This window comes from Lygodium microphyllum, chromosome 4, assembly GCF_053477565.2.
Source record: "Lygodium microphyllum isolate KBCC chromosome 4, Lygodium_microphyllum_v1.1.10, whole genome shotgun sequence".
Taxonomy (NCBI): Eukaryota; Viridiplantae; Streptophyta; class Polypodiopsida; order Schizaeales; family Lygodiaceae; genus Lygodium; species Lygodium microphyllum.
Window position 1 is genome coordinate 91,163,611 of NC_141138.1, and position 72,089 is coordinate 91,235,699.

Below are 72,089 nucleotides of genomic sequence, written 5' to 3' on the forward strand. Positions count from 1 at the left end.
CCATACATCATCTGCTTTGCCTTGTGTAGGCAACCCTTTCGTCACATGTTGCATCGCAAACAACCTCTCATCCTCTTGCATACCACTAGAAGAAGCATAATTACCATGTTGCTTCCCTCTTGATCTCTGATCATTCTACTTCTTGTAGCAATCCTTAGTTACATGCCCATATTTCCACAATAATGGCAATCCTTATTTGCATTTGATTGCTGTCCATGACTCGTTTGAGGCTGCTACCAAGTGCCTCTTCCTCTAGCTGAATAACCCCCTCTTCCAAACGAGCATTTGAGGCACCTCTATTTGCTTGAGGTTGCCTATTTTGCCATCCAGTAGCTTGATGTCCACGTGCTGCATATGCATTTCTAGCACCTCTTCCTCTAAAATTTAATCTTCCTCTTCCACCTCTACCCCTTTGATTGGAGTAGAAGACACTGTCCCTGCTGTTTTTAGACCCACTGGAACTTGTATTGAGTCCAAGTTTCACATCTTCATACAATAGAAGTGCTACAAGTTCATCAAAGTCAGGCTGCTCCTAACGCACTGAAATGGAAGTATCAAACTGCTTATACTCTTGTCCAAGTCCATGGAGGGTAGTAGCCACCAAATCATCATCCTCAACTTCAACTCTAATTGAGCCTAGTTGTTCTGCAATGGATCTGATCTCACTGACATAGTCTTCAATAGACCTTCCATTCCTGGATATGTGGCTGAATTTTTGTTTCAGTTGTCTTTCTCGCATGAGTGACATGCCCATAATTCTTCATGAATAAGTCCCAAGTAACTTTTGGGGAAGTATAATTTGCAATTTGCATAGCCTTTATGTCTGACACACATAATAACAACCAATGCAAGACCTTGCTGGCCTTTTCCAAGTAAGTGTCATGTGTGCCTTTAATTGATCGTGTGTTGGAGGTCTATCCCCTGGTAGCTTGGGCTCATCTTCAAGACCTATGACAAGGTCCCAATAGCCTCTTCCAATTAAGAAATTAGACATCCTGAATTCCATAGAACAAAATTGTTTTAGTCTAGCTTCTCACCAACTATTTAAGTGAAAGTATCCTTCTCTCCTGTGTTTGCCATTTTCAAGGTCTTCAACTTTGCAAAACCAGTCAATTTCTCAAAATGCCAGCCAAGCAATATACTTCAGTGACCTGTAGTACAACTAGTTTTTACTGCAATCAAAATCTGTCAAATTAGCCTCATAGAAGTCAAGCTTGAGCCTTACAATGCTCTTGAATATGCACATGTCTATCATTGACCATTTTGTGCCACACTACTGACATCTGTAATCAGCACCCCTGAACTCTACAAAGATATTCAATTCTGAAATTGCACAAATTTTAGTTTATATGACTACATAAGATCCAATACATGCAAGAAATAGGCCCTTTTAAAAAATCCTTTAACTGCTCACTGAGACACCATGATATTCTATCACAGATTTATCGACATGACCATGAGTGCTTTACCCCAGAGTGCTAATTTCACTATGCATACACCTGCTGATAAAAAAAACTGTTGCAGTGACAGTTTTTACAATCAACAAACACCAGACTCAAATTCAGAGATTTCCTTTTTGTCTGACTTTAATTTTCTCAGGCAGTGCAACGCTTTTTCCTAAAGCACATCATTACCATAACCATGGTTGCTTCCATCAAAGATCATCACACATGAAGACAGCCTTGCATTTGAACATTGAGTTCCCCAACTCGCTTCACAACCTTCAGCAAAAAATCTCAGCTGCATTGACACTAGGTTTATAGAACATAATGCAACATCTGAGAGTCTGCAACCCTAGTTGCCCATAACAATTGAAGCATATTCACAATCTTCAATCATATTCAGGTTTTGCAGTACTTGCCCCTGTTCCACTATCATCTGTGCATCCAGAACTTAGAACTTCCATTATTGGTTTGCTATGTTACTCCTTGTACTGTCATCACGAGGTATCACAATGCTACATCACATGACTGCCTTTGCTGCCTTTGCTCAATCGCGACAGTTTAAGCTCAGCACACATTCACAAAATACAAAACGATTGAGATGTTAAGTTCTAGGCTTTTTGTTACTGCAACCAGGACACTTGTACTACTTCATGGTTTGGGCTTTTGCAGGAGTAACACAGGAACGGGATTGAGGAAGTTGAAGCAGCTATCTCACCTAGCAAATGCAATCGTTGCATACTAATCAAGGTACTTTCAACCACTGTAGATGAACTTCATGCCGAGTTTGATGAGACCTTCATGCTGTCAGCAGCAGCAAAGAAAGATGCTGAAAGATATGGTTGAGGATTCATAGAAAATTGTTGCTCGACGCCTACCTCTCCATCACAGCAGGCTTCTCAAACTATGCCTCAATGCTGAATATATTCATGCTTTGTGGGAAGGAGGTCCACTGTTGCTCCCCGAAAATCATCATGGCTGTGACTCTCCAAGAAAGCTCTGCAATGCGAGTTGGGAAATTGAATGTGAGGAGAGTCTCACATGATGGCGGCCATGATGCCTGTTCTCGAGGCTGATGTTGTTGTTGATTCATTTCTCCTTTACACTGGATCGACTATATTAACCAGGCGCATACCAGACCGATTATATAAAATCAATTACCATGGATCACTTGGCCCAGTACATATCTACCCATTATACAACATCTCGGATGGTTCTAGCTGTTGTCGGTGGAGTTGAGAAGCACATTGTATGCCTGCGATGTCTCTTATTTGGCGCTCTTGCCTCGTGTCCTTGGGTCAAGAAGGCCACGGCTATTGCTTATCAGCTCTGATACCATATACATTTAGAGAGAGAGATGGACAAAAGGCACAGGCTCAAAGGGTAGCAGACATGCTCCCTACTCATTCCATTTCTTCAACACTGTCTGAAAGTCAACTGTGTGTACAACACATATAAAAAGAACAACAGACCTAGATCTAATCATAGTTAAGTCAGTGTGACTTAACCTTATTCAACTAAGGTAAACAACTGACAGAAGACTAATGAGCTTGAATCTCAACAATACGTGCATGCATGCACACACATATACACATAGAGAGACAAATCAAGGTATTTGAATAAGAGAGAGATATACAAACAAGTTCTGAATGAGACACACACATGCATGCATGCATGCACACACACATATACATAGAGAGACAAATAAAGGTATTTGAATAAGAGAGAGATATAAAAATAAGTTCTTAATGAGACACACATGTGCGTACGTGCATGCATACACACACACATACACATAGAGAGACAAATCAAGGTAGCTTTATCTATTGTATATTACATAACTAAAGACATAGATTTAAAGATTATTGCTTATGCAAACTCTAATCCACCTTGACTAAGTAATTCATCAACGGTTTGCCTAGTCTTTAAAATCAAAAATACATTCTAGATACTTTGAATGTAAGAAATTTTAATTGGAAGGGTATTAGGACTCAATGGAGAAGAAAGGGAGGAGAAAGAGATAAAAATGACTTTTGGATGAGAGAGAGAGGGGGGAGAGAGAGAAAGAGATAAAACAATTATTGATGAGAGACAAGATATATGTGTCTTTTTAAAAATTAATGATAAGAGAGAAAAGAAAGAAATGTGAAAAGTAGTTTGGATAGAGGCACCTTTTTCAAATTAATGTAAGAGACGCCCAAAAGTAGTATTGTAGTATTATAGGAGAGATGCTAGAAATCTTTGAAGCCGAATTGGCTTCAAACATTTCTAGCACTCTCTTCTATAATATTACCTTAGACCCTCTCTTACATTAATAGCCTTGGATATTTATACACACTTACTCTCTCTCTCTCTCTCTCTCTCTCTCTCAATACTATAACATTATTTTTGGGCCTTTTTTACACATTAATAGCTTTGATTTTTTATCAAAACACACACACACACACTCTCTCTCTCTCTCTCTCTCTCTCTCTCTCTCTCTCTCAATACTACAATATTATTTTTGGGCCTTTTTTACACATTAATAGCTTTGATTTTTTATCAAAACACACACACACACACACACACACACACACTCTCTCTCTCTCTCTCTCTCTCTCTCTCTCTCTCTCTCTCTCTACCTTAAAAAATTCTAGCAACTCTCCTATAATACCACAATACTACTTCTCCTATATTAATAGCTTTGGACCTTTATCATCACACACACACACATATTCTCTCTCTGCGTATGTGTGCATGTATGTATATGTGTGTGGCTTTAAAAATTATTTTAACTTTCTCTTACAATACTACATTTGGACATTTCCTAAACATTAATAGCTTTGGATCTTTATCAACACACATACTCAAGCACATACACACTCACTCAGTCACACACACACACACACACACACACTCTCTCTCTCTCTCTCTCTCTCTCTCTCTCTCTCTCTCTCAAAAAACAATTATAGCAACTCTCTTCTATAATACTACAATACTACCTTTGGGATTCTCTTACATTAATAACTTTGGATCTTTATCGAAATACACACACACACACATTCTCTCTCTCTCTCTCTCTCTCTCTCTCTCTCTCTCTCTCTCTCTCTCTCTCTCTCTCTCTCTCTCTCTCAACTTCCTCTATTTAAATTTTTTTGGTCTAAGTACAATTAGACGAAAAAGTCACATTTTGATTATAATTTCAATAGTATAAAACTTTGTAAACCTTTGATAAGGTCTTTATTTTTCCAAATACACAATGAAAGAGACAATAGCCATTATATGTTATGTTAATTATTAGTTTTCTACATTAGAATTAAAAATGTCCCAAAAGAGAGGACTATCTTTTATTTACAAGGTTCAAACATTTCAATATAGTTCATTCAAGAAGTCTCAATCTACCATGTCTCATTTTAAAACATATCATAAATATATACATAATTTGATATTTCTAACTAGTATTTATTTTTTTATATTTTCTCTCTCATATTCACACACACACATATACTCTTTCTCTATTGGCTCTATTGAGTCCTAATGACTCTAAAAGAGAGAGAGAGAGAAACACACAGAGTTGCAAGAGATACACATAGTGAGAAATGAAGATAAGGGCCATGTACAAACGCATACACATATACATAGAGAGACCCATACACACGCACTACTTAATTTATCACTTAGTTAATAACTTAATTATTAAATATTTTTTAGTTAATTACTAAATAAAAATATATTTAAAACAGGAGAGATATATATATATATAGAGGAATGAGAGAAGGAGAAAGCGAGATAAATGAGAGAGACAGAGAGAGACTTAATTTGACTTTTTTTTTGGTCGAGAAGGGGGTTGCTAGCAACTCGTCGAGAATAGGGTTTCTTATAAACCCTTCTTAAGATGTTTTTTTTTTCACAAGTCTCCTCCATCATTTCTTCGAGGGGACGTGAACTTGTTTTCACTAAACAATGAAATTTTTTTTCACAAGTCCTCTCTAAAATTTTTATTTATTGAACATAGAGTTATCAACAACTCCTTCCCAACCAAATTTTTCATAAGTCCCCTCACAGAGATAGAGGTAACTTGCGAATTTTTTTCGTTGAGAATGGGTTGTAGCAACCCCTGTCCAGTGACAAACAATTTTACGTCCCCTTAGAGAGCTGATGGAGGAGAGTTGTGATTCAAAGCTCTCTCTCTCTCTCTCTCTCTCTCTCTCTCTCTCTCTCTCTCTCTCTCTCTCTCTCTCTCTATTACTAAGAAGGGTTTGCCAGCAACCCCTGTTTGGCAAAAAATTGTCACGTTCCCTTAGAGAGATTATGATAAAGTCACATAATCTCTCCCTCCCCCCCCCCTCTCTCTCTCTCTCTCTCTCTCTCTCTCTCTCTCTCTCTCTCTCTCTCTTTGGTTTTTAATGAGGAAACTACTACAACATTCAACCGAAAAAAGATTTGTTCTTCTCGTTCACATAGGAGATAAAGAGATTTTCAAACCAGATGATGATATTGAATCTCAAAAGGCATGCAAGTTAGCAACATGGAGACTTCTCTATAAACATAACTTGGTATCCTTCTATAGAAGTATATTTGCAATGGTATCTTGTCGATGTGTTCTCTATATGCAATAGAACTATGAATGATAGGTTTATGTGAGAAGGGGATATTGCAAAATTTGCCAAAAAAATGGACAGATTAGGTGATTTTGAAGGAGAAGTAGCTCAAATCACTACAAGGAAACGCAGGAATAGCGACGGTGGGTAGCGACGCAGGAATAGTATCGTCATTATTTGCATCGCTAATAGCATCGCAAATACTGACGCCCCATAGAGAAAAAAAGCGGGCCGAAACCCGAGCGCGTTTCATTTAGCGCATTCATGAAACATTTCGAGAGGGAGAGCGAGAGAGAGAGAGAGCGACCATTTTGCATAGAGGGTGAGAGAGGGAGAGGAAGAAGGCTTGCCGCCGCCGCCACCACCATTCGCGAAGGAGAGGAGGAGCCGCCGTCGCGAAAAGGAGCCACCAAACCCTCCGGCAAATCTTTACGGTAAGTCCATTCTCTCTCTCTTTTACTTGTTTAGGGTTTAATTAGTGTATATTGAGAGAGGGAGAGGAAATGAGAGAGAAAGAGAGGGAGAGGGAGAGGGAGGGAGAGAAAGAGAAAGAGAGGGGGAGAGAAAGAGAAAGAGAGGGAGAGGGAGAGGGAGGGGAGGGGGAGGAAATGAGAGAGGGAGAGGGAGGGAGTGCATTCTCTCTCTCTCTTACTTTTTTTTATATAATTTGTGTATATATATTGAGAGAGGGAGAGGAAATGAGAGAGGGAGAGGGAGAGGGAGAGGGAGAGGGAGGAAATGGGAGAGGGAGAGGGAGGGGGAGGGAGAGAGAGAGAGAGAGAAAGAAAGGGAGAGAGAGAAAATGAAAGAGGGAGAGGGAGGGAGAGAGAGAGAAAGAGAGGGAAATTAAAGAGAGGGAGAGGGAGGAAATGGGAGAGGGAGAGGGGGAGGAAATGGGAAAGGAAAAGGGAGGGAGAGAGAAAGAGAGGGGGAGGGAGAGAGAGAGAGAGAGAAAATGAGAGAGGGAGGAAATGGGAAAGTAAGAGGGAGGGAGAGAGAAAGAGAGGGGGAGGGAGAGGGAGGGAGAGGAAATGAGAGAGGGAGAGGGGGGAGACGAAAACATAATAGGGAAATGAGAGAGGGAGAGGAGAGAGAAAAAAATGAGAGAATGAGAGGAGAGAGAAAAAGAGGAAAGATGTTAAACATAATAGAAAAAGAGAGAAAGAGAGGGTGTGAGTGAGGGTGAGGGCGAGGGAGGGAGAGGAAATGAGAGAGGGAGAGGAGAGAGAAAAAGAAATGAGAGAGAGAGAGGAGAGAGAAAAAGAGAAAAATCATTAAACCTAATGGGGAAAGAGAGAAAGAGAGGGTCAGGGTGAGGGAGGGAGAGGAAATGAGAGAGGGAGAGAAAGAGAGAAAGAGAGAAAGGGAAATGAGAGAGGGAGAGGAGAGAGAAAAAATGAGAGAGGAAGAGGAGAGAGAAAAATAGAAAAAATCATTAAATCTAATAGAGAAAGAGAGAAAGAGAGGGTCAGGGTGAGGGAGGGAGAGGAAATGAGAGAGGGAGAGAAAGAGAGAAATGGAAATGAGAGGGGAGAGGAGAGAGAAAAAGAAATGAGAGAGAGAGAGAGGAGAGAGAAAAGAGAGAAAAATCATTAAACTTAATAGGAAAAGAGAAAAAGAGAGGGTCAGAGTGAGGGAGGGAGAGGAAATGAGAGAGGGAGAGAAAGAGAGAAAGGGAAATGGGAGAGGGAGAGGAGAGAGAAAAAGAGAGAAAAATCATTAAACCTAATAGGGAAAGAGAGAAAGAGAGGGTCAGGGTGAGGGAGGGAGAGGAAATGAGAGAGGGAGAGAAAGAGAGAAAGGGAAATGAGAGAGGGAGAGGAGAGAGAAAAAATGAGAGAGGGAGAGGAGAGAGAAAAAGAGAAAAAATCATTAAACCTAATAGAGAAAGAGAGAAAGAGAGGGTGAGGGTGAGAGAGGGAGAGGAAATGAGAGAGGGAGAGAAAGAGAGAAAGGGAAATGAGAGATGGAGAGGAGAGACAAAAAAATATGTGAGAGAGAGAGGAGAGAGAAAAAGAGAGAAAAATCATTAAACCTAATAGGGAAAGAGAGAAAGAGAGGGTCAGGGTGAGGGAGGGAGAGAAAATAAGAGAGGGAGAGAAAGAGAGAAATGCCATATTGGACCTTACAATAAGCTCATCCTAGGCTCATAGGGGTTAGGCCGATCCTCAACAAACCTAAGGGATATATGGCTAGAGAGCCCTAGCATACTTGTGCCTCCTAGCATAATGTTCTTCTTGCAAAGAGACCTCTCATACATGGGGCTTGTCCTAGCCTCCACCATGCAAATATACAACGAAAGCAATTAGCCTATCAGTATGAAAAACATTCATTTTTCATAATGTAATCCCAAAAATAACTTTGGATATTCCATAAAAATCAATCTCCTCTTAAAAAGACAAATACAGAAAACTAAAACAACATCATTCATATATATGCTTCGCAAAACTAAAATAGCATCACCACAAGATCTCTTAGGAAACTGATGCACAGAATAGGTCCACGGATGGAGTTCAACGAATATCAGTGGATTCACGCGCATGGAGCCACATTGACTCTACCTTCCCAGGCTTTGCTCGAGAGCCAAGGAATCTTCGGCTCGGTCTTGCAATGGATGGCATGAACCCATTCGGTCTACGCTCAACTTCTTACAGTGTGTGGCCTATAGTCCTTGTCAACTACAATATCCTTCCATGGCTTTCTACGAAGAAAGGACATCTCATCCTTAGCTTACTTATCCCCGGCCGCTACAAAGTCAAAAATATGGACGTGTAACTTCGTCCATTAGTCGATGAGCTTAAGATTTTGTGGGAGGAGGGGGTCACCATGCAAGATATAAGTAGGCGCGATGGTCGGCGGTCAGCCAATATTCGAGCCATTCTCATGTGGATGATGCATGACTTTCCGGGTTTCGGAGAGTGCTCAAGTGAATAGGCCTCCGTTCTCATTGGTAATATCTATATTTTATCTCGTTCAAGCTTGTATTCACTGGGTCGTGGTGTTGGAACAAGTCTGGTTACCTCAGGTTATCATGCATGTCCATTGTGCGGGCCACAGTTAGACTCCCGAAGGTCACGAACCATGAAGAAGATGGTATATCAAGGACATGTTGCTTTCTTGCCAGAGGATCATGAACTCAGGGAAGGTTTTCTTGGACGACCTCCAACAGGTATGAACACCGCAAGCTGGTACGAGCTGAAAATGGTCCACGCGGAATCACATCCAAACAGAATGCGGTGGTTCTCAGTTTTCTATGAGTTACCATATTGGATCCACTTATAGGTCAACCACTTGTTGGATCCCATGCATATTTTCAAGAATGTGGGCAGCTTGCTATGGGATCACATCACAGGAAAGAGAGACACTATAGGGGCACGAATGGATTTGAAGGAGGTAGGTAAGATGGAGGCACTTTGGCCGCAGTCGAGTGTTGATGGTCGCGTGCAACTACCTCGCACTCCTTGGGTATTGTCCACTAAAGAAGAGCGCATTGTGAAGCAAGTAGTCAAGTCTATCTGCACTCCGATGGGTATGATGCGTTCTCTCAGGTCTACATTTTCTAAAGATGACCAATTATCAGGGCTAAAATTCCATGACTAGCATAAGATATGTCAGGTTTGTACTACGAATGGATTGTAATTAGCATGCACATTTTGCTATTTGGAGTGTAGCCATTATTCATAATGCTTTCTCATTTTGGCAGTTTGTACTACCGATCGCAATCGCAGGATGTCTTACTCTAGAAATACGCGGAGCCATTTATAGGTTGTCAACTTTAGTGCAATGGATCTCACAGAAGGAGATTAAAACGTCCTTTATTGAGTCCGTGAGGCGGGAAGCAGTGGAGACGGTCTGTCTCTTTGAGAAATACCTGCCCACCAGCATGCTCACGATACAAATCCACCTTCTTGTGCATCTTGTAGATGAAGTGGAGATTGCTAGACCTGTCCATACGCAATGGATGTTCTTTTTGGAGCGCTTCATGAAAACCTGAAAGGCTTTGTGCGACAATGAGCTCGGCCAGAAGGTAGCATGGCTGAAGGTTAGTTGGTGTCTGAGGCGCTAGTGCATATTTCACAATGGCTACCAACGGTGGATCCAGACAACGAAATGCTATGGTCGCTGAAGGACGATGATAGACTGACTGGAGATGTGGTGGTTGGAAATGGAGTAGAAAAAAGAATGGATGCCTCAATGGAGGAGAAGGTGAATCGCTTTTGTATGTTGCGCCATGCCTCTATGGAGACGTGGCTCGCTAAGTACCAGATCGCTAGGCATGATCAAGAGGAAGCGCGAGCTGAATTTTGACGTAGTACGCATCATCGACCAATTCGATATCTCGAGGGCATGGAGGAGATGCCGCCGTTCATGTCAACGCGATGGTTGCATGGAGCTTTGACCGTAGCATCTCGTGAAGGGACAGAGGTCTCAATGGAGGAGTGGGAATTCTCGAGGGGATGTAATCCAAAGGTGATTAGGTATTTAGGATTTGTCGTATCTAAATTTTATATGCGACATCTAATTTGAGTGTTTCAATGTACAATACAAAATATATAGTGCAGCATGGTCACGCGGACGGCATTTTCGCGTGGAGCATATTGACAAAATGCGCTCCACAATGGACTATGGTATCATGACAAGGTTCGAGCAAGAGAGCCGGCGACGAGCAACGGATCCAAACACGGTTGTGGATGAGATAGAGTATTTTGGGAACTTGCAAAGTATTGTTACGGTGGATTACCATAGCTTCTCCATGATACTATTCGATGTGCAGTGGTTCAAAGTGGTACTTGTAGGAGCTGGAGCAACAGTTCGACGAGATTTATCTGGATTTCTCGAAATAGATTCCGAAAAAAAATGGATGGATTTGCGCGACACCTTTGTGTTGCCGTCCCATTATGAACAGGTGCATGGACTCATTTGTTTGTTAATTGTATTACGACATGGTACATATCACAATGGTTTAAACTCTCTTGTACATGTTTATGAATAGGTAATCTTCTATCCAAACCCCCAACAACCTCAATGGTGGTATGTTATACCTTCAACTCCCCGAAGTGCTAGAGTATATGATAAAAGCAATGTTTCGAGCATAGATGAAGACAATATGTAAATAGAGGGATCGATATTGCAAGGGGTGGAGTCTACCAAAAGCTTGGAGCCAGCATCGGCTAACAATGATGGAAATACAGGAGTCCAAGAATTCTTTGAGAACGAGGTGGACTCATCCTTTTGTGGTGACATGTCTATCGACCTTCCAGTGTATGCGGAGTTGTGTCAGGAGATTAACATGGGACCATAGGATACTTCATACTTGGAGCATCCACTTACTCAATTCGTTGACCAATCGCTTATAAGGGTACATAAGATATGCATTTTAAGTGAGATCTTTTTTTTAGGATTTATATTATTGTGCTTTGTATGATTTAAATTGATTATTCTAACATCATTTTTTGTCTGTGCAGGTGACATTATCAGGATGAGTCGAGGGATTAGCGATGAGGAATTACAGGATATCTTCATACGCATGTCTCCAGACCAGATCGCGAGATTCAGAGTTATGGCAGACCAGGAGTTGTCTCGGACTTTGTCAGGGCGCTCTGCTAGATCTACTTCAACGCAATCGGATGCTTCAGCTTCGAGCAGACGAGCTCGACGCTCCAGACTTGGGCCAGAGGGAGGGAGTGCTTCAGGGTCAGGGGGATGCTGCAGAGATACGGATGCAGTGAGCCCATGGTCGACACGGGATACAGGTGCGACTCCTCGCTCTCGTGGCAGTTCTAGGAAGCGTGGCTCAAGCTCAGTTGGATGCTATGGAGCCACGGACGCGGTGTCTCCGTCTCATCGTTCAGCTGGAATTGTGTTACCTCCAAGATTTGTCACACCTGTAGGGACATCTACTCCAGTTACTCAGGCTTTTGCTCAGCCGTCAGCAGGTGGCACCCCTATGGGTGCCACTCCAAGAGATATTACCCCGGTCGGTACACCGGATGCACAGGGGTCTCCTGGATATGCCTAGGAGTGTGGACACAGATGGGAGAGGACCCACATAGGTAGACCCCAGGGGGATATGCATATCTAGTCGATGATATGTCAGGATCTATCATCATGAATGATGAGGGGAGGAGGGCAATGGCTCGCATGAGAGAGTTATGCCAACAAGTTTTTCGGCACAACATCTTAGATCATTGGAAGAACATATCGGAGGGGAGCAAGGACTACATAGTAGCATCCTTGCATGAGGAGTTTCCGGTTCCAGCCTCCATAGATAGATTTTCTACGAGCTGGATGATGGATTGCATGCGTGCATATATATCACACAGACGATCCGACGTACGCAAGGCAATCAAGAGTGGGGCTACAAAGCGCGAGTGGTTAGATGCGGACAACTGGCGCCGACTAAGGGAGGAGGCTACAAATTCTCCAGGACGTTGGAGTCAGCAGCACGAGGCAACGAGGGCACGACTCGAGGCCGGAGTGGTCCATCATCTTGGGAGGCGGCCACAGGACATATTTGGAGGACTTTGTAAGTTTTTCTTTGTTTTGCTTGTTTGTTTTTTTGCAATATCCTTTGTACTGACAATCATATTTCTAGCAGTTAGCATTTTGTTTTCTTTGCAACATGCTATTACAAATCGTGATCCGACCGACCTTGAGACTCGACATGCAGAGATGCACAGTCTCACTTCATTGATCGACCGAGTGTATAGATGCGGCGGCCCTGTAAGTCACTCATATTTCTTGTCCGTAGTTACCATGTTTAATTAGAATGCATTATTGTATGGTGGACTGATGTGTTGTTGTTTCTTTTTTTGCACAGTCCGTTCGATGCTCCTTTGCAGCGGGACGAGCTTTCGGAGGGCGAGGATATGTAGCTCGTCCTTGGATCCCTGGAGCTGACACACCTTTATTTTTTGGTCACTTGATCTATGTAGACATTTTCTATATATTAGTGATATCTTGTCATGATTGTACCAATCGCTTATTATGCGATCATGTATTTATTTCATATATCAGTGTTATGATTTCAGTATACTTTTTTTTTGTTTGCAAGCCCATTGTACATAGTGCAGAAACTATTTTGTATGGCTCTAATAAAGCACACAGTGCTATATGTGGCCCTGCCACAATTTTTTTTTCCCTGTTACCGTTGCTATTAGCGTTGCAAATTTTACTGCTCGCGTCGTTATTGGCATCATTATTTTCGTCACAAACCGTCGCTATCAGCGTGAGTATTGCCCCCGTCATCGCGTTGCGACACTGATACTGACGCCAATACCGATGCTGATAGCGATGCTGATACCGACTGTTCTATGGCATTGCCAATAACGATGCATTTTGCGACGACGGGGGCAAATTTTGTTATTTGCATTTTCGTCACTTTTAACATCGGTATAAGGCCTATATCTTGTAGTGTATATAAGGATCGCCAAATTGAGCAGTACAATGAAATGAGGAGTTATATTGGAGATGTCCTATCTTCCTCGATTGCCTAAAGGTGAATTCCCCTCCAACGAGAAGGCATTATACCAAACATACTTGAATGAAAAAATATGCAAGAGATATAAGGATCTAGATTCCAGTAAGTAATTCCACATGTATTCTTTAAAATATGTCACACTTTTATGTCTTCTTCTAAAGAGAATATATCTGATCATAGGAAAGTGATACCTCCAGTGCATTTCTTTTCGTAATTCATTATTCGATAAGGAGTCAAGGTGAAGCCACAATTTCTAAAATGTTTTGATGATATTGATTGGCCACACTTTAGCCCTATAATGATACTATTGTAGATGATAGCATAAAGAAGATACATCATAACCCACCTAACTCCTTTACGTATCCATTTACATTTCAAGAAAATCCCATGGATACCATCCTCGTCAAACATATGCTTTCCTACTTGACCGAGGAAAATCCTTCAATAGTATTGTATTGGAATACATACTTCCATGTTTGATTGAGCTAGCATGTTTTCATGGGGGAGTCTAGGAGTTTATTAGAGAACACCCATTTCACCCTCCAGCACCAATGGACATCTAGATTGATATTTAATGTTTACAAGAAATATGTTCATTTTCTTTGCACATAGTAGTTCACTAACTTGCAAATGCATTTGTGGATTTAGTATTTTTTTTGTAGTTTTTATAGTAAGTTCATGCAATATAATGTGAAATATATCAGTATATTAAAATATTTGATTGTTAAAGTCTAGAGTTTAAAATGAAAATTTCTTGAAAGGAATAACATCTACAAGTAATAAACTAATATGGAGCTATATTTTATGGAGATTGTAAAGCAATTGCTTGTGTCTATTGTAAACAAATGCATAACTTCAATCCATATGTAAGCCTAATCAAATGAGAAAGAGAGAGAGCAATGTGCAAGTGTAAGTGGATGTGTTTATAGTTTGCTTGTGTGTGTATAATTAAAGTACTAACACATCAATACGTAATTATAAAATACATGTAAATAAGGGAGAGAGGGAAGATGTGAATGTATATGCAGTGTGATATCTCATATATATGCATAATTGAACCATTAACATTGTGATAATATTACCAAAGCTAAGCACATCAACTTAATCTAGTGATGTAAATAAGTTAAGTAGAGAGAACTACTAATGTATTGTTTTATATATATATATATATATATATATATATATATATATATATATATATATATATATATAGAGAGAGAGAGAGAGAGAGAGAGAGAGAGAGAGATTGTTATTCAAAAGGAGGAGAGGGAGATGCATTTCGTGGATCCCCAACATATGAGTGTGTGTGTGTGTGTGTGTGTGAGAGATGTGTAAGTGTATCTGGTTTTACTTATGTGTGCACAATTGAAGTAGTAATCCATTATGATGTAATTATAACATGTGTGCAAATGATTGAGAGAGGGGGGATATGAATGTATACAAAGTGTGATATCACATGTGTATGTGTAATTCGACTACTAACATTGTGATAATATTATTAAAATTAATCACATAAGCTTAATGTAGTGATGTAAAGCAATTAAGGAGAGAGAGAATTACTAGTGTTGAGAGAGAGAGAGAGAGAGTTGGGGACCAAAAAGAGAAAGAGAGAGAGATAGAGAGAGAGGTATTATTGAGGGGGAGGAGGATAGGGAGATGCATGTTGTGGGTCTCCAAGAAGAGAGAGAGAGAGAGAGAGAGAGAGAGAGAGAGAGAGAGAGAGAGAGATGTTATTGAGGGGAGTGACATATCGATGGTTGGTCTCCAACATATGAGGAGAGAGAGAGAGAGAGAGGAGAATCGATTGTGGTTCTGATGAGAAGGAGAGTAAGATGTGGTGGTGTAGTGGCAATGCTAGTGGTAGTAATGTTATTGAGGGGAGTGAGATGTCGATGGTTGGTCACCAACATACGAGGAGAGAGAGAGAGAGAGAGAGAGAGAGAGAGAGAGAGAGAGAGGAGAATTGGTTATGGTTCTAATGAGGAGAAGGAGAGTAAGATGTAGTGGTGGCAGTGGTGGTGCTAGTGGTGGTGGTGGTGGTGGAGGTGGTGGCGGCAATGGAGGAGTAGCATTGGTGCTTGAATATACCCAAAAGAAAAAGAGGACCAATTGGACTATGTGGAATAAAACTTGAGGTTGCCAAAAAAAGCTTACTCAAAAGCTTGCTCCAAAAGCTCACTTCTCACATGCACTCAAGCTCAACAGGGAGCTCGAGTGCACAAATCATTGGTCACGATCTCAATTGACAGAGTGAGGTAGAGATATGCTACCTTACTATCTACTGATGTCTATATGTATTTTCTTGGCAAAGAGCCATTGGAGGAGGAATTCTCCAGATGGTTTGAGCTTACATATCAGGGCAATGCCTTGCTATTCCAATACAAATTTGTTGGAAAGGGTTTTTTCCTTGTCATTCTTGGATCCAAGGCTGAAAGGGATTGGGTGTTGGCATCATCCATTGGTTTCCATGGTGATTTGGTCTATGTCTTGCCCTTGTAATGGAGGGGAAATACTTAGGTCCGGTTGACCTAAGTATAAAAGGTGTAAGGGACACTCCATAGGCACCATTTGATGAATATACATCTATCCTTTCACCTTCTTCCCTGTCCTTCCATGGCTCCCAGCCATCTCTCTCTCCTCTTCTTGCCTTTCTCTCTCTACTCGTAGTCTTTCTCTCTCCTCGTCACCCTCTTTCTCTCTCCTCTCTGCAGTCTCTCCCTTCTCTCCTTCTCTCTCCTAGGTCTCCTTCATTACAATTGGTATCAGAGCTTAGGTATTTGGTCCCTTCTCCTTTCTCTTTTCTCACATCTAGTTCCAGTTTTCAAAAAAAAAGAGAGAGAAAACCCTAGTCAAACAGGTACAAGAGCTATAAGGAAAATTAATGGAGTACCACAAGGTGTTGGCATCTTTCTTGAAGACACATAGGAGCCATGGTAGGAGGATTGGCCAAATCTGGAGGCAAGGAGACAAAAATGATAGCTCGTTTTCAACCTTGAGGTACAGCAGGGACAGGAGTTGTATGAAGCAGTGATGGAGTACCATGTGGTGCTGGTAGCAAAGCTACACTGTTCGTAGTAGGTTGTTTTGCTCCTTTCCCATGAACTGCTTCTTTTCAGCATGATGAGGGAGTGTCTGGTTCTGGAGTTCCAGCACATAAACTCCCAGAACTTGGCACCGATCTAGTTGCCTTGTCCTTTTTCCTACCCACAGCACCAACATTGTCCTCGTCAATGCTCAATCCCAGTTTCAGCATGCGGTGGATTCCATTTCCAAAGGTGTTGGGATCATCCAAGCTGAACCCAGAGGTCAACAAGGCAGTCTCGAATAGGAGCAGCATGAGGTCCTTGACAGACTTGTCGTTCTTGTCATGGCCACAGATGATGACAGGAGCCGGAACTTGGACATGGACTGAGCTGCCTTGCAAAGGTTGGAGGAGACACAGCAGAGTTGGCTTCTAGGGCCAAGCGAGAAGAAGAAGAAGAAATATGTGGATCTTGGCTGTATGGTATGCAGCAGGAAGCTGTTTTGCTATGTTGTAGGTAGTTTCGTGGCTGCCATTTTCATTTCAGGCTTGGTAACTCTGATTGTGAAGACAGTGCCGCATCATCATCCAGTGCCACCTCCTGAGGACAATTACTTGCAAGCTTTGCACAAGGTTCTTCTTTTCTTCGATGCACAAAAATCTGGCAAACTACCCAAGCATAACAACATCTCCTAGAGGGGGAATTCAGGTCTAAAAGATGGATCGGCTGCAAGTGTGGATTTAGTGGGTGGTTACTATGATGCTGGTGACAATATCAAGTTTGGGTTTCCTAGTGCCTTCACTATCACAATTCTGAGCTGGAGTGTCATAGAGTATAGTGCAAAGTATGAAGCCATAGGGGAACGGATTACATGCTCAAGATGTTCAATGCTTCAGCACTAAGTATCAGTCAGCTGTATGGACAAGTGGGTGCAGGTGGACCCAAAGATGGGACAACCCCCAATGACCATTACTGTTGGGAGAAACCAGAAGACATGGATTATGATCGTCCAGTGTATTCATGTGGTGCTTGCTCTGACTTGGCTGCTGAGATGGCAGCTGCACAATTGTTTTTAAAGACAACTGTGTGTATTCACTCAAGTTTGTGCATGGTGCTAAGGTGTTGTTTGCCTTCTCCCGAACCAATAGGGGAAGGTATGTGAGGGCTATCCCTGACGCAGAGTAGTTCTACAATTCCTTGGGCTATTTGGATGAGGATTTCTGTTTTTGAATTCAAAGTGCAAGTGGTATTTCCACAACAGATTGAAACCCTCAAAATTGACATGGACTGCTCTATAAAGGGCTGAAATACATTTGGCAAAATGAAGGCATTGCTGGATTCTTCAAAGGCAATGGAACAAATTGTGCTCGAATTATACCCAATTTTGCAGTAAAGTTCTATAGCTATGAGCAAGATTCAAGTGCAATTCTATGGCTGTACAGAAGACAAACCGGATAAGGACAATGCTGAACTCACACCAGTTTTGCGGCTGGGAGCTGGTGCATGTGCGGGTATAATTGCTATGTCTGCTACATATCCAATGGACATGGTCCGGGGCAGGCTGACAGTCCAAAGGATTCACCTGCACGCTATAGAGGAATGTTCCATGATGCATCAACTATTGTAAAAGAAGAGGGGCCGAGGGCTTTGTACAAAGGTTGGATGCCATTGGTTATTGGAGTGATACCTTATGTGGGACTGAAATTTTCTATTTATGAGTCTTTCAAGGACTACATTGTGAAAAAGAAACATTGTCAGGAGAAAGTTCAGAGTTAAGCGTGCTGACAAAGCTTGGGTATGGAGCTGCAATTGGTACAGTTGGATGGACTGTTGCATATCCTTTAGATGTGGTACGTAGAAGGATGCAGATGGTAGGATGGAAAGATGCTTCAGTTGTCATAATAGCAGATGGTCAGTTGAAAGCTCCTGTGCAATACACTGGCATGATAGATGCATTCATGTAGACAGTTAAGAACAAGGGGTTTGGTGCATTATACAAGGGTTTGCTTCCTAATTCTGTCAAGGTGGTCCCTTCAATTGCACTTGCTTTTGTGACATATGAAGTGGTGAAAGATCTTCTCGGTGTAGAATTTCGAATCTCCGATTAGGTCTCTGAACTTGGAAGAGAAGTGGTGGCATGTCAACGGGGTTGTGTATGGGTGCAACATTGATGTTTGTAAAGCTTGTCACAAATGGGCCCTTGATTTGAATGAGTATGCATGCAAAAGTTTGAAATACAACCATCTAGAGACAGAGGTGTGCAATGAAGCTGCTGAGGACTTTCTCACTTTGCTAAGGGAATGAAAGAAGTTGTGTGAGAAGTATTGCAAGGAAGAGGACTGATTATTGTCCACTCTTGATTCAGTGGCAGAGCTTCCAGGGTCTTAATCCTCCGTTTGAGTGAGGGTCTTGATGCTCAGTTTAAAACTGATTTGGCACAATGTTAAGCTTGTGATGTGTTGGTTGTGTATGACCAAACCTGGTTTATCTGAGCATGACCTTTAGTAGTGGTCACCTTTGAATAGGTTGATCAAGCCTGAATACAGCTATTGATAGCATGATAGACCTTGAGATGCTATCAGAAAAGGACATGCATCAGGCATAGTTGGAGCAGAGACTGACAAGACTAAGAGTAATGCAAGAATGATGGTTCTACTGGAAAGAAGGTGAATCTTAGTAGTCAAATTTGCAAGCTTTAAGGTTTCTTGACAGTCTCTTTACATCACTCAGGGAGATTGACAGATCTGAAGTAGATTGCAGGTTGGTTGTTGGAATTGAAGGCTCTGTGTGAATAGCATTCAGTTCATATATGTAGACACATAAGTTACAACATTTAGAGGCATTCTCTGAAGGCTCTGTGTGAATATTCAGGGAGATTGGCAAATCTGAAGTAGATTTCAGGTTGGTTGCTGGACACATTAGTTACAGCAGCAGCCTGCGAAATAAGAATAGCAGAGTCAAGCAGTGAATACTGATGCTTGATCCATAAACACTCTATTCTGACAATAACAGTGTGTTGTATGCACTTGCAAAATACTCAGTGACTGCATCTCAATTGTCATCATTGAATGAAGATGCTCTGAATGCAAACAGTAGTGGTGAATATGTTTGTGAGCCCTAAATAGTGAGCAACAGTTGCTTAAGTGGTCTGAAATCTGCAGCAACAGTGAGCAGCAGTTCTGAGGCTTGAAGCAATAGTGGGTAACAATTGCTTACGTGGTCTGAAGTTTAAAGCAATAGTGAGCAACATTAGTAGGCAACATGTATGCATATACTCAACCACATTGTCCCTATGGACAACAACATGGTTCCTATCAGCAGCATGCATATGGAGATTCCTATGCCACACAACCATATGGGCAGCTGCCTCATGGAGACCCTGATGCAATGCAGGAGCGGCAAGCAAGTGATTATGACTGACATCATGCCGATACCTATGCTCATGGACTTGCCAATCATCATACTTAAAGGACACCATTGTAGTCATGTTGGACAGTCATCATGCAATCTTGGGCAGCATCTTTATGGGCAACAATATGACCAAAGTTTTGGTAGTAGGCAACATCAAATAGATGTATTTGGGCAGCAGCATGAACATTTTTGTGACATGCATTCTCATAGAGATTATGGACAGCATGAGTATCATTATGAGCAACAGCCACATTGCTACGACCATCCATATGGACAACATGAGCATTATGGTCATGAGCATGGACAGCCATCTATTGTATATGAGCAGCATGCTTATGTACATGAGCAGCAAACATCAGTGGAAGCAAATGCATATGCTCAACCAAATTGTCCCTCTGATGTGCAACAGGACTATTATCACCATATGCAGTATGGACAGCATGAATATCATTATGAGCAGCAGCCACATTGATATGACCATCCATATGGACAGCATGAGCATTATGGTCATGAGCATGGACAACCATCTGTTGTACATGAGCAGCAAGATGACCATGAGCAGCATGTTAGAACTATTACTGAGCTATCCAATGGTGATGAGCAGGTGTGTAAATTGCTATCTAAGGCTAAACGCATTAGACACCTTACTAGTGATACAATACAGGAATTGCATGCTGCGGGCTTATGCTATGGATGTGCTAAGCCAATATCTTGTAATCATCGAGCCACATGCAGGGCAAAGACTGCCAAAATATTCTTGGTATTAGAGTATTATGATGCAAAGGATGGAGAAGATCTTGTTGAAGACCATTTTGGTATGGGTCCACAACAAGAACCTCAGTTCAAGAAAGAAGACCATGGGCAGCATGTGGATTTGGATGATCATGACCCCATGCGGGAGCCCCTTCAGTCCACAGACCTGCAATTTAAATGCTTGGACATCACTAAGAATGCAGGGTCCATGAAGATGCAGCACTTAGGGGCTGATGCAGTCCATGCAATGGTGACTTCAGCCTCATATGCTTCAGTCATGCTAATCATGCTTCCAGCTATACTTGACTTTGACCTTATGGAAGCTGATCCAATGCATGGCAGCGATACCACTTTCCCTTTTGATCCGGGTGGCTACAGGCTGACCTTGACCCTCTGCATAGACTAGTACTACTCTTGACAATTAGGCAATCTTTTACTGGGTCTATGCCAAGAACCCCCCCACTATCTTTTGCCACTTGTAATGCTGTACAGAGTAGTACTCTGCAGCCCACTACTTGGCTATACCAATAAGTTCGATCTTTGTTTTTTAGGACAAAAACTTCATTTTGAGTGGGGATGGATTGTAATGGAGGGGAAATACTTAGGTCACGTTGACCTAAGTATAAAAGGTGTAAGGGACACTGCATAGGCACCATTTGATGAATATACATATGTCCTTTCACCTTCTTCACCTTCTTCCCTATCCTTCCATGGCTACCAGCCATTTCTCTCTCCTCTTCTTGCCTTTCTCTATCTACTCCTAGTCTTTCTCTCTCCTCATCACCCTCTTTCTCTCTCCTCTCTGCAATCTCTCCCTTCTCTCCTTCTCTCTCCTAGGTCTCCTTCATTACAGCCCTAGGCATCTTTCTTTTCCCTAGATGGAGTGCTGCAGCATGAATGCCCTATTTGGGTGGATTTTATTGATATGCCTCCTTGGCTGGTGGAGAAGACATCTACTATTGCTGCTACGATGGGCAAGGTTTTGTTTAAGCAACCCTGTGGGGGATGCTTAGGCTGACTTGTCACGCCTGCATACTCTAGGATCGTAGGAATGTTCCTCTTGACTATCAGCACTTACAAGATGCTAATGGTATGGAAATTGTACTTAATGTTAAATTTTTTGCCTTCCCTGACTCTTGCTATCTGTGTAAATCTAGTGGTCATTTTGCCTGGGCTTGCCTATCTAAGAATCCAGTCAAAGAAGCTAATGCTACTCCTAAGAATAAAACAGGTGGAAACTTCTTTGAGCCTAGCAAAGGCATGCAGATTGATAAAGAAATTCCTTCTCCGCCATCTAGTTAGGATGCTCAAATGTATCAACAAGCTGGAGAAGCATCCTACGGATTTTGGCAAACAAAATGAGTTGGTGGGCAAAGCTGCCATGACCTCACCACTCAAGGAACTCCCACGTAGCTGCAAGGTATCATATGGTTTTGCTAACAGTAGCTCTACTAGTAAGGATAAGGAGAATATGCCCCCCAAGTCGATGGATTCAAAGGGTGACAAGAAAAAGAGTTCTAAGCTCTCGATCAAAAGCCTTGCAAGGAATCCTCTGGTTGACAGAAATGTATATGCTCCTTTGGATGGTTGTGGATTTATTGAAGATCCTCCCTCACTACTCTGAGAGGACCTCTCTTCTCTAAGTTAAAATTATGTACTTGGAATGTGCACAGATTTACCTTTGACCTTCACAAGAAGATGACCTATGGATTAATTAAAAAGCATAAACCTCATGTTATTGCCTTGTAGGAGATTAAGTTGGGCAAGGATGGCTGTGGCAAATTTGTGATTGATGGGTATAGCACTTTCTTTAACATTGCATCCAGAGGTAGACGGGGCACCATGATGCTAGTCAAGGATGAGCTGCCTGGTTTGGCCTTTAAAGCTGGTGATGGGAGCTGTATAGGAATCAGTGTCTCCTACTACACTAAGGTGTTTTTGCTATGCTTGATTTATGCCCCTATTAATTCTAATCAAAGAGCTAGTTTATGGGAATTTTTGCAACAGCATTTGGATGGATTGAATGGCCTTGTGGGGGGTGATTGGAACATGACCTTATATGGCACTGATAGATCTTGTGGCAATGGCACCATGAATTTGGTGGAAAGAGAGCTAGCAGCACTTTGAAAATGCTTGTGAACTAAGGGATATTGCCTTGGTCTCTGACCGAAAAGGTGAATTACAATTTACTTGGCATAAAAAACATATTGGGCGCACTTGGCGTGGTAGCAAGCTGGACAGAATATATGCTACATGTGGTGCATGGTGGATAGGAGATGGTGTGAGGTATAGGTTGTTGGATGGAGTGATGCCATCTGATCATCATGTACCAATTCTCATCTCCTTTAGACTTACTCTACTGTTAAGAAAACAATGAGTGGCCGCCACCCTTCTGCTTGAATGCACCCTTTCTACATGATGAAGCTTTTGTTAAGAGGATTGAGGATGATTGGAGCAGAGCTGCTAAAGGTTCTCCTGTTTGTACTTGGAAAAGGTCTCTTGATACAGTTACTCATGTTGCGAAGGATTATGGTAGGAATAAAGTGGCATTAAGAAAGAAGACCTTGGAAGCGGCTACCAATGCTAGAAGCTTGGTCCTAGCTGCCTGATGCCAGGAGGCATATTACACGGTGGATTCCGTGCCACGGTGGATTTCGTGAGGTTTTACGGTGGATTCTGTAAACTTTTATTACCGGGGCTCATACACAAAGTGGATTCTTTGTGCGAGAAGTCGATGGGGACGCCTATCCTTTTCGGGCGTTTCGTTAATTTAGTGTATACATGGGTGATTCCATAGCGGGTGGATTCTGTGCCACGGTGGATTCCGTAAACTTTTATTACCAGGGCTCATACACAAAGTGGATTCTTTGTGTGAGAAGTCGATGGGGACGCCTATCCTTTTCGGGCGTTTTGTTAATTTAGTGTTACATGGGTGATTCCATAGCGGGTGATTCCGCAAAATACATATTTAAATTAATAAATGTTTATGAGTTTAGAGTGCGCACTCGTGATAAATTAAGGTTAGGATTGATTTCTAACCAATTAATTTATTTATGTAGTTGAAGACTACTAGGTATTCACTTTTGTCGGTTTAATTGTATTATTTTACTAACGATTGTGAATGCTTCAGTTGATGTGTAGAGATAGCAGCGGTGGCAGTGGAAAGCATTGGAGGATAGCGTGTATTCAAATTATCGTCAATATTTTAATGGGCGCATACCTTAGGCATGGTGCCTATATTTTGTCGCGCCTATTTATCAAGGCGTTTGATATTTATTTATTATTTTTGTATGCGCATGGGCGCACGATTTAGATATTTGTATTTGGACATTGTACTTGGGTATGCCTGACTTCTTGGGCGCCCATTAGCTTTATTTCTATTTGGCACAAAAGTAAACTCAAAAGCCAAAAGCGTGCTATTTTGTAATTTGGGCTATTATTTGAGCTTGAAGATGATTAATACATAAAATACATGCTTTGTGGAGTGCTCACACAAGGCATGGGGGAGATTGCACCCAATTGGTCTCTTGTTCATGTCGTGCATGCTTTCTACATTGATTTGTGTGCAAAAAGTAGAGTTCTTTTGTTCTTGGGGACCTTTTGACGCTCACTACACACGCTTACGGCATCCAATCTGTGCACCACTACCCTTGCAAGTGAGCCATGTGATGCATACTTGAAGAAGAAGCTATAAGAGCAACTAAGATTCAGTTAAAGGGTAAGTGGGTAGTCTGTGGTGATGGACCCAACAAGTTTTTTTTCTCTCAAGTGAAAGCTAAGGAAAAAAAAAACCATAGCTGAAATTCTGGATGGAAAGATGGTTGTGGATACTTCAATCTCGACTGTTTTTAAAAACCATTTGATTGTAAGTGATGGGACTGTTCCTCCCACTCCTTTGAACTATGGGCAACATGTTCGCTCTTTTCTGGAAGACTTGACTTCCATCTCTCCTAATCAGGCCCTTTTGCTGGATCAGCCTTTCACAGTGGAGGAGGTTAAAATTGCAGTGTTTAGCATGAAACTTGGGAAAACTCCTGGAAAGGATGGGCTGCTTGCTGAATTGTTTCAAAAAATTTGGAACTCGTGCAGCAATGATCTGGTGACCTTAATGAATCATGTGAGGAATACTGGAATAATGCATGTAGATTTCAATAGTGGGGTGATTAAACTTATTCCTAAAGCCCATGATTGCACTAAGGTGACCAATTAGAGACAATTCACTCTCTTAAGCTTTACCTATAAAGCTATGGCCAAGACCTTGGCTTTAAGGGTTAACTTGTTTGCCAAGCTTATCCATGAGAGGCAATATGGATTTGTATTTGGAAGAAAGATACATGATGTGGTATTAAATTTGATTCTCTCAATGGATTACTCTCTTGCCCTACAGACTAACCCTGTACTAATTAACATGGATTGGGACAAAACGTTTGTATTGCCAGAACCTGGAAGAATAAGACCTTCCTCTCATATGCAATTGTATACATTGCTTCACTGATGCCTTTCAGTAAGTCTACTTGGGGCAAAATTGAGAAGTTAATGTGGGATCTCTTATGGTTTAGAATTGGGGAGAGATCTAAGTCTCAAATCAGCTGGGACCTAATCACATAAGATAGGAAGAATGGGGGGGGTTGGACTAGAGAGTCTGGCAGATAAATCCCTCAACCTATCTCTAGCTCTTCTCAAGAGGATGAATGCATCTCAACCTTAGACTATCTTACTAAAAATTTGGATTGAGAGGGCTAAGATTCAAAGTAGTGCATGGCTAAATCTATTGTGGCAGGATATTATTTCCTACCCTCACCTTAGGTTATCAATTCCCCAGTTTGACATTGCTCAAGCCTTGGTTGCTAAGTGGCAAGAACTGATAACTGACTCCTCTTGGTCCTCCAAGGGAGCTATGCATGGTGATTCTTCATTTTCCAGAAGTGTGTGGTTATCTTCATTTGCTTATGATCTAGAATGTGCCTCGATACATAGAAACAATAGGCTAGCAAAAGTGGTGCACGATAAAGAAATTAGAATCTGGGACAATTTGTGGGACAATACTAAAGGTTCTTGGATGCAAACTGATTCTATGTGGATTAGATATGAGTCAAACAATAAGGAGCTTGACTTCTTATGGTCTGTTATGACTCATCTAAAGGCATCATGGCTGACCTCACCATTCAAAAAAGATGACTAAGTTTTGAAGGACCTTGTTAGCCTTGTGGCCAAGTCACTAGTTCATTGCAAATCTCTACGGGATGTTAGTCCCCTCCAATGCCATATTCCTCTCTATGCAATCTAAGTGGAAGAATGAGTCCCCTATGGCTAGCTTTAGAACTTGGAAGAAGAGACTTAAGACTCTGGGTGGCTACATCGCCTCTTAGACTGAATGCATTTCGGTGGCGTCTATTGCTTAAGAAGCTCCCTCTCAGGTGCCATCTAGTTGACAAAATACAAATATCCCCTCTATGTCCTTTGTGCAAGAGAGCAATGGAGACTGATAAACATCTCTTTTGGGATTGTGTACAAGTGAGGCCTATTTGGAGGAAAGTGAAATAAAGGATTAGAAAAGCAAATTTGAATGACATGCTGAGCTTTTCAGTGGTCTTATTTGGTGATCAAGGCTTGATGGATGTTGATACTTGGAGGCTGATTAGTCTCCTATCTGCCATCACCTTGAAGTTTATCTGGTCATGGAGGAATACATGTGTGTTCAGATCTTGCACTTTCAAGAGCATTGAGGAGGCTATAGGTTTACTAAAGGATGAGATTTTACTAGTTTTGAAGCAACTCAAGGATTCGCACTGGATCTTTAAAGTGTTTTGGAAGAAACTCTATGTTTTGGTAAGGGGCATAACTTTCATGATGTAACTATATTTACCTTTACTCATTAATATCAGTTATCACAACTAGCAAATTGTAAGTTAAATAAGTAGATTACTTATGGGCATTTAAAAGCATGTGTTATATCCTCCCTTCTTGACACAACTAGCAAATTGTAAGTTAAATAGATTACTTATGGCCATTTAAAAGCATTTGGTATATCCTCTCTTCTTGACACAACTAGCAAAACAACCCTTTAAAATGAGCCCAAAAGGAGGGCAATAAAATTTTGAGAATGATAATATGTTGTTTTAATACAAACAATAATTTCTATTCATATATCCACATACCATTTAAGTTTTATCAATTTTGACTCACATGGGGTCATGCCACATGCAAACAGGTACTACACTATTCCAAAGTCTTTTTTTAAAGTGAAGTGATCCTTTTGTATATAGAGAAAAAAAGTCAAAATATGCAACATGTAACTTAGAGCTAGGACACTAACTATTTGAACTTAACATGACGTGGTGTTCTATCGTTCGTTTCTCTTCTCATTTGCTCCTCTTCTTGACATTCTCTCTCCTCAGATGAAGGCTTTCTCTCTCCATGGATGGTGGTTGCTGATGCGCATTTATTGTGTACACAGAACTCTTTAACCCACATAGGGATGGTTCATCCTTGTCTTCAAAATTTACATGGGACTCCCATGTGACTTGGGCAGTGTTCACAAAAAATCGAGATTTAATGTATAATAAATTACAAAAATTCTTTCAAATTCAAAAAATATTTACAATCATAGACTTAACAAACATTTTTGCTTTAAACATTTCAAATACATTTAATTCGATAAAAAAATCCCATAAAAATTTTGAGTTAAAAGTCTTTGTATATACTAATTAGAAATGTTTTTTTGTGAAGAGTGAGCTAAAATCTTACTTTACTTACTAGACTTAGGCCGGTTACACACTAGGCAAGATAGGAGGTGGAAAAAGAGGCGTCCATTGCAGTACGTGCCAACAGGTCATTGGATCCGATTTTCGCAGTTGGCGAACACTTTTGGGCAGGGATCTCCCTTGTCCTGAAATTCGGGCGCACCCAATGCACAAGGGAATTGCATGAATAACAAGAATTGAATCCCCACACACCTCAACCTTATTACCAATGGGCCAAGTCTCTTTTGGTATAACTTTTGGGCTAAGTTTAATGTATAACCAAAGCAATGGACAACTTGCACATAATCCACCCGTCCAAGACTGTGTGTAACCACCCTTACTAAATGGCATTGTCGTAAGAGGAATTCACCACCTACATCCCACCAAAAAGCAGGGGCAGTTTGCACAAAAGTAGCACACGCCAAAAGGCTGTCAGCGGAAGGACGAAGCTGTGTTTATTATTCCCCAACCTCGAAAGAAAATTGGGTTTACCTGGCATTCGGGGACGCTATGCCGTGCTGTGTCTCTACGACACACCCATCATCCACTTCACTCCATCGTTTATTTTTTGCAAGTCCCCTAGGTTTTTTCCATTGAAGGGCTAGTGAACAAGTGTCTTTCTTGTGGAAGGGCTTTTTCAAAATTTTGACCTTCGATAGACATGTATTCTAAAATTTGCATTTCTAGCTAATAGAATAGTATTTGAGAAAATAAATAAATAACTATGACATTTATATAAGCCATCTTGTTGGTTTTTTGTGTCCATTAATTTAGAAAAATCTAATGCCGATATGATATGATGATAGAATATTTAAAACTTAGTATAATATATGAGTAATTATTTAAGCATTAAAAAAATTATAATGCTATCACCAAAAATAAAATTGCAATGTCAAGTTGATGCTAAAGCTCCATCAATTAAGATAGTCTAGAAAGGCAACAAAATAGCTCTACAATCATCCATAGTCTCAAATGAAATAGCAATACAATCAAAGCACACCATTACTTATACTTTCTTATATCAACTCTCTTGCTACCACATTAACATTGCGATGAGCTTTTAATCCATCCCACGTTGCATAGATGGCATCCCAATCAACATCTGTAAGGTCCTTAGCACCATTGTATGAAAGGAACATGAGTTGGTTCAAGCTCTCGAGTGACAATCTATTGCGATCATTGGACTTGATATGATTCATTTTGGAGAAACCCCTCTCACAATCAACCGTGCTTGCAAGAATGACCAAGCATGCATACCATAACTACCCTTCTAGAGCAAGGTTTGTAAAAGACAGCAAATTTTTTTACTTGCCTTTCGATAATAAGGTTTTAAAAATATTTGCCTTCTCTTGAAAGTCAAAATGCCTCTAGAAAGGCTCCGCAACCCTTTAAAAAAAACCTACTTCACTCCCTCCCCACACTCCCAACATTCCAACCGCATCATGAAAGCCTTCAGAAAAGCCATCAGGTGCGGGCGTGTGGGTGGGTGTGTGTGTGTGTCTCTCTCTCTCTCAAATTAACAGAGTTTGAGCAACTGTATCTGATTCTAAGACTCGACTATATCTGAGCGTAAGGCTCTCGTCCTTCTGAATATCCGCAGGTGGGTAAGGAGAGACGATGCGATCGATCTGGTGCAGCGCCCCTTACAACCATTTTGTCTTCCATCTCCTGTTTCAGACTGGCCTTTCGGTATGTATATACATATAAATCTCTCTCTCTCTCTCTCCCGCGCGCGCGCGCACCCCACACTCCTCTAATCAGGCCCTTTCGCAGGCTAGTTTAATTTTGAATGTAATCAAGCCCATCCCTAAGAACCTGATAGAGGCACTCTCACACGAACTTTTTGACATTTTCCCATGGCAGAAGGGCCTTTTTTCCCTTCTTTTCCCCTGTAGTGTTCAACATCATGAGCTGCTGACGACACTTACCCCCGACCATACCTAGCTAGGTATGCAGTCCCTCGCTTGTTGAAGCTCATGGTGCTGTACTAATTCACAATATGGAAATTCTAGTGGGAATTTGTCCAAACCTTCTTGTGTCATTCATCCCACAAATCATCTTATGCTTTTTCTTTTCTTGCTTTTAGGCACAGGGTTTGCCACAGGCCATATTTGCATAGGGGGGCTGGACCTGGTCGAAATTACCACATTTGACGAGGTATGGAGCACCTGCCCAGGCGTGATTAGCCCTCAAGAGGCATCTTTCTTCAAGCCCATCAACATCCCTGCTGGGTATCATTGCCTGGGATACTATGGGCAAGCAAACACAGGCTCAATTGATGGATCCGTTCTGGTTGCCAAGGAAGCCTCATCATCAGAAGTGAATCTCAATTGCGCTGATGGAAATACGACAGCCCACGAACCTGCTCTTGCAGCCCCTGTGGATTATACCTTGGTTTGGAGCAGCAGTACTGCAAAAGCAAATCACACTTCCAATGGCTACTTCTGGCTGCCCTGTCCTCCTGATGGCTATAGCCCACTAGGCTACATTGTCACAGACTCAGCTGAGAAACCCAGTCTAATGGAAGTCATGTGCGTGCATGCAGATCTTACCGATTGTTGTAAAACCAGTGACATGATCTGGTCTAGTAAGAGTAGCAAGTCTCCATTCAATGTTTGGCATTCATATCCAGCTAGATGTGGGAAAGATGATAATGCTGTTCTAGTTGGTACGTTTTGTTGCAGCAATAGCCCTTCAGGCTCAACATTTGACATCAATGTCTCCTGTTTGAAGTGTACTGCTCCGACACTGAGCTGCATGCCCACCCTTGATCAAGTTCATGCCCTCATGTCCACATTTGGTCCTGTTTTCTTCTTTCACCCAAAGGAGACCTATCTTCCCTCTTCAGTATCTTGGTTCTTTGAACAAGGAGCATTGCTCTGTAGAAGAGGTCAGGTTTCAACTGAGAAAATTTCTTCTGATGGCTCAAATTTGCCAGTGAATGCAGCTGATGATGGTGAGTACTGGATTAATTTGCCAAATGATGGAACTGCAGAAGTTGTGAAGAAGGGAAACCTTACCAGTGCCAAAGTATATGTACAAGTAAAGCCCATGATGGGAGGGACCTTTACTGATCTGGTAGTATGGATATATTATCCCTTCAACGGCCCTTCTATAGCCAAGTTAGGGATGATTGATGTTCCACTGGGTAAAATTGGAGAACATGTATCTGACTGGGAACATATCACACTTAGGGTTAGTAACTTCACTGGGCATTTGAGGAAAGTGTATTTTGCACAACATAGTGGTGGCTACTGGGTGCCAGCTTCAGCCTTAGAATATGTCCATGGTAACAAGCCAGCTGTTTATGCCTCTCGACATGGCCATGCAAGCTATCCACATCCAGGGCTTGTACTGCAGGGAGACAACAGAGTCGGAGTTGGGATTCGTAATGACACTGAGAAAAGTACACTTTTTCTGGATGCCTGGAAAAACTATCAGATTATATCAGCAGAGTACTTGCATGCAGTTGATCCTGCTAGCGCCCCACAGGAACCTGTATGGCTACATTATGCATGTGAGTGGGGTCCAAAGGTTCAGTACAATTCAAGAGCTGAGCTCGACAAGATATTGCTAAAACTTCCTGGTAAATTAAGAAGATCATTGGAGACACTGGTCACCAAATTACCTCACGAGCTATCAGGTGAGCAAGGTCCCAGTGGTCCCAGACATAAAAATTACTGGGCAGGGGATGAGAGGGTAAAATATCATTGATTTCTGAGTGTAAAGTGCAACTGCTCTTCATTGGTTCATGTTTTCAACAGCATCATTGACCATCATCTGTCAAAAGTTATGCATTGCTAACTTTTGGTCTATTGAATATAGAATGGTACACAACAATGTGATTGGTGTGCACACCAATAGCTTGATTGACCTACTACTTTACAATATATACTGAGTAGTAATGAATATGTGATTGCCTTCTGATGCACAGGTGGGTGAACTGTAAACAGGACTTATGCAGTTCTTATCGCAACTTTCTTAAGGTTATTTGTTTGGTACGGACCTAGGTGTTTTATTGGTATCTTGGGAGTTACCTGGTACCTAATGGGTATATACATTCATTGATGAGCTCTGTTTGAGTTTGAAATTGCAATTCTTGTGTAGCATGGGTGTTCTTGAGTGTGGGTGGGGTCGGGGCTGATGTGCTGTAAGAAGCAAGGGTACAAAGGATGATCTGAAAGCGTAGCTCAAAGAGATCTTACTAATCATAAGCTAGTGGCACAGGGTTCCACCTTTGAGTCTGATTAGGCACCCGGCTCAAAAAACAAAAACAAAAACAAAAAGATCTTAATGCTAGGAAAAGGTAGGGGCACTTGGCATGAAGGTGAACCTACATAATGGGTATGATGTGGAGGATTCCAAATGGCCTGTTTCAATCTTTTCTTCTTGATCGATAAATTGGTCTATAAGCTAATGCCAGCAGAGTGGTGGAGGTAGGTTTCGGATTTTGTATACCACAACCACCGGTTGGCATGCTTAAATTTGTCCTGGGAATAAGAACCGGTTATTGTGTTACTCCAGCTGGTGTGTTGGGTTCTTGACGAGCATCAGAGTTCATATGAATCTTAGGGCTTACTTCAGACGAGATTTTAGATGTGACTGTGGCTTGAATCCAAAGGTGAGAGGATTTTGTAACCCACCTCAGCATGTGACCCTGATAAAATGTGTCCCTGTTAAGGTGTAGGGTTATACCATAAGAGTATAGATCCCTACTTTATTACTGCACTCACCTGCAAGTAATTTCTTGCTCAGGAACTGCTGCTCTAACCACAAATGGTAACAAGACTGTTAAAATTGAACACTCTTGGCTAACTTGTAAAAGAACATGCATGTTGTGTATAGATGCAGAATTTCTGGGCCCGCCCAAAAAGTATGCTCCCTTGTTAGGCCAATGTCATTAAAGTATGCTCCCTTGTTAGGCCAATGTCATTAAAGTTGAGCAAGACTAAGAGTTGGAACACTTCTGTGGCATTATCTGATTGGCTTAAAGTCTATATTGAGGATTTTTAATTTTTTTGGACCCTCCTTTTGAGCAAATTTGAGGCTTTTATCTTATATTTCATAAAACACGTGCACATGTTCACGTGTGTATGTGTGTGTTTTGATTTCAATGTGCTCTCTTTCATCTGTAGTCTAAGCTTTAGCCTCTCTGATTAAACTTTTGTTTTGGGATATATCTAAACAATAGTGGTGAAAGCTGAGGTTTATTGTCGAGTGAATTGCAAACATCTACAAAATCTTCAAGAGAAGGTGATAAAGCTTAAGCCCACTTTAGTTATATTTTGGTGAAATAATGTTCAAAGCCTTGGAAAAAATTTGTAAATTTAAAGTTGAAGGGTTTTTGTATCAATTTTCAGAAATTTGTTATGTGGATATTGCATTTGGCTGTGAACAAGTTGTGTTTCTAACAAGTCCTCACAACTAGGTTCTAACTAGCTAGCGTGGTCAAAGGTTGCTATCATGCTTTGCACAATTGGTATCATTGCGAAGCTCGTAGGGTTACACCTTGCTTGCTTCGCATTTTGGTGAGCAAAGGGAAGCAATCACATAGTGAAATGGCCACTCTCTTGTCACCAACTACCTTATCATTGAAAACTAAATAACAATTATTATATATCATTATCATAAGCTATCTATGGCATCCCAATATTTACAATTAGATAGGATTGAGTGTGAACATGATATTGAGTGGTGGTGGGAGTGGAGCTAATGAAGACTTATGCATTCAAAAAACTTTAGGGGCTTGAGACTCTAGGCTATAGATGATTGATTGGGTATCTTATGATAAAATGGTTGAGGAAAGAAAGAAAAAACAAATTTTTGATGAGTGAATAAGGTTTTGAAATGGGGAGAAGAAACTAGAGATAAAAATTTCCCATTGCTTGCAAAAACACAAATAGCACATGTTTGCACGTTAAAATTAGAGAGAGAGAGAGAGAGAGAGAGAGAGAGAGAGAGAGGATTATAAACCTGTGTGTGTGTGTGTTTGTAGTTCCAAAGTCCATACTAACACGTATCATTTTACACTTGTTATTGGTGTTAGGGTGTCTATCAAACATTGCTAATGTTGCAAGCTCAACATCCCTCTCTCTCTCTCTCTCTCTCATTTCAAGCCTAAGGAGCACCCTTATATTATAATTAGATAAAGTCAAACTTGAAAGAGAAACAATATCTAAGGTTGCAAAGAAAAAGTAAGAAGGTATTAAAACAAAAGTGCAAATGTCTTAGAAGTTTGAAGGTATTAGGAAGAATAGCTATGTTAAGAGCTACTATCGTGCCATGAAAAAGCTCCAAAGTTACCATTCTCATTTTGTTCATGAATAACTTTTAAGGAATGTATAGCATGAAAACCATTCACATGTAGTCTAAGACCTTGTTGAGGCCTCGGCCTCTCTCTCTCTCTCTCTCTCTCTCTCTCTCTCTCTCTCTCTCTCATATAAAAAAATACATTCCGCCACATAGACACACCCATGCATTTTTCTACACTCAATGTCAACAACCATATACACTCCTTTGCCCCCCCAAAAAACAAGAGAAATACACATACACTCTCTCTCATCCCAACTATCTTGCATGTGTTAGCACTATAGCTCACTTCAATGTTACTATTTACTTCTACATTTCTACCATTTCTAACTTTCGACGCTTGTTGGAGAGAGCCATACCTTGTTTAGGATTATAGCTCACACTTTAATGCTCACTAGATAGCCACACCATTGTTAATATGCCTATTTACTTTTACATTTTATACTATCTCACAATTCAATGCTTGTTAGAGAGGGTAATTGCTACTATGCTAACAATATCAAGTGCACACCTCTAGCTAACAACAATTATTCACCACACTCAACAAACAACCCCCCGCCACTCCTGGCGTTGCCCCAAAAACACAAAAATAAAAAATAGAAAAGAAAACTTGAGCACCATGTGCATCAGATGTACATTTTAAGGAGAGTTCCTTGTCTTTGAAAGGTTGACAATATAAACAGATAGATTCTATATTAACCAAAAGCACTTTCCTGAATTGGACCTCAGAAGAGGTTCCAATAGAGGGGCAATTGGAGCTCCATGGACTCGAACAACATGAACGTCTAGTTTGACAGTAGCCTCCTCTGAAGGCCTAGTAGCAATGTGTCATTGCCACTCCTATAATGGCTAAACAGAGAACTCCCAACATCAGGGCCACACTTGATACATTCATTCTAACATCAAAGCTCCAACAAAGTGTAAATTAGATGTACACTGAAGTCGCAGAGCTGCTTCCTGAGCACAAAGAGAGATAATGTGTGAGCTGTACAAAAAGGGCATATTATTCCATTCATGCGGGAGAGGTATAGTTCTTGTAGAGATACAGATTAGACCTTGGAGTGGACGATTGCCACAGTGTCAGAGCCGAGCCTTCATAGGACCCTGTCCTTTTGGCCTAGGGAGGCAATGGAGGGATTGCTGCCTTTCAGGCCAAAAGGGATCCTTCAAGCTCCTTGCTCATCACGTGCATGGGGATCTCAAGAGAGGTGGCAATGAAGAAGGCCATGTTGCGGCCATGGAGTCCTTAAGGAGCAGTGCTGAGAACCTGGAAGGTTAAGGAGGTGTTGGAGGAAGGCATTCATGTCGTGTGAAGGCTCAGCTTTGGTGCCTCTGACCACACTTGGCCATCCCCTTAGGACTGTTGCCTTTCGGCCCCCACCTCTAGCTACCCGACAACTCCTCCCTCCACCGACTGTCCTCCACTGTAGCAGCATTCCCTTCTCTATATGTCTGTCAATATTTGGAATTCCTTAGGGAGGAGGGCGGGTAGCTCTTGCAAAGGACGAGCAAGGATCACTCCATCTTGTCCCCTCTTCTATGGCCGCAGAGAGGGAGGGAGGGAGGGAGGTTGCTTATTAGAGGAAAGTTGTTGTTGTCGTGAGTTGTGTAGGCATAAAGAAGACGAAGAAGAAGAAGAGAGAGGTTGCAATTATGGTGAGAAGCATGATATTAACCTTTGAATGCACCATTGAAAGAGGAAAGATATATATATATATATATATATATATTGCAAAGAACAGCGAGTTGAATTAAGTGAAGATGTTTTTACATTGGGGAATAATCAGTTTTGTAGAGCTGCGGGAGAGGACCACCAAGAGCGGAGCTTTAGAAACTATTGGGACGATTACATGGCTAGTATCAACTACAGAAGTATCTCTATATACTAGGTTGTTGGTTAAGATACACAGTCGCCTTCAAGAGCATATGATCAAAAGGTAAGCAAATATCTCGTGTCCACTGGAAGGTGGGGAGGAATCGATACTTCGCCTTGCCTCCATGCAGCCTTGATTTGACTGATGTGGGTCAAGGACCGCTATGGGACCGAGACTGGGTATGGGCGGGCATCCAAGATGGCTTCCTTTAAGGAAAGGAGTACCTCGGCAGCTTCCTTTTCTTTAGCTAGCATTGCATCCTTCCTCTCCTTTTTCACCATTGAAGTATTGTTTCTCTGCAGCAGCTTCCTTGCTTCATCCCTGGAGATGATAGTCTTCATGTCTGCCACTTGCCACCAAACAAGGGAGATGAATAAGGGTTTAGGCTTTGAACACATTTTGTCTTAAACACACAGTCGTTTCTGGAGGTCCAGATGGCCCATAGATACACCCCTCTTAGGACCATCCAGATTACTAGGGGGAGACAGTTGGCTTCGCCAAGGCTTCGCCAAGAAGAATTTCTTTCCATGAGAACGAGGAAGGGTAAAGGGGGTAAAGTAGCCTGTGTAGTTCTTGTAAACATTCTTGGTCAGCTAGACATGTTATAAATAAGTGGGGAATGGACTTTGACCGGCGACCACACTTGGGGCATAGTCCATTCCCTTTACCCATACTGGCTGCTTTTTCATTCGTCCAAACCGCATAGTGAAGGATAGTCTATAATAGAATTGATTGTTTTGGGAGGAGGGTGACCGACCATGCCTATTCAAATCTGTAATACCACTGTGCATTTGACCACTGTACGTTCCATCTTTTGTTGAGCTTACCAACTAAACTTGTGTTCGTCCGTTGAAGGGGCAGGAGGGGGAGAAGCCGTAGTCTTCCTTTCCAATGAATGTCTTCAACTTTTACATGCAGATTGCTAAACATCCAACCAACATTAGCACTTTCCCAATCATTAATTCTGTTATCGACTGTATTGAGATCTTGATTGTTAAGTCAGAACTCCATTTTAAGGGCCAGTGGTGATTTCCATGAATTATTTATCCTATCCCAAAGGTTGTTCCATGAGAGAATTCCTTTCTTTTGAAGCTTCCCCACTGGTTTGGCTAGCTCCTCTGTGATTGGGGACACAGGCTAAACCATAATGAGTCTTTAGGAGCCCAAGCATGGATTTTATTTCTTTTAATTTCGAACAAGAACTCCATCTTGTATTGAAGCCAAGAAGCCCACATGGAGCGAAAGAGTTGGGAAGGTTTTTTGATTTGGAAGCATGCTTGATTGAAGGCTTGACTGAAGAGTACGTTATAAACTGGGATGTTATGAAATGTAATGACCCAAATCCCATAGGGATCCCTAGGAGTCTAAATATTTTCCCTTCTTGGATGACTTGGCATCCTTCATCCAATAACGATTGGGGTGGGGGAGCTAGAATGGAGCGAATGCCTATCTTGACATGATTAATTTTTGAACCTCAGGCCAAACAGAATTTGTGGAGGCACATCCAGAAGGTTTTAAGTGAGCGATCTTCATTTTTGATGGTTGCATTTGTGTCGTCAGCAAAACAAATTGAGAAGCATCTGCCTATCTGAGTTAGGGAGATGGATGCCCTGGAGATTACCTCGGTTAAGTTGGTCTTCTAACAGCGATCCAAGTGCATTCGTAGCTATGGTGAACAGTAGGGGAGCAAGAGGACATCCTTATCTGATGGATCTTCTTAAGATGTAGGGATTGGTAAGCACTCCATTGATGGAGATCCTTGCTGAAGCATTTCCAAAAAGTACACTAACATATTTGATGAATCTCTGCCCTATCCCCATATTGTGGAGGGACTGGAGGATAAATTCCCACTTGATCCTGTCATATGCTTTATCGAAGTCTATATTAAAAAAGACAATATCTTGATTGGTACGTTGAGCATGTTCCATGCCCTCCCACATCCCTATTATTGCGTCTAGAATATACCGACCTTTAATGAAGCCTTTCTGCTCCCGTCTAATCCAATGGTCTAGGTGGAAACTTAGCCTTCGAGCTAGTGTTTTGGCAAAGATTTTATAGGATGTGGACAGACACATGATATGACTTCAGTTAGCTAAATCCTCCTTGGCGTCCTTCTTGTGAATTAGTCTGACTACCCCTTCATTGATGCAGCTTGGAAGGGACCCTTTGGACATGGACTCCTTCCAAACCCTGATAAGCAGGGAGAGGAGGAATCGTTCAAATTCTTGGTAAAATTCATTGGGGAGGCCATCCAGTCATGGAGATTTCCCTTTTGCTAAAGAGTCTATGGTGTCACTAAGTTCTATCTCCTTTATGTCTTCTTCCAGCAACCTTGATGTGGCTATTGGGACTACTGGACGTCGACATCTAGCTATTTCAGCCCTTGCAGCTATCTTGGCTGGATGAGATTGAGAGGGTTGGCTGAATATATTTGTAAATTAGTCATAGGCGATTTCAAGATTTTCCTCCGACGAGGTCCATCTTCCTTATTGAGTAGAGGGATTTTGTTTCTCTCCTTCTTGAGTTTGAGCAAATTGAATTGCTCTTTCGTGGGCCGGTCAATTTTACCCACCCACCATCCTCGAAAGTACACCTGGAGGGATTCGGCTTCAGCGAGCTCCTCTTGCTGCAGACACCTTTTGGATTCCAATAGTTTTTCTTGTGCTTCTATCTGACCTTCATCCACTGCTTTTTCTAGCATGATAACCTCTTGGTAGATCAGGTTCCTTTTTTCTTTCCTATGTTTGATAACTTGGAGTTTTTCCTCTCTTAGGAATCTCTGGGTGTCCCTGACTCCCAGGCCTTAGTCGGGGTTATCAGAAGAGAGAAAGTTCTCCTCCATATGGTTTCCAAGGTTTTCTGGAAAAACTCCATCCGAAACAGGAACTGATAAGCGTGGAACCACCCCGCACGAACAGAGTGGCCCGCGGTAGAGAGAGTGAGTTGAACTAGTTTACGGTCCACCAAGAGGGAGATGTTGTGCCATGTCTTGGTCATGGCATCGATAAGGTGGCCATCAACCCTATTGTTACATAGAATCTATCTAGTCTGGCTTTCTTGAGTAGGGGCCCTCGTTGATTGTTCGACCAAGTGAAGCCATTTTCTAGGTTGAGTTCTGGAATCCTTTAAGGTTGAGTCCGGATTCTCTCTCCTTGCCCGAGAGGATGGTACCCTCGCCTTCATATCGATCCTCTAGTTTTTCTACAAAGTTGAAATCTCCTACAAGGGCAATAGGGCAGTCTAGAAGTTTAATCGAGTCCCATATTTTAGACTTATCTTTATTAGCTACACATGCATATAATGAGATGATCGCAAACTCCTCTAAGTCCTTAAGTCTAACACCAACCCAGCAATCCCCTGGATCCAGGAGGATTTCTTGTATGTAAGGTTTTAGATTGGGACCCACACCAAATATAGCTCCTCCTGCCCCCCCCCCCCCCCCCCCCCCCCCCCCCCCCCCCCCCTCTTATGCTTAATTGAGTGCCATGTAAAATCTTTATTAATGGTTAGGAGGTTTCACTCCAACCTTTCTCCAACAGTTTTAACTTCTTGGAGGCAGATGACGTCCGGGTTGATGGCATTTAGCTGTAGCCAGTTGGGAAACACTATCGCTCTGGACTTTTCTGTAAGTCCTTTGCAGTTATAGGATATAATCTTAAGATTATTCATTTCTTACCTACTTTATTTGGTTTCTTACCTTTGTCCTTCCCCGGAGAGTTCGCTGGGCTACTTGGCCCAGCTCCTACTTTAGAATGCCTCCGCTTACTGCTACTATTGTTTGTCTCCATCGGAGTGGGTCTCTTGTGCCTATAGTGGTGCTCTCGGAACTCTCCTAAGTTTTCTCTAACTTGGGGTGGAGCCTCATGTGGTCCTACCCCACGGTTGGAGGAGGGGAGACTCTCTTCCTCCTCTTCATCTAGATCCTCTCCTTCCTTTGATTGCCCATCCTGTGGAGGGGGATTTATTTCCGACCCCTTCTCTGAACCATCGACAAAGCCGGTAGTTTCCTTAAAAAATTGACAGCCATCAATAAACTCATCATTGTTTGAATCTATTGTCTTAGAAACCAAGGGGTTCATTGTGCACTTAGGGTTGCACTTTGCACTCGACTCTTTGAGACTCATTAGTCGTGGGGAGTACCTATTATTAGAGTGAGAGATGGAGGTCTGCTTACCTTTGCCCTTTGATTTGGGGCGTTTTAATCTCTTATTCTGTACCATTTGAGAGCTATCTATTGTCTCCTTATTGCCCCCAGCTTTTGGGACTACTTTCACCTCTATTTTCGAGTTTTTGGTGTCCTCTTCTTTTTCCCATTCAAGGAAGTTCCTGATGAAGTGCCCTTGTTTATGACACTTAAAGCAAGAATTGGGTATGTTCTTTTATGTAATTTCTTACTTCCTCATAATCGCACCACTATCACTTTGGATAAAGACGGAGCTACGCAATTTTTTGCTCAAGTCTACTTCGACTAGCACATGGGAGTGCCATCTTGGGTTAATGTCAGAGCAGGGTTGTTGCCCTAAAAGTTTTCCTATGGGGGTGGCTATGGAATGGAGAAAGGGATAGAGATGGTCGGGGAGGTTGGGGAATTCGACCCAAATAGGGACTTTGGTTGGTTTAGGCCCAAGAGGGTCGAAGGATTTCTCCCACATAAATAGGGTTAGCGGGGAGTTCTTAACCATCCATTGGCCAAATGACATGACATGGACGGCCATTTGCTGGGTTTCAAAGAGGAAGAGAATGTAATTATTTGGTAGATACCTAGCATGCATCACTCTGATACCTAGGAACTACCAATGGTCCCTCATCCACACTCTGAGGACTTGTGTTGGTAGATGTGGTCCATGACACAGGCCATAGATCGCTTTGGTTTGATATTCTTTAATCCAATGAGATATGCTGAGATTTGGAATACGAACCAAGAACATACCTTCTAGGCCCGCTTCTTCTTCAGAGTCGGTTGGGGATTCGGAGGGGGGGAGTCGACCACGGGTGTAGCGGAAGGAGGTCTGGGTTGGCCCTTAGATTGCTTACTAGAGCTTCCCACAGTGCCACTGCTATCCATTTCTTCTAGCAACTTGTCGATATCTTTGGGGCTTCCTACCTAAAGGGATGCAGATGAACCGAGACCTCTTGAGTATGGCTTTCCCCTTTCGCGGCATGCTGGGGAGAAGAAGACGTAGCAGAGAGGGATGGGACCTCTTTCCACCGATATTGTTAAATACCTCTGCCATGGCTCCCCTAAATCTCTGATCACTTATGGGGGTAGTGCCATGGACATCAGTAGATGGATAGGAGGTAGCCAATGTCTTGATCATCATAATGGACGAATTGGACGTAGCAAGCATGCCGATTGGGAGTGGGGATGGGGAGAAGTTGCTTCAAGACAGGGAGAGAGGTTGGATCCATGATGCAGAGGAGATATCCCTAATTGAGGAGGGAGGAGGGGCAAACCTTGAGGGAAGACGAGACTGTTAGCATGTGCGTCTGTTGTGGCATGACGGCTTTCCCCCGAGCCAGGTGTCTTATCCACCAAGAATGTGGCGGAGGAGAGTCTCGAGGCCTCCACGTGTCCCTCCAATAGAGGAAACAGTACGATTGGCACCATGTATTCCAACTTTCACGGGTCGCACTCCACCTCACTTCACTTCGAGCTTGACACTATCAGAACGAGCTTGACACTATCAGAACTAAGAGGAAATATATTTCTATTTTTTGAAAAGAAAATAGAGGGTTTGGGAGTATTGTACACCTAACAACTAGGATTGGTGTCAAGTTTGTGAATTTCTCAATTAGAAGTGTAGACGCAACTTTATAGCCTCTAGACACATCATTCAAAAAGTGAGTGGTCCCATGGGTGGCAAGCTACTGGCACATTGCTTCATCACTAAAGGCAGGATGTTGGTCCATTGTTGTTATCGCTTATGGCATGCATGGGAGGAAAATTCTTGCTAACCAAATTATCTATACTATATTTTACCTCTTTCTTCATGAGGATCATATCCAATAGTTTCTGGCTTTCTTCATCTATCAATCCCTTTTTTTTCCTTGAGAAAAGAAAAATCTATTGATAGCACCTCACAAAAAATCCATTTGATGTAGAATACAAAGTAGAAGAACTTTGAAGAGATTGTCTAAGTACATTACAAATGCGATGGTTGTGTGAACAACTAATTTGGTGAATTAAGAATGCCAAATCATCAATCCTCTATCTCCAAACAATGCTACTCACATCTTGGATACAACATTGTGTAACCCTATTGAACAAAAGCACCATTTTATATGATTCCAAACCATTGTGGCAACTTTGCAATTCTTAAAAGTGTGCGTCAATGTCCTTTTATATCACACAAATCACACAATTCTTATTAGTATCTTCTTGCATTTTCCTATTCTATTATTGGTTGGGAGCTTCTTATTTAGCATTCACCAAAGTTTGACGATAGAGCCTCTTCTAGTTGAGGACTAGGAGTTGCCTCACACACATTGACTACTCTTCTTTTCCAAGTAGTCTCCCATGTTTGAGGATAGAGCCCCCTCTAGTCTCGCTTGACCCTGGCAAAAGTCATCCTTGATGTTATAGAATCTGAGATACACACTCAACTTTCTTATATAATTAAAATATATATGGCGAATATTATGTTGGCACAGAGGGAGATGAGAGAAAAGAAAGATGTAGAGAGAGAGAGGTAGAGAAATTGGCAACACACTAGGGACTAGAAGGTGGGCCAGTCTCCCCCCTTATGGAGTTATATTATTGACAAGGAGCAAGCTCCTCCGTTACACATAAGCCAGTTCTTACTTGTAGATCTTGGAAACAAGATCACGGTTCCTTGCACGGTATACAACCGGCTAACACTTGCACAACTTGGAAGTTGGCACCTTTTCATTCCTTCTTGAGTCTCCTTCTCTCCTACACAATATGTGTAGAGCTCTCCTCTTGGCGCTTGATTTTAGCAAAGCTTCCGCAGCACTTGCACCTTCTCTTCTCCTCTTGAAACTTGATTTTAGCAGAGCTTCTGCAGCACTTGATTTCAGTAGGGCTTCCACATCACTTGCACCTTCTCTTCTGCTCTCGGATACATGAAAGGTGATGCTTCCTTCACCTCTCCCTTACACCCAAGGAGAGCCTCCTCTTTTATAGGCTTTCAAGAGCTTCTCTTCTTGGAGAGAGTTGAGTTGATCTTCATGCAAGATGTGGTTGTTCCACTCTGCAGCACTAATTTTGAGATATCTCTTTTGGATGAAAAAACGTCCAACACGAAAGTTGTAGATCTCGCTATTTTCGATAACCCACGCGGCCCCTTTTTACATATCGTTTTTCTATTGCGAGATATTTTAAAAATGAATTTTCCAAAAAAAAAAACTGTACTCTTAACTTGTGGTCCATGCAACCACCTTGAGTCATAGATAAGGAGAGTTCATTAGATTGCCTTGGGCCTCAACCTTAAGATTGAATTTCACACAAAAGCTTGTGTCATTTTAGACCTTAGAAAGAGAAAATTGCTTCTCTCCTCACTTCCAGAGGATCACGTCTCTCGTTTTTCTTAATGAGAGAATTTCCTCTCTCGTCTTTCTTAATGAAAGAAAAGACCTTAAACCTTGACTTGTAGGGGAGAGGATGACCCCAAATGAATGCAATGCTCATTACACACAAGTAAACATTCCCAGGTGTCCCTGGATGCACACATAAATACATATACACAATAGTAATGCACTTCCTCTTCTTAGAACTCAATCCATCTTTATTTATGTGTAACTCCTTGGTTCTTATGTACACTCTTACACTTGGCAGACACTTCTTTCCCCCTTCATAACTTGTACTGCATGTACCAGATATCCCCGTCACAGTGCTCTGATCACCCCATTAAGTGATGCACTAGGAATACTGGTCTCTAAATGGTCTCATGGCCATGCTAGATCATCATCAACACTTAAAGAAAAGTGAGTCATTAATTTATTCACATGAAATTTTTAAATAGAGAATGCGTAATAAGCAATCAATTTAGTGACATCCCTCTGACTTCTAAATAGTTGACCTCAACTGTAGAGGGGATACATAGTCCTTAAGAAGATCTAGAAAGTATTGTAGTTCTCTCTTAGTCATAAACTGAGCGTCCAATGGGGGATAATTCTTAAACTTAACCAGATACTTCCGTAATACCTTACCTGACCTTAGTGTATTGTCATGATGGTGTAAAATTCTTTCAGGCACAAGGAACTCTTTTGTTTCTTCTATGTTAGGTAAATCTTCCTTGATTGGTTCCATTGGAGGTTCTCCAATATAGGGACGTAGCAAACTTATATGGAAAGCATTATGAATGTTCCAATGACTTGGTAGATCCAAACAAAAAGTCACATCATTGATCTTATTTGTGATCTTGAAAGGGCCATAATAGCAATTAGAAAGCTTAACCACTTTACCCTTTTGACCTTTCTGCTTCTTCAAGCGATCCTTCTCAAACTTAAGAAGAACATACTGTCCCAACTTGAGATCTAACTTATGACGATGCTTATCTGCTTCACGTTTATGCTTCTCTTGTGTCCTTTGGATAGCAGCTTTTACTTGATTTGTATCAATGTCTCTAACAAACTCATCTGTTGCAAAGATCTTATCCTTCATAAGAAGAATGGATGGTAAATGAGGCTTACCATAGATGATCTCAAAGGGTGCCTTACCAGTACTAGAGTGCACCGTATTATTGTATGCAAACTCTACTAAAGGAAAATACTTTTTCCATTCTCTTTGATTATTAGAGATACAAGATTTCAAAATGTCCAAAATAGTAGAATTAGCACTTTAACTCTGCCCATCTGTTTGAGGATGATAAGAGGATGAAAACTTTAACTTTGTCACAAGGTTCTCGAAGAGAGCTTGTCAAAAGAGGCTGGTCATGCAAGGATCTTGCTTATAATGGACTTAGGCATGCCATGATGCTTGAAAATATGAGCAATGAATAGCTTAGCCATATGATTGGCTTTTATTGTCTTTCGCATAGGTATAAAGTGAGCTTGCTTACTGAATCTATCAATGATAGTCCAGATTCCATCATTGCTTGCTTGTGTGTGAGGAAGCTCCATAATAAAGTCCATGGCTATACTTTCCCAAGGCTCATTGGAAATAGGTAATGGCTTCAGTAGACCAGGTGGTTTATGCCTGTCATACTTTGCTTTTTGGCATACCTTACACTCACGAACATATCTTTCAATGTCAGCTCTAAGAGTGGGCCAAAAGAAATATATTTCCAATGATTGAGTAGTCGGTAGAATACCCCTATGTCCAACATATGGAGATGCATGTGCTTTGTCCATTGCAATGGTAATGCTACACAAATTGCTTGATGATGATACAAATAACCATTTCGAATCGAGTAAGGTGCAATCGAATGAAGATGATGATCCCATATGGTTGAGAAGTCAAAATCAGTTGCATACATTTTGGGTAAATCCATGAACTCGTTATGGTAAACAGTTGTGATTGCATTCACTCCAGGTCGCCGTAATAAAGCATCTGCTACCACATTCTTAGTTCCAGATGTGTGAAGGATTTGACAATGAAATATAGATAAGAAATTTTCCCAACGCATCTGTTTCTTTGAGAGCTTCTTTTGAGTGAGGAAGTATCTTAGACTTTTGTGATCTATTTTAATAACATAATCTGCACCAAGTAAATAGTGTTTCCATACTTGAAGAGTATGTACCACCACCATAAGCTCTTTCTCATATACTGGAGCATGTAGCTCATGGTCCTTGAGGCGTCGGCTCTCAAATGCTGCTGCATGATGCTCTTGGTTAAGCACAACTCCAATGCAATCCCCAGAAGCATCACAATGAGCTTCAAAAGGTTTTTGAAGATCCGAAACTATGAGAACTGGTTCTTGAGTCACAAGAAACTTAATTCTTTCAAAGGCTTGTAGTTGCCTTGATCCCTAGCAAAAAGGCATTCCCTTCTTAGTAAGGTCATGTAAAGGAGATGCAATATACGCAAAACCTCGTATGAAACTCCTATAGTATGAACATATGCCCAAGAAACTTCTAACTTCATGTGCAGAAGTAGATGTAGGCCTTTCAACAATGGCTCGAATCTTCTCAGGATCCATTCTCACCAAATTCTAAGAAATAATATGGCCTAAGTAATGAATTTTCGAAAGGAAATATTCACTCTTCTTAGCATTGAACTATAGTCTATGCTTGCAAAGCTCTTGAAAAACAACATATATATGTTTTCTATGCTCTTCTTCAGACTGTGAAAATATTAGAATGTCATAAAAGAAGACACCTGTGAACTTTGAGTGAGGTCTGAAAATTCTCTCCATCATTCGATTAAATGTGGCAGGTGCATTAGTCAAACCAAATGGCATGACTAAGAACTCGTATAGTCCAAATGTCGTACGAAAAGCTATCTTATGAATATCTTCAGGTGCTATCTGTATCTGGTGATAGCCGCTCTTGAGATCAATGCGACTAAAGATACTAGCCCCTTGCAACTTATCCAAGATATCATCTATCCTTGGGATAGGAAAACAATTCTTGATTGTGATCTTGTTCAAAGATCTGTAGTCTATGCACATATGGAAAGAACCATCTTTCTTTTGAACAAGTAAGACTGGAGAGTAGTACTAGGTTGAACTAACCCTTTTTCCAACAATTCATTTACTTGTGTTAGGATCTCCTCTTGTTGACTTGCACTTACTCAGTAAGGCGGTTGGTTAGGTGGTGAACTGCCTGGGATAAGATCAATTGTGTGATCTTCTGGGTGCTTAGGAGGTAACTCTCCTGGGAGTGAATCACTAAAACAATCTTCATATTGTTTAACAAAATCATGTCTAGCTTGATCAATTAAAGAGAGGGGTTCTTTTAAAGTTTGAGACTTAGAAGCATTAGTTGGTATTGTGTGTTCATTAGAGGCACCAAGTGCCCTTGAATCATTAGCTTCTTTTGACTCTCTCACAAAAATCATGTACGCAGAAATAGCTTTCTTCATTTCTTTAGAAATGCTAACATGACTAACCATTGGTACATGCCAATATCTAGCATCAGCAATGCATACTATGTTCCAACCCTTGAATTGAAATGCAAGGGTCTTCTTAACAAAATTGGGAAGAGGTTTCTAATCTTGTAATGCCAAGGCATGCCTAAGATAACATCACAGTTACCTATGGGTGCAAGTAGAAAAGATTCTTGGTCGCCGTAATCCCCAATTTTAAGATCCAACTTCCCTTGAATAGGAGTAGAATTGGTTGTAAGTCCTTCAAATATCAAACCTGATCCAATTGGTGTTCCCAATCAATCCGGTGGAATTTGTAGCCTTTCAACAGTATCTACTAACACAAAATTATTTGTGGACCCTGGATCAAAGAGTATCAAAACTCGTTGATTGTTGAGTGTCCCCCAACCCTTTAAGAGTTGTCTTTTCTTCTCATTTGAATGAGTGTTAGCTTGCACATCCGAAACAGAATTTGAGGATGGTAGAGAAGGATCTTTAACCACATTTGCTTCCTCCTTTTGTGAGGACAATCAAGCTTCATATGCCCTAACTCACCACAAAGAAAGCACCATTCTTCCTCTTTGTACTTTTGTATCTCAGAGGGTGAGAGATACTTGCGCTTCTTCTTGTTACCCTCTGGCTTTGAATATTGGTCATGGGTAAAGGTAGGTCTTCTTCGATTAGTCTTGTCTCTTGGTTGATCATAGAGCTGCTCTCGTCTATCTCTATAAGAACTCATCTCCAACTTTCGAGATGTACCAAGTGTATGCAAACTTTCAGCTATGATGGCAGACTCCATCATGCGAGATAAGGTTTCATGTGGATACACCTTCATGGTTTTGTGTAAATGAGGGAGTAGGCTGGCTTCAAACTTCCTTTTCTTCTCTTCATCACTGATCTCCATGAAAGGAGTAACCTTGAGAAGAGTAGACCAAAACTTGTCCACATAACTAGTGACCTTTTCATGCTCTTTCTGGCCTAGCCAATCCCACTCCTTCTTGACATCATTCTCAAAACTAGGAGGCAAGAACTGAGCATAAAACTTCTTCTTGAAATTTTAGCAAGTCGTAGGTTTCCTTCCCTCCAAAATGAGAGTCAGCCACCAATTGCTAGCGGCGTCTTTCAAGTGCATGCCTACATGCCTTAGCTTGGACATTTCTGAGAAATTACCATTAAAAAAAGCAACTTCAAATTGCCTGACAAAGGCTAACGCCTTAGCAGGATCTCTCTTACCGGAGTAAGAGTCAAACTTTATGTCTTTATCCCCAAACTTGAAATTCTTAGTCTTCTTAAGCTTGCTCCTCTTATGGTCCCTCTTTGTTCGTTTGCGGATTGCACGAGACTTAGAACCAAGAGAGTAGAAACTAGAAGATGAGGAGGAGGAACTTGAGTAATCAGGGGAGTAGCTGGTTGCTGAGGGAGATGACTCCCTTCTTATCCGCTTCACTCGAGGTGAGGTTTTTTTACTCTTCTTAACCCGAGAATCCTTCTTCCTTCTAGGAAGCTTCTCAACAATTGGATGTTTTGCATCTTCACCATCAATTGGTGCAAGGGTGTTTCCTCCAGTATCACCATCTTTTGAAGGATTCGATCCTTCATAAGTAGCTTCTTCCCTTGCCCTTAAGCTGTCAATCAATGTACGTACTTTGGGAATCTCCAATAAGCTATGATACTCTGTCAATTGAGCCTATAATTGCTCACTTGTAGGTGGTTCATCAATTGCCATCTTTACCTTCTTCTTGTAAGGATCGCTTTTACTTTGAGAAAAGCAAAGAGACTTGTTCTGATACCACTGTTATAGAATCCGAGATACATACTCAACTTTCTTATATACTTAAAATATATATGGCGAATATTATGTTTGCACAAAGGGAGAATAGATGAGAGAAAAGAAAGATGTAGAGAAAGAGAGATAGAGAAATTGGCAACACACTAGGAATTGGAAGATGGGCCAGTCCCCCCCCCTTGTGGAGTTATATTATTGACAAGGAGCAAGCTCCTCCATTACACATAATCTAGTTCTTACTTGTAGATCTTGGAAACAAGATCAGGGTTCCTTGCACAGTATACAACCGGCTAACACTTGCACAACTTGGAAGTTAGCACCTTTTGATTCTTCTTGAGTCTCCTTCTCTCCTACACAATATGTGTAGGGCTCTCCTCTTGGCACTTGATTTTAGCAGAGCTTCCGCAGCACTTGCACCTTCTCTTCTCCTCTTGGAACTTGATTTCAGCAGAGCTTCCACATCACTTGATTTCAGTAGGGCTTCCACATCACTTGCACCTCTCTTCTGATCTCAGATACATGCAAAGTGATGCTTCCTTCACCTCTCCCTTACACCCAAGGAGAGCCTCCTCTTTTATAGGCTTTCAAGAGCTTCTCTTCTTGGAGAGAGAGTTGAGTTGATCTTCATGCAAGATGTGGTTGTTCCACTCTGCAGCACTAATTTCGAGATATCTCTTTTGGATGAAAAAACGTCCAACATGAAAGTTGTAGATCTCGTTGTTTTCGATAACCCATGCGGCCCATTTTTAGAGATCGTTTTTCTATTGTGAGATATTTTAAAAATGGATTTTCCAAAAAATAGCTTTTTAAATTGTACTCAACTTGTGGTCCATGCAACCACCTTGAGTCATAGATAAGGAGAGTTCATTAGATTTCCTTGGGCCTCAACCTTAAGATTGAATTTCACACAAAAGCTTGTGTCATTTTAGACCTTAGAAAGAGAAAAGCACTTCTCTCCGCATTCCAGAGGATCAAGTTTCTCGTATTTATTAATGAGAGAATTCCCTCTCTCGTCTTTCTTAATGAAAGAAAAGACCTTAAACCTTGACTTGTAGGGGAGAGGATGACCCCAAATGAATGCAATGCTCATTACACACAAGTAAACATTCCCATGCATCCCTGGATGCACACATAAATACATATACACAATGCTAATGCACTTTCTCTTCTTAGAACTCAATCCATCTTCATTTATGTGTAACTCCTTGGTTCTTGTGTACACTCTTACACTTGGCAGACACTTCTTTCCCCCTTCATAACTTATACTGCATGTACCAGATATCCCCGTCACAGTGCTCTAATCACCTCATTAAGTGATGCACTAGGAATACTAGTCTCTAAATGGTCTCATGGCCATACTAGATCATCATCAACACTTAAAGAAAAGTGAGTCATTAATTTATTAACGTGAATTTTTTAAATAGAGAATGCATAATAAGCAATCAATTTAGTGACACTTGATGGTTTTTGGAAATCCTCTCTCTTCTTCATCTTCACTGTCAGTTTGCTCTTATGATTGACAAGGCATTTATTGATTCCTTCCAGCCCAATTAATTTTCTTAGTGTCAAACTTTCATGTTTGATTTGCATTGTTAAGGAAGTCCAATTTGCCTATTTTTGACTTAAAATAAACTTATGGGCTTTATCATCTCTCTTCTACTATCATCCTAGACATTTGACCATTCTTTTCTTTGCCACCCTTATTGCCATTTTAGTGTTATACCAATTGGTGGGTGTCTATCCACATAGGCCAAGGGGAAGGTCCAAATACATTGCAATAGTGCAATGTCATCTCCTCTCACTTGACCTTCTTTCCATTTAAGGTTAGGCTTAAGAACCTCTCTTAATAGCTACACTAGCCTAGATATAGTGAGGAATCCCTTTGTTTTGAGCTTGGACCCTATAGCAAGAGTTTTTTCCTCTCATGTAAGCATAACTAGGAGTTTTGTCCTCCCATGTAGGCATAGGCCAATTACAACCTAGAATCAATTCTAAATTTATAGCATGCTTAACTATAATTGCCCAAGGTATGCCTTCTTCCATAGTTCATCAATTGTTTGACGATTAATATATAAACATTATCAACCAACTTTATAATCCCTTCATCGACCTTTGGAATTCTTTGGAAAGGTCAATGCACTAAGAATGCCCTATAGCATCGACCTTTGGCAATGGGAGTCCATGGAGAAGTCTAGCTTGAATGGCATTCTTAATGCATCAACCTTTGGAAGAGAAGAAATGAGATAGGTACCTATTCACCCCCACCTTAGTATAGCTGCATTCATGAATAGGATGTGGACCATAGATACGAATCTGCTTCTGAAACCTAGTTTATGTATCATTGCAATGAGAACATCCCACCTCACTTTGTCATATGCCTTGTCAAATTCCATGTTTATGAGGAGGAAATAAACTCCTCTCCAATGCATACTCCATGGATAGGATCAAATTGAGGATGGCATAATGAATTTCATCCATTCACAAAACCATGTTGCAAAAATGTGTAGTACTTTAAACAATAGAAATTCAATTCCTAGGGCAAGGCTGTAGTAATGATTTTATGGGAGACATTCAACATTGATAGTGGTTGCCATTGAGTTGGTTTATAACTTATCAAGGATTTGGGGAGGAGTTTGATCTAGCCCTCATTGACAGAGCTTGAAAACTCCCTCCTAATCATTCAAGCATTCACAAAAACATAGATATGTGTGACATGCCTTCCATATGGCCACATAGGCTTCAATTGCTATGCCATCACGGTCAGTGGTCTACTAGCTTAGATGTAGTGTTTGACAATGCTACTTCTCAACCTACCAACGAACCATCTCCTTCTCAACATAACCCAACATTGTTAGACCAATCCTAAAAGGGTCCTCAACATCCCCATAAGAAAAGCATTTGGAGGCTAAGTATAATGGATGTGAGGGAAATTAGGAAGTACCAACACTCTTTTGATCACATCAATCTGAAGACTAGCTCTTGAGACTTGTACACAACATTGTGCGAAACATCTATAGAATAGAAGACATGAGGTGGTTTCTACCACATGGATAGGATAGACGTGCTTGCTTCACAAAAGAATGGATTCATGCTTTATAAGAGGCTACATAGGCTTTTTGGTACACTTTATGAGTGATGCTTACCATTGTGCAATAAATGCATACAAAGCATATTACTATAACCTCCAAGGATTTTCAACTTGTAAGGAATCTTCAAATAGTGAAGGATGTACTTCATTCTAATGGAGTAAATGTTGTTTGTAATTCCTTTTTAAAAAATAAGTATCTCCCACATACATGGAACATGTGACTCTATCCAATTGCAAACCTATTGTACTAGCTCAACAAGTTGAATGAAGCAAGTATTTTATTTTGAAATTTGAACTTTATTCTTAACTTTAATATGAGTCTTCTTGTTGTATTTTGCTACTTGATTACATCATTTGTTATGATTATCCATTTAAACATATAAAACGTGGAGAGAGTTATTAAAACTTATTATACACTTTCCTACTGATACCATTTTAGAGTCTAACCGACACTTTCCTATTGATACCATTTATAAGAATCCATTAAACATAACATAAGGGGAAATTTGAGATATCGAAAATACCCTCTAAGGGAGTCTGACTAGAATATTCACTCAAAAAATGGAGCCGCAGTAATCTTTTTTTGCAAATGAACTTCGAACTTATTGAAGATTGCATTTTTAGAACCTACTCTTCACAAGCTTTCCAATTATATATAGCATTATGGGGTTTTAATATTGGATGAGTCTAGATTCCATAAAGATTTTTTTTCACTTACAAGATTCTATTATGGTAATATTCCCTAGGCAAAAGGGAAATTTTTATGTAACTTCATTGTTTCACTTCTAAACCTTATCAACCCATATATCACTAGAAAGCTCTTAAAGAGTAGATTCTAAAAATGTAATCTCTAGAAAATTGCTCATTTGTATAAATTTTAATGTGTCCCCATTTTTTGAGGGAATAATTTGGTCAAACTCCCTTAGAGGGTGTTTTCGAGACCTCAAATTTCCCCTAATGTTTAATTCCAATTATAAGTCGATACATACTTTCAAACAAAATATTTTTAAAAATATCTAACCATATTGGAATGTGATGATGCTTTGCACATGCACCTGTAAGGTGATTGCAAGCATTGTCAAAAAAACTTTATGCTAGAAAAATACCGTGAGGACCCTCATTCAAAGTCTAGTGTCTAGTCTCAAACGCCAAACTTGAAACCAAGAGCCTCTTTCCTTTTATTTAACATCAAAAAGATTGGGGTTCTAGCAACTACCTTATGATGACCATCTTATAGCTATATTTGTAAATATTTATCACATTTCCATAAAAAATGATGGCTTTACAACCACATGATCAATTGTACATGTGAAATTGCATTTAACCAGTTTAGGGTTTAAAATGGTGTTCGTTCTCTTTCTTATTTTCACTTATCACATTCATTCTTCCATTCTACTATCCTTAGTTTCTATCTTTTCTCCATATACTACTCTCCTCAAGCTTCCATGGTGTACACTAACTAAGCTATTCACTTCTTGCCAACAAAAGTGTGTATAGTACCACCTAAAGAACAAGGTGGGGCCTCCTCTGAGATGGCACATCCTTCCCCCAGGTGACAAGGAACACCACAAAAGAAGGGAAGATGGCAATCGAGCATTGTGGACTTACATGAGATAATGTGCATACAAGGGTATGGGCTACCCATCCCTAAAGCTTCCTCCTAGAAAATTGTATGCAAGGTTTTTCAAAACTTGTGGCTCACTGGTCTTAGGAGATTTTGATTAAGAGTTGTGGATATCCCCATGCCACGGAAATGGAAAACTAGAGCTATGGAGTCCCTACAAATAGCAACAAAGGGATACTTAATTGATCTCTTCAATGATACATAGTTGGCATTGATATATGTGCAAAGTGGGTAACAATCATAGGCAATGATATGCATTTCATTATTTGGCTTCATTCGGGCAAGGGTTCTTGCATGTAGATGTAAATAAAGGGTCCTTCCAACCCTAGCCTATATATATAGATCTTAATAGAGCCCTCAAGTGTCAACAAGCAACAACCCATGGTAGTTGTTAGTACTTTTAAACTTTGAGCCAAGGTTTCCCAAAATCGGAGAAGTTTTGTCACATAAGTTGAAAAGGAAAATTCCAACATCAATAGTTTAGTGCATTTGTTTAATATAAGAAAAAGGATCCCTCAATACAAGAAAAAGGAACCGTAAGGGATAGCCAAGGAAACACTTAAAGACCAACAACCTCTCTACAAATCCAAACTAGATTCCACATAGTCACCATGTTTGGCTATGACCAAAAACTACTGCTTGAGCCAAGCAAAGAGGTTGTAATGCTTTCACACTACAAAAGGATATAGACTTTAAAACAAAGAGTGCAATGAACTTCAATGATTTGCAAGATATGTTCTTCTCGACCAGAAGCTCCAACAAACTTGAAACCCAAGTTGATCAAGAGATCTCTTATAGATATGGCATAAGAGATCAATAAGCAAGATGATCAATTGGCAAAAGAGTGCCTTGCAAAACTAGATGATATGATGACATCACTTGGTCTTGCATATGTTTATACTAACATTGGAGTTTTGACTGTTCAAGAACATGAAACGCTCTTGGAAATACCATTAATGCGGGAAGAACAAGAACACATCTGCTCATGTTATCTAGTAGTCGTGAAGCATGCTCCCGAATCTAAAATGTAGGATTCACTTGATTCCTTCATTGTACAACATTAAGTCCCAATTCAATACAATCCCAAATTCTTTGATTGGTTTATTCGAAGGCTAAGTGCACTAGTTGATCCTTAAGAGGGTTTCATTGGTTTGAGATGGATATGATTTAATTTGTGAATTTAGTTGGAGTATTGGAATGGTTGTGAGGTAAGTCTTGGAAGGTGTGTAAGAGAGAGAAATTGCTAATGAATTCCACTATTTAGGTGCAACAACCCTTAGTAATTGGCTTACTACCTAGTAAAAGGTGGATTAGACTTAGCTAGTCACTTTTTAGTGCCAAGTAGAGTTGACAAGTGGTTGAGATTCCTAGGTTAAATTAATCCTAGGGACTAATGTAGAAAGTTAATGAGCATATATGAATCTAAGTAGCTAGACCAAAGTCTAGCATCTCATGAACCAATGCAGTCCAAGATTAAGTCTCATTGCATGGAAATATACAAAAGTTTTAAAACTTGCTTTCTCAAGCTCATCATGTCGCTTAACTCTTGATTTGACAATGATCCACACTTTTGAGCATATGCATCCACAAATGTACTTGCAATACAGGTTGAGGGCATTAGTCCAAAAAGGTCATATTGCAATGCCTTGAATTAGGCCTTCAATAAGCTATAATTTACCTCAATCATAGCAATGTCCACCTAGGCAACAATAATGACACTCATCATATCCGTGTCCAAGCTAGTGTTGATGTATCTTCCAATCTATGTTATTGCTAGATGCACATCCATGATCATAGTGTATTGGGTCATTGATAGAATCTCCTTGATGAGATTTGGCAATAACTTTCTTCTTTCATCACCAAGTATTGCAACACATCATATAGTCCTAGATATTAAATGCCATGTAACTTAATAGGTGTTAAGGAAACAAGGTTGGGTTTGTCAAGGATTGGCTCTTCAAAAGAAGATGGCAATGTGAGAGCCAACCATTCAATATTCCTCTTCAAGGTTGATTGGCCCCTCGATAGACTCTTCTCCCTTGTAAGTGATAGTAGGAGCTGTTGAACTTGTGTCTTCAATGTTTTGCTTCTGAATAGTGCATGCTCTATGCCATGGAGAAATATGGGCCAAGCACCTATTCACCACCTTTTTGTGGTTCTTTCCCTCTTGCATACCCATCAAAAAGTCTAAAGGTACCCAAAGCAAGTTGAATCCATCCATGGAGTACAAGTGAAAGGTGAAGGTACTCACAAAGTCATTAATGACTTGGAGGTGGGGATCCATCAATAAGAGTGCATATTCCAAGTTGAAGATTTTTGAAAACACCTCAAAGATTGCATCACCCTAGCTAGAAAACTGTGTGACATGGATCCACTTGTCAAATTGTGAATGTATTTGTTGGACTAAGAAAGAGGGATGTATTAGTGGTAAAGACATGAAAAGAGAGATCGTGAAAAGAAACTGTGAAAGAAAATGTAAACTACATTTATCTTAAAAACCTTAAGTTTCAAACCTTTAAGAGACTTTTCCCATTCAATATTTTCTTATGTTTTGAAGTAAGATCTCTCTAACTTTAATATATTCCAATGTGACTCTTGCAAGAACTCTTGCCCTCTCTATGAGTGAATCTTTGGAGAGAGTCCCCTATGTGGTGGGGTGTTGGGATGTATGCATCTTATATTGAAAAAAAATCCACATATACATATTCAAAACAATTAGAATAAAGTACATGGATACATAATAGGTGTATTGATTCATATTGGAGGAGAGGCAATCCCCTCCCCTCTTCCCTAGTGGATGTTGGGTTGCATGTGTCTTATCTTGACAAAAAATTGCACATATATGTTCCAAGATTTTTGAATAAAGCATATGAATACCTAACTCATTTATTAACTAATATTTGGAGGGGAGTGCTCCCCTCCCTGAGAGTTGGATTTTGGGACCTGTTTTTGAAGCGTTTGAGCCCATTCTTGGAGCGGAAAAGTGGTCGGGAGGCGTCAAGGACCAAATTTTCATGCAAAATTGAATGGTGGCGGATGGTCAAGCTAGAGTTTTTCTAAGTGGATTTCAATGCTAGGAATCCAATGCAAATCTTCGTTCATCGATCGAAGGCTCTTTGAGGCCCCATTTAATCCCCACAAGGTTTAGCGCTCTAAAGCAACTATGTGATTTGGGAGCCAAAAAGTGTGTGACATGGTCAAGATTTATAGATTTTGATGTCTTGGAGTCAGCCGTCCAATCAGATCGTAATTCCGAGTCTGTTTGCCCCTCCAAACATGTCGAAAATCCTCACGGAGTAATGTGAAAGTGGTTTTTTCAAAGTGGACATTTAATAAATGACATGAAATGAAATGTCAATGAAAAAACATGCAAATTCTTTCCCGAAAGGAGAAGGGGGCATTTTTTTTTGCACCCCACTTTCGAATGGATTTGTATCTCTTCAATACACCCCGATTAAGAGAGAGAGAGGTGTTGGGATTTTTGTGGTGTTTATGGGGTTCTCATAGAATAAAAAATGATATCAAATTAATTCTTAGTACACATGATCAATCCAAGCCAAAAAATTAGAAAATATCATATTTTATGCATAAAAAAATAAGAAAAATAAAAAATAAGTTTTTTGCATTCGAAAAATAAGAAAAAATAAGATTGATGTGTGTGGATGTGTGACATGGCTAGAGCATGAGGAATGAGCCTTAATTCAGTCTTCTCTTTGTGTTAAAGTGGAGTCTTTATCACTTTATAAAGAAAAACACATTAAAAATGCTTCCTACACCTATCAACACATGTATAACCTAAGCGGTAAGGAGAAGGAGGGATTTTGAGGGTGGTTAATTGATGATAAGATTCTAAATTATGATCTTTTGCTTATGCATGGCATATAGGACGTTTATGGTTTAAGTTTAAGAGGGTCTAGCAGCATGAGAATGCTCGATATTGACCCTCAGCAATGCACCGTTACATGTAAATTAAAATCATTAAAAGAAATGTATTTGCATCTCACAATGCTGATTTCTAAATGATAAAATCATTGAGCACTATGGTTCACACACAATTGCATTGCACTCAACTCATGGTATCATTATTGGATGCATTGCAATTGTATTCATGCATATGACCTACGTTGAGTATGTGAGATATTCTAAGCTGTAGGTTTAGACGTTCAATTTCCTTGGGGATTATTTAGTGAGGAAAATATATATATATCTTGGAACATTTGAAGACAAGAGTGGAGTTTGTGACGTACGTGCTATTTGTGTTAGTGGTGCATCAAGAGGCCAATCCCTGAGGTGAAGGAGAGCCGCAATGGGGCCACGGCATTCAGCTGAGGGATGCCTGCTTTTTCTGTGCTTACGTGATGTTTTACACTGATATGTGTAGGGACTCCATTTGAGGAGTATGGGGAAGGCTCAACCATTGGATTACAATCCAAAACAAATGCAAAATTTACGATAGAAGTTAGGGCGGTGTGTCCCTTAGATGCTCCTAGCCACGTGGCTAAGAGGGTGTGTTCTTTGAGTGTAGAGAGGCCTAGCTAGTGCCTAGAGAGTCAGTGTTGGGCCCATTTTGGGTCCCAACACTCCCCCATTGGTGGGCCTTTTTCTTAGCACATAGATCTATATTAGCCAAAGAATTAGTATGATAGTGACATGAAGGACAGAAGTGTGCTCCTTTCATCAAAACCAATAATACTCACCACAACAAAGATACTCTTTAAGACAAGTAAAAGCATCCTTGTGACATTGTATTGCATTTGCACATTGTCTAAGTCAAATACTTCACCACAAACCCAATAATGGTGATCAACCACAAAATATTTAGTAATATGAAGTAAAGCTTATGTGTAAATAAATTTCTAAATGAGGAAAAAATATTTTTCTCAATGTTTGATTATTGAGAAGAAAAAAAGTAAGAGCTAAGACAAATGCTCAAAATGGTAATTTCTCCTAGACTCGATATTAAAACCTATTGAAAAAAGCAATAGAACAAAGGAGAGAGAGAGAGATAGAGAGAGGGAGGGAGGGAGAGAGAGAGAGAGGTGGAGGGAGGTGAGCACTTGTGTTTTTCCCAAAGTTGATTGATGTAAGTAGAAGAAATTGATGTGATAAGAGAAGTTATCAAAACATTAATTTCTCTAGAAATCCCCTTGTGCTACATTTGAAATATATTTAGCACAATATTTCATCGTTGATATCAACCCATGAGTTTATCACCTTGAATGCATACATTTGGAATGTGTATTGTAAAGCCCAAAATGGAGGCAAGTGTATGTCATCCTCACTCAATCAACCCCTTCGGTGAGCTTTCTTTTTTATGCTGAGATTGAGTGCCACAAAGAATTCATTGGTCGTGTTGTGTATAAAGAAACACGATATTTTGGAGAACCTTGGACATGTGAGGAGAAAGTGAGTAGCCTCTTATGCTTTCACTTGTCTTAGTGGAAGGAGGCATGGATGCTAACATGCAATGCATATATTAATGTAAAGAGCAAGAAAAGGGTTAGATTATTGCGCAACGTTAAGTATGAGAAACATGGTTCTAAGGAGCATATAGAAATATTCTCAAAATGCCATGGTTTCTTTACTAGACAGCCACATATCTATCTAGTCAAAATGCAACCATGATTGTGTTAATAGAGTTGTTTTCTATTATGGCATGACAAGTGCTCTTCAAGAGCAAGGATCATTTCTCTCATAAGTTCAAGATAATAATGCAAGAAGAACTTGAATCTTAAGGATAACAAAATTGATTACAAGACTAGATACAAAACGTGACTTGGTATAAGACAAGGTAAGACACAACTAAATTTTATGCAAGACTTGGAACTAGTATAGGACTTCCTTGGCACAAGCCTCACAATTGGTGTTAGCAAGCCCAAGGGGCTTGTAGCCCAAGACCCCTATTCATATAAAAGCCTAGGGAGCTTACAAGGGAGGCTTCTAGGGTAGGCCTCGCATAAGCAATGCCACAAGTATCAATTACATAAGTAATGATGCAAGCCTTGATGATATAATCATGAGACAAGCACACTTGAAATAAGTTCTTGCATAAGTGATAATATTGGCACTGACATAAGTAATGATACAAGAAACATTTTAGAATCTTCTTCAAGAAACACCACTCCTTAGGGGCAGTGTTGCTTCTCTGCATGAGATTTAGCCTCAATGGATGTTATTGATGAAATGTACTTTGGCAAGTGCTCATTTGAGGTTAGAGGATGGTTTCCCAAGTTTTCTCATTTACATCATATCCCTTTGAATGTACAAGGTAAGGTATTGTAGTCTACCTTGTGAGTTCCTTGAATCTAGAATCACCTCCACTTCATATTTGCAATGATCTTCTATCTCAACTAGTAGTGGTGGTTTCAAGGTTCTCGCTAGAAACGTTGATGTATGACATGGAACCAAGATTGACACATGGAATACTAGATGGATTTCATAGATTGGGGTAGTTGTAAATGCTAGCAACTAGACTTACTTGGCAAACTATCTTGAATGGACTAAGTCTCTAATAATCTAGGATATGGCATGAATAGGAGGAATGTAGATTACGATGTAGAAGCCAAACTCATTCTCATGTCTTGTATGTTGGATTTGCATTTGATGTTGATCAATATTTTCCTTGTATCTTTCTTGAGATTCATTAATTTGGACCTATAGTTCCTTGTGGATACTAGACAAGCATTGAGCTACATTTTTAGTGGCTTGATTCTTCACCCAATAATTTAGATGGTCATCCATCCTTGAGTGTTTTCCATATTTGGCAAATAATGGGGTATATCTAGTGGAGGTGTGTGAGAAATTATTGTAAGAAAAACTTGACAAGAGGTAGTACTTCCACCCAATTGTCCTAGTGATCGTGGAGGTACTATTCTAACACTTGATTTGCCCCCTCCATTTTTCCATCACTTTGTTTGTGATTGGCAAAATATTTTAGTTCCACGAACTTGAAAAGGTTGCTCCAAAAGCTGGATACAATTTATGGGCTTCAATCACATGTAATCCCTTTATAATAGATCAAACTATCAATGTCTTGAAAATCTCATGTGACCTTTTCTTAACCTTGTTGCAATTGGTTTCTAATACCTTTAATAGACTGGACTTGGACATTTTGTTTCTTTACCTAAAGGAAAAAAGTAAAATCCTCACATGCCTTGTTGATAATTGCATTAAGCTTGAGTTGCTCAAGCTTCAAGAGTATTGAATGTTGTTGATCATAAGCTATCTCTCCTTTCTTGGGTGCAAGTTAGGATCTTTGTAACAAAGCATATGGTTTTCCTTGTTGATAGCCTAGTCTATAAGAGATAATGAAGTTAAGTCTTAACAAGAAATTGTTGCATCACGCTTGGTGACAATTCAAGACTTGAGAGGTCATGAGGTACTCCAAATTCTGTATAGACTATGATTTCATGAGAGGAGTCCCTTCAAAGTAGATGATGCTAAGTCTTGAATGAGTCAATAATTGCCTAAAGTTGTTTATCATGGATTTCATAATTGACTTATATAGCGAAGAACTTCCATGGGCGAAAACATATAGGATGAACACGATTATCATCACCAACCTAGAAATAAGATAACTCCTAATGTAACATCTAAATCATTTGTCATGAAGATGAAGAGTTTAATTGGACCTACATGGATAAGATTTGTGCTTATGTGAAGACTATCTTGAGAGTTTGAAAAGCTCTCTCGAGCCCTTCATCCCAGACAAACTTATCCTTTTCCACTTAAATTGATTAGAGGAGCAACAATCTAAGAGTACTTTTTTATGATGGCTCTATCATTAGAGAATTTAGGAATGTCTTAAGTACCACTTTCAAATGAGTAAAGATTTGACCATATGACTCAATCTTAACCTCCATAGTTGAAAGTAGGACTAGGAAGATTACTTGTATGGTATTTAAAAAGAAATCTACCTTCAAGTGAGGGGCTAATATTTGACCATGTGGCCAAATATTAGCCATATTGGAAATTAAAAATCTATATGAAAATTCCAAATTTTCTTAATAGGGTGTTTCAAGATTCTATAGAAATTAGCAAATCTTCAAAAGGATTGAACACCATGTAATATTTGGTGCTTCCCATTCATTAATGATATTTACTTTTTTTGGGTTCATAGAGATTTTGTTCTAAAAAATGTCATACTCAAGAAACTCTACTTTTATTTTGTGAAAAGAGCAATTTTCCAATTTTGTATATGATCTTATTTGTCATAGCTGCCTTTACATGATGCTCATGTTCCTCTTTACTCTTAGAACATATCAATATGGCATCTAGATAAATCATCACAAAATTGTTTAGGTATTGAAAGATATCATTCATCAGGCGTTGAAAAGCTAATGGAGCATTAGTAAGCCCAAATGGCATGACAATGCTCTCAAAGTATCCATACCTCATATGAAAGGATGTCTTCCATAATCACCTTCTTTGAACTTGACAAGGTTAAAATCTTTACAAAGGTTGATTTTGGTGAATACCATTTCTTTTCAAAGTTGTTCAAGGAGCTTTTCCATCTGGGATTAATGGAAGAGGGTAATGATTATTATCTTATTGAGATCTATGTGTTCCACACACATACAAAGGAACCCATCCTTCTTCTTGACAAATAATATTTAAGCACCTACTAGAGATTTTGAGTGATATATGAAACCCTTTGTAAGATTCTTCTCAATACACTTTTATAACTTTGCTAGTTGATCTTGAGATAACTTGTAAATTGGGCTTGAAGGAGACTAAGTTATTTCTTGTAACTCTATGGCAAAATCATAAGGTCAGTGGTTTGGTAGAAATTTTGCATGCTTCTTCTTAGATGCATCATTATACTATGTATATTTAGGTGGGGATCATCCACATTATCATCCTTCAAATTTACCAGTAGGAATTGCATACATTAGAAATGTCAAATTCTTCATTACTTGAGACGAAAAGGCTTTTGCTCCTATGTTTATTAGCCTAGGTGCTTCCTTTTAGGTCATTGCATTTGCCATGGCTTAACCTTTCAAGTTCTCCAATCAACATTGGGATTATGTAACTCAAGCCAAGGTAACCTAATGATAATAGGGATATTTGGACAATTTATGATATTTAATACAATCCTTGACATGCATTCAAAGTGTCATCTAGTTGGCACAAAGTCCCATTTTTCATGTAAAGACAAAGCACATTGAGGTAAAGTATCACTTCATTAGGGAATTTGTTGAGGATAAGAGGATTGAGCTTGTCAAGGTTCCTACAAATGATAACCTTATAGCTCTTCTTATGAAGAGTTTATCTTCTAAAAATTTTGCACACTACAAAGTGATGATAGGCACTGGATAGTATCTTCACTTATTATTATCCCTTAAAGGCACATTGACCTTGAAGTGGGAGGTTGTTAGTGTAAAGACCAATGCCAATGGCCGGGTGGGCACCCATTGTACACTATACGCTATACAATCATATCTAAATGAAGGCAATAATGAAGAATAAGGGTAATCTTAGTACCCACCAAAAACTTCATGTGCTTCTCTCTCTCTCTCTCTCTCTCTCTCTCTCTCTCTCTCTCATACATATATATATATATATAAACTAAAGATTATTGTGAATGCTTTCATAGAATGACTTGTCCACTTGCAAAGGAGAATGTAAAGTTCAAGAAAGGAGATTGTGTTATCATAATGCTTGATGCAAAGGGAGCAAGTGGTTTTAGTAAAGTAATTGAGGGACCTACCAAAGTGGAAGAGGTGAACGTTGTAGGGGAGTGAACAACTTCTAAACATAATGTATACATAGAAAAGGACCTCATTGCGGAGGATAAGTACAAACTTGTTAGCTTTCGTAAAGAGTTTCAAGTCATGTTCATGGATGCTAATCTAAATGTCACTACTTGTAATGCTATCATGAATGGTGTTGTGGATGCTATTGTGAATGTTGCACAGAGTGGTATCATGAATGCTATTGTGAATGCCATTGCCATGAATGTTGTTATAAACCTTATTCCATGGCACATGGCTACTTATTCAAAAAGCACAAATGCAAGGTTGATGATGGCATGATGATGGATACTATGCATAAGTCCCAATCTTATACACTTGTAGGAGACCTTGCACTGAATGTACACTTGCTACTATTGTCATGATACAATAGTTAAAAACATGATCATAGTAAATGCAATAATCACACATTTAATCTTGGAAATGTAGTAGCATTGATGCTCTAATTGCACAAGATTTCGTGAATACTCTAGTTTTACATTGATACATGCATGACTTTAATGTAGGTTTCTTCTAGATGCAAGTAGTGTGACAATCTGCAGATCAAATGCTCTATCTTTTTGTAGTACAATTATGATACTTCCACACTTGACATTAAGATATGTTGTATGAAATGTCATGTTCTATTAAAATATCACTATCCTTTTTTGTGAGTATTGTTGCCATCTAAGGGTTCAATAATTAGCAAAATCCTATTTGCATAATGAACTATAGAGAATAGTAATGTAGTGAATGCTCTAACAATAATGTTGTGAATGTTGAATTCCTTGACAACAATATTGCCAAAATCCTATTTGCATTGAACTATAGAGAAAAATAATGCAATGAATGCTCTAATAATAATGTCATGAATGTTGAATTTATTGACAGTAATACAATGAAGGCTCTAAGATTAATGCAACTGTGAACATAGGCACTGTGAATGCAACTTCAAACATGCCAAACAATCCAAAGAATGTAACCATCGAATTTATGGTAGCCAATGCATACATGGGAGACACCTATAAGGATGAGACCCAACAATGAAAGCATTAGGGGAGTTTTGAGGTCTTGAAAACGCCTTTTAGGATGTGAAGAGAGAGTGCTCTCTAGACTGATGAGAGCAAAGTTTGTGTAACAAAAAGTTTATTTTTAAAAAAGTAAAATTTGATTTTATATATAGACATGGATACAATATTACTATAGGTTTTTATTATAAATATCTATTTTCATCATCTCATAGTTGTGATTATGACATGATTTGCATTAATAACATAGGGCATAGGGTTTCATGTTGGGATAAAGGGCAATGCACGTGTCCACCCGTACGGGCAAGGATGTACATAGTACATATACCTATCTAAAACATGATTGAGGTACACTCTTCAGTACCACAAATCGTGTGTCTCTATCTCTTCTCTCTCTCTCTCTCAACCTGCATCTTTACACAGAAGCTCCATTGCAACTACCTCAACAAACTGGTATCAGAGCTTGGTTCAGGCAATCAGGGGCTTGACATTTCTTCAAGTACAGGAGCTTGAAGTTGAAGAAGAGTTCATTGTGAAGAGTCTACAGGCAAGGCAACAAGGTTTGAAGCTTTTCTTGAAGCTTGAAGCTTTCCTCTTAATTGGAGCTTGTTGATAGCCATCGTTGGCCATTTGGGGACCCTCCCCATCATCTCCAACACTTGGACCAGCATTCTAATCTCTTCAAGGCTAAAGGCGCCATCAGCATGGGTATGCAGATCTGGTTTTTAGCATGCTCAGGACCTACAGTAGCTGTTCCTCTTCATTTGGCATCATGGTTGTGCTCCAAACCTTGCATCTAATGCTCAGCATTGAGCATTGAAGTGTAGTATTACACTTGGAATTGATATACATTTAGTTTCAGGTCTGAAATACGCAGAATTCAAATCTATAATAAACAGGGCAGCACTTGCTCTCTTGAGATTGATGCTCATTTGATGGTTATTGGATATCTTAATACTTGATGCTTTGGGAATCATGTGGCATTGTCTTGAGGCCATTTTGAGCTAATCTTGGCAAGGATCTGGCTCAGTTTTTGTAGATGTGCTTATGGCTGGAATACACAATCCACAGCCTACAATTTACAAGCAGCTCTCTATCCTTTAATGACATTGGTTCTTGGACATGCATGTTGATGCATATACATGCTCAAGTGATGTCAAGACACTGAGGAATGATATGCCTATGTATTGAAGTCCATTAAAAAGCTCCCAATGGAATAAGAAATTCGCTAGACTGTTTTGATTGAGATTTCACTCAGTTTTGATAGAGATTTTTTTGCTGGAATAATAGAATGGATGAATGACATTTTGAATGCGTATGCATTATTGGTGCGCAAATCGGATGTTGTATGCATACGTAGCAAGCGCTGGAAGGTCCCCAAGAACAAAGAACTCTACTTTAAGCTCATCCAAGAGGATAGACTTGCACAACATGAAGCAAAAAGACCAATTGGGTACAATCTCCCCCCATGCCTTGTGTGAGCACTCCACAAAGCATGTATTTAATATTTTATTCATCTCCAAGCCCAAAAATAGCCCAAATTTACCATTATTATGCTTTAGCTTTTGTGTTTGCTTTTATCCAAATAAAGAATAAAGTGATTGGGCACCCCAAGAGTTGGGCTGTGCCCAAATACAATGACCAATAATGCATTTGGGACACAGCTCGACTCTTGGGGCGCCCAACTGCTTTATTCTTTATTTGGACAAAAGCAAACAAAAAAGCTAAAGCATGCTAATTATAAATTTGGGTTATTTTTTAGCTTGGAGATGAATAAAATATTAAATACATGCTTTGTGGAGCGTTCACACAAGGCATGGGGGGAGATTGTACCCAATTGGACTTTTTGTTTCATGTCATGCAAGTCTATTCTCTTGGATTTTGAGCTTAAAGTAGAGTTCTTTGTTCTTGGGGACCTTCCGACGCTCGCTACATACGCATACGGCATCCGATTTGCTATGATGCCATGAGGTATATTCCACGGTGGGCTTCGTGAGGTTTTGCAATGGATTTTGTAAAATTATATTTATTTACTGGGGCTTGTACACAAGGTGGATTCTTTGTGCAAAAAGTTGACGGGGACACCTGTCCTTTTCGGGCGTCACGTTAATTTAATGTGCAAGTGGGTGATTCCATAGCAGGTGATTTCGCAAAATACATATTTAAATTAATGGACTTTTATGAGTTTAGAGTGCGCATGCATATTAAATTAAGGTTAGTACAGAGTTCCAACCTATTTATTTATTTTGTAGCTAAAGACTGCTAGGTATTCACTTTTGTCGGTTTAATTTTATTATTTTTTAACAATTGTGAATGCTTCAGTTGATGTGTAGAGCAGGCGACGATGGCACTGGGAAGTACTGGGCGATAGTGTGTATTCAAGTTATTTAGAAGAAATTATCATTTTTGATGGGCACACGTCTTAGGTGTGGTGCTAATATTTATTTTGACGCACTTATTTATTGAAGCTCTTGACATATATTTATTATTTTGTATGCGCATGGACGCACAGTTTAAATATTCATTATTGGTCATTGTATTTGGGCACAATCTGACTCTTGGGATGCCCAACCGCTTTATTCTTTATTTAGACAAAAGAAAACATAAAAGCTAAAACATGTTAATTGTAAATTTGGGCTATTTTTTAGCTTAGAGATTAATAAAATATTAAATACATGCTTTGTGGAGCGCACACACAAGGCATGGAGGGAGATTGTACCCAATTGGTCTTTTTGCTTCATGTAGCGCAAGTCTATTCTCTTGGATTTTGAGCTTAAAGTAGAGTTCTTTGTTCTTGGGGACCTTCCGGCACTCGCTACGTACACATATGGCATCCGATTTGCGCACCAGTTATTTCTTGCTTCTAGACTTGGTCTCGAGCATTCTATACCATGTATTCATGCTTATGGTTGATGTTACATGCTTGGATTTGATTCCGGAATGCATTTGAGCAGTGATTGGAGCTCATTTTTTGGATCAGCTTTACTTACAGGTCTACTGATGTACATTCAAGACCATTTCCTAAATTGCAAGACACCCAATTGTATTGTCAATAATTTCTGGACTACACTCTTGAGTTGCAGGACAGCCACCTGTATTGTCACGACTTTTTGGACTACACTCCTGAATTGTAGGACCACACTCTATTTTTGTCAGGAAATTTATATGTTTACTATCATTGAATGCTTTTCAGGCATTTTGGGCAATGAATCGATGTATGTTCTTGCTATACATATTGGGGATATTCCTAACATACTATTGAGTGGATTTTGGAGCTTTCATTCCTTGGCATTAGCTGTCATTTACCGTCATACAGTTATTTTGCTGTGAATCATGGCTAGCAGCAGTGACAATCATCTTATGTATATCAAGAAGCTTGAAGGAGCACATAGCTTTGTAGTTTGGCAAAAGCAATCCTATAATATTTTGTTGCAGAGAAGATGCAAGCAAAGTCGATTAAAGTAAAGGAAACAAAAACAGCTGATGTAGAGTAGGATAATTGGGATGAGTTGAATGAGCTTGCACACTCGGCCATTGAGCTATCAACTTTTGATTCCTTGTTGTTTAACATTGAAGGGTTGGATTCTGCTTATGACATTTGGAGGCGACTGGAATAGTTGTATGCCTAGAAGAGTGTTGCAAGCAAAGTCTACTGGTTGAAGAAACTCATGGATTTGTGTATGAAAGAGGGTACTACAATGTCTACTCACCTTAGTGAGTTTAACTCCATTTTCAACCAGCTGATTCCTTGTTGTTTAACATTGAAGGGTTGAATTCTGCTTATGACATTTGGAGGCGACTGGAATAGTTGTATGCCTAGAAGAGTGTTGCAAGCAAAGTCTACTGGTTGAAGAAACTCATGGATTTGTATATGAAAGAGGGTACTACAATGTCTACTCACCTTAGTGAGTTTAACTCCATTTTTAGCCAACTAATTCCTTGTTGTTTAACATTGAAGGGTTGGATTCTGCTTATGACATTTGGAGGCGACTGGAATAGTTGTATGCCTAGAAGAGTGTTGCAAGCAAAGTCTACTGGTTGAAGAAACTCATTGATTTGTGTATGAAAGAGGGTACTGCAATGTCTACTCACCTTAGTGAGTTTAACTCCATTTTTAGCCAGCTTGCCACTTTGAAGTTCAATATTGAATCGGATTCTGCTTATGACATTTGGAGGCGACTGGAATAGTTGTATGCCTAGAAGAGTGTTGCAGCAAAGTCTACTGGTTGAAGAAACTCATGGATTTGCGTATAAAAGAGGATACTGCAATGTCTACTCACCTTAGTGAGTTTAACTCCATTTTCAGCCAGCTTGCCACTTTGAAGTTCAATATTGATGATGAGCTCAAAGCTATGTTCTTGCTTTGCACTCTACAAGAGATCTGGGATACCTTCATGACTACTATGAGCAATTCTAATGCTATGATTTTGTATGCTGATGTAGGGAGTGCTCTACTCATGGAAGAAATGAATCAGTAGAACAATGCATCTAGTAAGTCTTCCAATGCTTTGCATATTAGAGGCAAATCACAACAACAAGGCAAATCTGATAGCAAGGGACGTAGTAAATCACATGGTAAGGGTGTTGAATGCCATTACTGTGACAAGAAGGGTCACTTCAAATGTGACTGCTATAAATGGAGGAAAGAGAAAGGGAAGAGCAAGAAGACGGATGACGGTAAGGAAAAGAAAGAGAGTCAGCCTGCTAAGAAGAGCAATGTAGAGATCAAAGAGGTGAATATAGTCAGTCCATAAGAGCGACAATGGGAATGATGTACTCTTTGTCTCTTCATGTTTCAATGCACATGCTTTGATAGCCGATACGGATGATGACATGTACACTTGGATTTTGGATTTAGGTGCCTCTTTTCATGTCACCCCTCACCATGAGTGGTTAACAGACTATACATGAGGTCGACATGGTATTGTCCATCTTGGGGACAATTATACATGTAACATTGCAGGCATTGGCAATGTGCAACTGTAGTTTTAGCATGGATCAATCTTCACTCTTCAGAATGTAAGCCATGTACCGCAGCTCAAGAAGAACTTGATTAGTAGGAGACAGCTAGATGATGATGGTTTTCATACCACCTTTGGTGATGGAAAATGGAAGATCTATAAGAGATCTAGGGTTATTGCCAGAGGTTGGAAGAGTGATACTTTGTATCCATTTCATGTATCTAGTGTGCATGATCATGTTGTCTCCGTGACCAAGCAACCAAGTGTTTCCTTGTGGCATGGCTGGTTGGGACACATGAGTCAAATAGGAATGAAAGTACTTTCTCATTTGGGTTACTTGCCTTGTCTTGATTATGTTGATTTTGAGCACTGTGATCATTGTGTTTATGGTAACCATGCGCAAACATCTCATAAAAAGTATTTTTCATTGAAATCTTCACCTCTAGAGTTAGTACATTCCGATGTATGTCAGATGCCAGGGTTATCTCTAGGAGAAAAGAAATATTTTGTCACATTTGTCGATGATGCTACTCGGAAGGTATGGGTTTACCCTATTCGTAGCAAGGACGAAGTGCTTGAAAAGTTTCAAAAAAGAAAGATAGTATGTAGAAATGATGTCATCTTTCATGAAGATTGCATGCATAAGCAGTCTAAGAAGACTAAGGAAGCCGAGAGGGTTGTTTTCAGGGAGGATGTACCTTTTAGACAGTCATTTGTGCCTAGTGGATAGTAGCATATACCTGCTAGAAATACCCCTGAAAATGTAGGAAATGGTGCTCGAAATGATCAGCAAGGTATTGCCCATGATACACCACAGTTTCAGCTTGAAAACATGCAGTTAGGACAGGCTGAATTGTCAAGATAGCATGCTGGAATTTCAGGACAGCAACCTGTATATGCATAATTACATGCTTGTATTTCAAGACACCAACCTGTAAATGCAAATTTGCAGGCCTAGCAGCCAGCAAATGCTAAAATTCTTTGCTCTATAGATTGACTTGACCATCAAGACCACTTGACAGGTTTGTTCCTAGTGCGCAGTATGTTGCAGATTATGTCATGTTGATAGATTGTGGTGAGTCGTCATGCTTCAAGGAAGCAATGACTAGATCGGACATCAAAAAATGGTTCAAGGCCATGCTGTCGAAAATGGAATCACTTGTAAGAATGGTACTTGGGACTTGGTACAGCTGCCTAAAGGGCAGAAAAATCTTCCATGCAAGTGGGTTTACAAGATAAAGGTCACTTCTGGTTCATCACCAAAGTACAAAGCAAGATTGGTTACAAAGGGGTACAACTAGGAACATGGAATTGACTTTGATGAGATCTTCTCTCTATAGTCAAGAGGACTACCTCGAGAACCATTTTGGGCTTGGTTGCAATTGAGGATATGGAGCTCATATAGATGGATTTAAAGACTGCATTTTTACATGGTGATCTGCATGAGGACATATATATGCAACAGCCTGAGGGTTTTGTTGCTAAAGGTAAAGAGAAGATGGTCTGTAAATTGAAACAGGACTAAAACAGGCACTGAGGGAATGGTATCATAAGTTTGATACTTTCATGTAGTCTTAGGGCTTTCACAGAAGTCAAGTTGATCACTGCTTGCACACCAAGAAGGCAGCAAATGGCAGCCTGATTATCTTGGTTCTGTATGTTGATGACATGTTGATTGCTGGCATGGATACTCATGCCTTGGATTCATTGAAGAAAAGTCTTCATGGCAGCTTTGATGTGAAGGATCTTGGTGATGCCAATCACATTCTTGGGATGCAAATACTCAAAGATAGATCAAAGGGGTTACTCTATCTATCTCAATAGGAGTATGTATCCAAGATTTTGCAGTGTTTCAATATGGAGGGGGGAAAAGCAATCGGAGTTCCATTGCCTCCATATGTGAAACTCAATGCAGAGGAAAACCCTACATCTGATTATGAAAAGGTTGAAATGGCCAAGATTCCATATGCTTCAGCCGTTTGGCAGTTTGATGTATGCTACGGTTGCTACACATCCCGACATTGCCTTTGCAGTAGAAGTGGTTAGCGGGTACATGGTAGGGAAGCAGTGAAAGGTATTATGAGATACCTCAAGGGCACAAAGGATTTTTGCATCTCCTTTGGTAAGTAGAAGGCATCTGTCATTGGCTTTACGGATGCAAACTATGCTGGACATGCCGACTGTAGGAAGTCCACTACAGGGTATGTGTTAACTTCACAAGGGGATCTATCTCTTGGATATCTACACTGCATAAGTGTGATGCATTGTCTACTACGGAGGTAGAGTATGTGGCTGCCACTGAGGCATGCAAAGAGGCCTTATGGCTATCACGTTTGGTTGTTGAGCTTGAGATTACTGAGGTTCCTGTTCTCCACTGTGATAGTCAAAGTGCTATCATATTAGCATGGAACCTTGTCTTTCATGCAAAGACAAAACACATACAGGTGAAGTATCATTTCATTAGAGATGTACTTGACAGCAAGAGCATTGAGTTGGTCAAGGTGCACAATGATGATAACCCTGTAGACCTTCTCACGAAGGGTCTTCTAGCAGAGAGGTTTGCCCATTGCCGACAGATGATGGGTATTGTATAGGTATCGTCTCTTTAGCTTTGTACATACTTGGACTTAGCTTATTCTTTTCCTCTACCTTTGGGCACATTGCCTTTAGGGGGAGGTTGTTGGGATAAAGGGCAGTGCTCGTGTCCACCCGTAAGGGCCATGCTATACATAGTACATATACCTATCTAAAACATGATTGAGGTACACTCTTCAGTACCACAAATTGTGTGTCTCTATCTCTTCTCTCTCTCTCTCAATCTGCATCTCTACATAGAAGCTCCATTGTATCTACCTCAACATCTTAGACACTTTGCTTTAATGACATATTTGGAATTGTATGATCATGACATTTCAAACTAAATTTAAATTACCAAAAAGACTGCTATTTATCTTTTTTTTCCAATTTGTTTTGTTTTTCTTGTCTTTTTCCTTCCTTTGTGATAATTTTTCTCTCTTTTTCCCTCTCTTTGCTATGGATACAGAAATTCAACCTTCAACAAGGTGTCGAAGCTCTAAAATCGCATCCATATTTGTGTTTAATTCATTCCAAACAAATGAAAGATAGATTCCTACCATTATTAGCAAAGGTAGTTGGATTACCATGCAATAAGTAAAATGTAGAAAAAGACAGAGATATGAGAGCTCCTTCATCTCTGGTTAAAAGGGTAGGATCAATAAGAAAATCATAAAATAGGTTTTTAGTACAAC

At 40.2% G+C, this 72,089-nt stretch overlaps 1 protein-coding gene and 2 pseudogenes across 3 annotated transcripts; all 3 read left to right on the plus strand.

Moving 5' to 3' along the window:
* Nucleotides 1–16,088: 16,088 nt before the first annotated feature.
* On the plus strand, nucleotides 16,089–17,829 carry LOC148037307 (endoglucanase 25 pseudogene; annotated as a pseudogene).
* Nucleotides 17,822–18,633, plus strand: LOC148037308 (mitochondrial adenine nucleotide transporter ADNT1 pseudogene; annotated as a pseudogene).
* A 10,191-nt stretch (nucleotides 18,634–28,824) lies between these two features.
* On the plus strand, nucleotides 28,825–31,433 carry LOC148037309 (hypothetical protein At1g04090-like). Of its 3 annotated transcripts, none has more exons than XR_015690629.1 (4): nucleotides 28,852–28,900; nucleotides 29,033–29,121; nucleotides 29,296–29,380; nucleotides 29,519–29,653. XR_015690629.1 is itself a non-coding variant. In XM_087676219.1 (3 exons), the coding sequence occupies exons 1-3, from the start codon at nucleotides 28,875–28,877 to the stop codon at nucleotides 31,144–31,146; spliced, it is 1,743 nt and encodes a 580-aa protein (XP_087532345.1). In that variant the 5' UTR covers nucleotides 28,825–28,874; the 3' UTR covers nucleotides 31,147–31,433. The 3 variants fall into 3 exon arrangements, 1 of the variants encoding a protein (XP_087532345.1); XR_015690630.1 differs by having other exon boundaries at nucleotides 28,878–28,914; XM_087676219.1 differs by lacking the exon at nucleotides 29,296–29,380 and having other exon boundaries at nucleotides 28,825–28,900; nucleotides 29,519–31,433.
* The last annotated feature ends 40,656 nt before the right edge of the window (nucleotides 31,434–72,089 follow it).

Coding starts and splice junctions, on each gene's coding strand:
- LOC148037309 (XM_087676219.1), top strand. CDS start 28,875: ATGAAAGCCTTCAGAAAAGCCATCAG. Junction 28,901..29,032: donor GCCTTCAGAAAAGCCATCAG/GTGCGGGCGTGT, acceptor GAATATCCGCAG/GTGGGTAAGGAGAGACGATG. Junction 29,122..29,518: donor TGTTTCAGACTGGCCTTTCG/GTATGTATATAC, acceptor TCTTGCTTTTAG/GCACAGGGTTTGCCACAGGC.